This window comes from Leptosomus discolor, chromosome 6, assembly GCF_034619465.1.
Source record: "Leptosomus discolor isolate bLepDis1 chromosome 6, bLepDis1.hap2, whole genome shotgun sequence".
Taxonomy (NCBI): domain Eukaryota; kingdom Metazoa; phylum Chordata; class Aves; order Leptosomiformes; family Leptosomidae; genus Leptosomus; species Leptosomus discolor.
This window is the reverse complement of record NC_141396.1, coordinates 28537870-28609958: the sequence shown is the minus strand read 5'-3', so window position 1 is coordinate 28609958 and position 72089 is coordinate 28537870. Positions and strand designations below refer to the sequence as shown.

The 72089-nt window shown below is 38.4% G+C and overlaps 1 protein-coding gene across 2 annotated transcripts; it reads right to left on the bottom strand.

The window, feature by feature from the left end:
- Nucleotides 1-20782: 20782 nt before the first annotated feature.
- RET (ret proto-oncogene) lies at nt 20783-55828 on the bottom strand. 2 transcript variants are annotated; one of them, XM_086467220.1, is made up of 19 exons: nt 55591-55828; nt 55104-55112; nt 53639-53797; nt 52919-53160; nt 51003-51204; nt 50373-50572; nt 45852-46110; nt 44553-44678; nt 43561-43671; nt 40012-40131; nt 38179-38435; nt 36828-36975; nt 32566-32673; nt 30805-31019; nt 30577-30699; nt 27666-27736; nt 23564-23701; nt 22585-22684; nt 20783-20962 (listed from the first exon to the last, which is right to left on the bottom strand). In XM_086467220.1, exons 3-19 carry the CDS (start codon nt 53754-53756, stop codon nt 20783-20785), a joined length of 2718 nt encoding a protein of 905 aa, XP_086323346.1. In that variant the 5' UTR covers nt 53757-53797; nt 55104-55112; nt 55591-55828. The 2 variants fall into 2 exon arrangements, with proteins under 2 accessions (XP_086323346.1, XP_086323347.1); XM_086467221.1 differs by lacking the exons at nt 53639-53797; nt 55104-55112.
- Nucleotides 55829-72089: the final 16261 nt, after the last annotated feature.

The window sequence follows — 72089 nt, the reverse complement described above, 5'->3', positions numbered from 1 at the left end:
AGCTGTCTAACCTGTCTATCTACATTTTTAGGTATATGCAAGATACTCACAGCCTTACTATAAAATTTTTTAAACAGGCTTAGATGAAAGCAGCAGCTAGATGCACCTAAAAAAGGACTCAGATAGTATCACCTTCCCCTCCTTTTGCACCAGAAGACACTCATGACAAGGAGGGCTGCAACCTGCAGCACTGTTCCTGCCTTCAGAATTTTTTTTTTCCCTTCAAAAGAGCTTCATAAAAAAGCAAGAGTATTAAAGTCATTGTACACTTTCAGATTTTTCTAATAAATAATAACATTAATGGATGTGCTAGGCTTTTCTAATCATCATTCAAAGTGAAACTGTTCTGGCAGACAGTGAGAAGCATCCTTCTGCAAATTCTTCTTACAAGCTGTGGCTATAACTCAGAAGTATAACTATATTTCAATTCTCTCACAAAAGCATTACATTTCTGAACACCTTGTGAATTATGATGTCATTTTCACATTTCCAGCACTAAGCTTGCAAGAGCATAATTAGTCACATAGATAAAGCACAGTATTTTATTTTTCTTTTTTACAAAAGCTATTTTGCTCCTGAAATATTTTTTTTCCATTGTGCCCTTTGAGAACTGTTTTTTAAAGACTTTTTTTTTTTTTAAAAAAAAAATCTTGGGCTTGAAAACCCTGTCTATTTGTTATTTTATTCTTCCAGAAGTAAGATTATTACGGTGTCTTCCCATACTTTTATTCTGGAGGGCTGGTCCTCTAAGAGGGTAGAAGACAGATGAGCTAACTGAAAACCAAGCACATCATCAGTTCCAGCGTCACCCAAATCCTCATCCAAAGCCTGAGTTTCATCCCACCTCCATGATCCTGCTTCAGCATTATTTAGAGAAAATACTGCAAAGTCATGAAGCTTGCTTCATAATAACAGGCTGTTTCAGAGTTAAGAAAAATATTGTGCAATTTGTTTTCTGCAGTAAAAAAAAATGGCCTCATATTTCTTATACCCTCCCTCCCCCAAGCTTAGTTTTGTCTCTTTCAAAAGCTCAGGCCATTTTGGTGATTCTTTTTACAAACAGGTCCACAGAACACTTTTGGCAAACAAAGTAGCAGACTGTGGTCCAGGGGCAGAAATTGTTGTGCCAGATATGTTTGTGGGTTTTCTTGGCAACAGACCACAGCTACTTATCATTTAACTATGCCCTCAGATGATGTTTCTCACTGACTTAGGAAGACCCATATCCCAGGGCTGGAAGTTAAAAGCAAAGAATTTAAGTTCAAGAATAACTTGGTGCAACTTTGACCATGATGCTGCAGGCTTCATGACGGGTCTGGAGTTTTCTTTTCCTTTTTTTTTTTTTTTTTTTTTTTTTTAATTCCCCCTTTAAGCCTGAGGAAGACAGTGAAACGAAGTCATGGGATCAAGAAGGGAAAGAACTATTCACAACCAACTGGTCTTAGTCACACTGAAGTTTCTGTGGGTTTCCTCCAGGAACAGACAAGCTAAACATTTTCTACTTGTGCCATACAGACCTGTATTTCAGAATCATTGTTCTTCCTTCCACTCTCAGCTACTGACAGTTTAGGACAGTGGTGCTGTAGCAACACTCAGTGTGGGTCTCCTGATCTTTGCAATAACGACTTACTGGCAAAAGTCTCCCATAAAAGCCTCAGGGTATAATGGAGGCCCATAGCTAACACCCTGTCCACAAAACCCATCTATCTCCACTGACAGCTACCGGGAATACTTCCAAGCTGCTGTCTTTGACAGTGTTTGGGGACTCACTATCTAGCTAATAAAGGGAAGCCAGAAGTTTTCTTCAAACACATCGGAGCAAGACAGGAACTTTCAGCTAGTGCATGCTAGAAAAGAAGAAACAGTCTTACTCACGGGCCCTGGCATTTACAGTCTCCAAGAAAAAAAAAAAAAGGAAAAAAAAAATTTACTGTATGACATTAGCTTGAGGGATATTCACTGTGTGTTAAAACAACCCCACTTTTTGTTGCAGCTCTTCTGAGTTACCCGTCAGAGCAATAGCATACACTTAGTCCTTATCCATCATCTCAAGCTTAGCAGAAGAGCTCAGTGACTCAATTTCCGCCTGATAGAGGGACTTGGAGAGAAAAAAACATAAACTACAAAACCACAGAATAAAGTAAATGTTAATTAAGCAGATCTGTATTGTAATTCACAGAAAACAGTTAATATCAAGTTTAACTTTTCGTATATTCAGCTTTAAAAATTGTTTTAATTGCAACTTCCCTGTTTCTGCATTAGCATTTTCCTATAAATTAATTAGTTTCAAGATTAATAGACCAATAACAATGATGCAATTTTATTTTTTATGTTCAATATCAAAATGTTCCAACTTTCACAGTTTACTAGAGCACTTAATTTACTAAGCAAGAACCTGGCTGACAGTAATAGGAGACATAAACCATAGTTAAACAAGTCTAAATAGCCCACCAAAAATAATTAAGCAACCTCTTATAATTTCCTCTATTTTGTGGGGGTTAGGGGTGTGTTGGTGGAAGGAATGGGGGTTTCAGGGGTTTAATCAAGTTAAAATGCAATCCCCAAACAGCCCATGCCTTGGAACGGGGAGATGACGCTACGACCGCTCCAGCTTTGCACTATCCCCGATCTCTTCCGGTCGCAACGACACAGGGGAGACCAGCAACGCCGCGTTCTGCGGGGAGATTCAACCGCATCGCGCTCCCAACGCCGTCTCCAGATGCGTGTTTCTCCGAAACCGCACTCTCCAACACATTTAAGGGTAGTAAACACAATGGAAACGCAACCGTGAGGAGGAAGAGAGATGAATTTTATTGTTGAGATAGCGCTAAGATAAAAACCGAATTAGACTTGCAAGGCCCCGCCACGAGGGCGATTAGGCGCTGCCTAGAGACCCCAGCTGTTTATCCCCGGGCACGGCCGCCACCCGCGGAGCGGACACCGCCCCCCGCCCCCCCCCCCCCCCGGCCGTGGGGGGGTTAGCTCGGGCTGGCCTCAGCCCCGCCACACGCTCCGCGCCGCCCAGCGCAGCCCGACCCGCTCCCGGCCGGGACACGGGGACGGAGCCGCCGCTATGCCGCTACCCGCAGGCCGGCCGCGCTCCCGAGGCGCTGCTCGGCACCTTCCCCTGGCAGCTGGGAGGCGGCCGCAGACCGGCCCCCTCGGCGGGCCGAGGCCGGCGGGCAGGCGAGAGACCGAGGGGCCGGGTGAGAAGCGCAGCCGGCCGAGGCGGGGAGTGGGGGCGGGAGGTGCCGAGCGGGGGGAGCAGGAAGGCCGGAGGGGCGCGGGGCGACCGTACTCACCGGGCGGGCCCCGTCGCGGAGCCGCTGCCCCACTTCCTGTGCGCTAGGAAACGGGCGGGCGGGGTGCCTCCGCCGTGGCCCTTAAAGGGGACGGCACCGGCCGCCCCCACCCGCCCACCGGGGCGGGATCGGCGGCCGCGCCGTAGGAGCGTCCCCCCGCCCGCCCCCCTCTCCGCACGTGGCGGTGGCCCACGGAGAGAACCGGGGGGGGGGGGGGGGGCGCGGCGCTGGGGCCGTTGCCGAGCGGCCGTCAGGGCGGCGTCGTCCCGCGGCCTCCCGCCCACCCAGCACCCCGGGGTGCCGCCGCCCAGCCCTCCGCACATCCCGAGGATGAAGGTGCGTTGGGCTCTGGTCGCCCGGGAAAGGCGAGAAGTGCGTGGCGGAGGGCTGATGTCAGGAGCGTAACGAACGCGCCCATACGTGACGGGCAATAAGTGATAGGCAGCCCGGCCGGGAGGCGCGCCCCGGCGGGTTTGTCCCGCTCCGCAGCGCCCCAGGCCACGCGTGAGGCGGGCAGGCCGGGCGGGCCTCCCGGGCGTGGCGGGAAGAGGGTCGCCGCTGAGGCAGGCCCGCGGCCTCCCGCCGCTGGCGTGGGGTCCCGGTGACCTCGGCCGTGTGCAGCCGCCCGGCCCGGCAGGTGTCCGGTTCCCGGCGGCGCAGCCCGCTTGCGCTCTGGTGTACCGCGGCTGGACGAGCGGGCGGGCCGCGGCGGCAGCCGTTGAGGCGAACGGCTGGCAGAGATCCCGCGGCAGCACGGCAGTGCCGAGTTGTCAAATGCTAACGAAACGATAGGATTATGAGGCAGCCTTTCTGCTGGAGACACGGAGTCTACAACACGCAGAATTTACTGATAGTTAATTTCTACCTACCCAAATATTTATTTGCAGTTCAGCTTTTCTAGAACATTTCATTATACTTTATTATTATTATTTTCTGCAGGTCTTGACTTGAAAGGAAGCCAGGCTTAGGATCTCGTGCAGTTTTCAGCCATCTACATAAAGGTGGCCTGTAACAGCTTCAGGGGATGAGGCCAAGAACAGCTCAGGAAGCAGGTGAGGTAGTAACGTTCTGTCATAACTATATGGCAAATGTGTCTGGCCCCGCTCATCAAAAACAGTCAAATGCACTCAAAAGCAGGTAAAGGCTTACTCTGTAAAGACCTCCACCCCCTCTTTACATCACTGCTGTTTGCCTGTGGCTGCTCACCTGCCTGGAAGCTAGGCACCCCGTGCCTCCCAGAGCAGAGCCCCATGGTCTTGGCCACAGATGCCGCCACCACTGTCCCATTGCTATTCTGTCAGGCCTGCACCCGGTCTGCACAGAGCGGCCCTTTGTCTTCAGGCAGACAGAAACGTGTTCCTTCATGAATAGCTACACTCGCCACGCAGCCTAGGTGTCCAAGGACCTGGCCCGTTCAGTTGAGATTTTAAGGTGTCAGACAACAAAGGTCTTTCCAGGGAATGTCTTAAATAAGTGGTAGTTTTTAAATAGACAGGGGTTTTCCATATGGACTGAGAAGCCTCTTATTACTCTTTGCTGTCAGGCTCCGCTTCACTGCTCTGGTCCATTAACAGGGAAAGCACACTTGGCTGGTGGGACTGGCTGTCTGTGCTGGCACTTTCCTATTCTTTGAAGCTTGTCATGAGGCTGGATAGTCAAAGTTAGGTATCCATCAAAAATATGTTCGAAAAGGCTCATGGAGAAAAGAGTTATCAGAAGGTTTTAGATTTTCACATAGGCGCTCCTGAAACTAGATAAACATGGGTTCATTCTTTTTTTTAAAACAGTATGTAAACGTACTACTCTTTTAAACTTGACATCAGGCGAAGTTTCGGTGTTGCATGTTACAGATGACTGTTGAGTACCCCTCAGCTCCTGCTTGTCGTCTGTGTCATGGTAAATGGGTAGGAGTTTACTAAACACCCGTTGTTATCTTATCGATACTAGAGACTGCCGTGTTCTGTAGGCATAACATTATTTGGAAGTACAAGAAGATAACAGAATGGAAATAACTGAAATTACTGATTTCATTAACTATCACTGCAATGTAGAACTTAAAGACATTCTGACAACCCAGCATCACCCACTGGTTGGTTTGCAGAGAGCAGCCAGACTCTGAATATTGTCCCTCAGGCTTCCCAGGTATCGATTTTCTGCACAAGAGCCTGTTTGCCACTATGTGGAGAGAGCTCTACAGTGCCTTACAGGATGATTATTTTAGAGACATAGAGACAGACTTTAAAAATGTTTTTCTAAACTTTGGTAAATGGAGTTCTTAAATCGATACAGTTAGGGGAAAGGAAGTGGTTGGCAATAGCTGATTCGAAAAAGTGTTTTCCAGAACAGCATTAGCTTCAGCCTCTAGTGGTTTGGGTTTTTTTTTCTTGGTTTTTATTTTTTCTTTCCTGGCCCCCTTTGGTTTTTTTTTAAGCATATGTGTGGGCTGGAGGGGAAGAAACAATAGGAAAAAAGAGAGAGGAGCTGATCTGAGAACATGATGCCGAAGTGAAGGAATAGTATAAATGAGGCCAAAGGAAAAAAGAAGAAAAAAACAACCATCCTTCAACAGTGGATATTTTTGTTCTCTTATCCTCTCAAGCTGAAATTAAATGTGTATGTGAAATAATAACAATGGTCTGTTATTTTGCCTGAAAATTCAGAGCTTTAATTGCCAAACAATAGTCATTATTTTGCTTTGACACAGGGCTTTTTGTCAAATACCACAGCTGATGGCACAATTCCAGCACGATCCCATGTGAAGCCGCTTTCTTTTTCCTTGTTTTAATTGTTGCAAATTATTTATAACAGATATTGAACAACGTGACCAAAAGTATTAAGAATTTTTAGTAGCCTGAAATAAACCATCCTGCAGTATTTTAATCATCTTGATTTATATTTTCTTCCCTTAAAATCCCCATTTTGAGCTTTCATTCTAAATTATGTTCCATAGCCCTTTGTCGCTGGTCCTGTCCAAATACTTCTTGTTGCTATGGGCTGTGAAATAAGGGGTCATAGGTGAGGTGGTAGAATTAACTTACGTCTGGCTTGGGGAATACTGATCTAAAAAAGGTATTTTAAGAGACTGTATCCAAACAATTCTGATAGATCCTTTATACGCTTTCCCAGATGCCAATACCATTGATAAACTCAATTATCACTAATCAAAGAAAAACCTCTGCTGACGACGCTGTAGTCACTGGAAGGCTAACCTAAGGCTTGCTTTGTGTGTACCTCCCAAAGTCAACAAGGAACTGTTACTGTCTTATCATTATCGTGGGGCATCTACAATGAGTATTAAAGGTGCTTGGAAGGTCTGGATATTTTGCTTCACTGCTTTAGAGGCTGAAACCATCCCTTGATTTGTGACAGGTTTAGGAGAGGCTGCGCATACATAAACTTTGTACCAGCACACCAGAGCAACTCTACCATGCAGTAATCTTCCTGTATTTATTGTTACTGTTCCCTTTATTTTGCATTGTAGCAACATTTAGATTTTGGCAATGCTTAGACTTTTGGCCTCTATGTCTTTGAATGTTGAAGGACTGCATTTATTTATGTAGTGGTTTGGTATCAAATAAATACTAATTCTTTGGTATTATAATGTACTAAATTTTGGACCCAGAAGCATATAATTTATATAATGTATGGGAAATGAGCTGCTATAGATTGGGTTTTCCTGCTATTTTGGGATCACAGTTGCTAAATTACTTCCCTTCAGAAATTCCCGTTAGAAAACAGTCTATACAGACTGTATAAACCACCGTATCAACCAATACAGACTCCTTTCATACATTAAAGGAGACTTAATTATTTTATACTCATTCATGAAAATAGAAGACGTTCCTTATTGGAAAAGATAGTCAGTACAATCAGAGCTGTAAATTAATAAGATTTAATTTTATCTACTATCTGAAAAAGCTTTTGTCTGGTAAGAAAAATGCTTACTATAGTCGACTTGCCTTTTCTTTGATTAGTGATAATTGAGTTTATCAATGGTATTGGCATCTGGTAAAGCGTATAAAGGATCTATCAGAATTGTTTGGATACAGTCTCTTAAAATAACTTTTTTAGATCAGTATATAGTCGCTAATAGCAACAAGTGTTTGCTGAGCAATTTGATGGTAGCAAGTAGATCCCAGAAACATCACTGTAACAGACGTACAGGTGTCACTTCGGCTTGTGCTGCAGAGGAGTGGGAAGGCAGAAGGGGAATTGCAGGGAGCTGCATTAAGTCCCTGGGCTCTACTGCTGCCTCCAGCTGAGAGCAGCGGGCGATATTCTGCAGCGGTAGCTGATGATTTTTCCTGGCCACATGGCCTTATTTTTTCTGGCAGGCACAATGTACGCCCAGGGCTCTACCACTCACTTGTGACTGCACCAGGGTGTCACACCAGACTAACCAGTAGTAACACACATGGAAAGTAATCCACGTGTGTAGTGCTGGAATTCTATATAGGTTTATTTCTGACTATTCTGAGACGCCTTTACCATATAGCTTCTGTCTAATGATACTAAGAAGCGCTTTAGGCATTTTTGTAAAAAAGAGAGGACAGTTTTGTCACAAATATATTGACTATAAAGCAGCTCTGAAACAAAGTCCAAGCAGCTATATTCTGTACCTAGAATGGAAAACAAATGAGGAGGACTTTGACTACAGGACTCAGTATTATGGAAAACGTACCCAAAATTACACATTCCTTTTTTTTTCGTTCTCCAGTATTGCAGAACACCAACCTGTTCAAACTATAAAGGAATATGTTTTAAATCAATCCTATTATATTACTTTTTAAGCTGTAGATTTCACTGTCTTTTACTGCAGAAAGAGTAATAAGTTAGGTCATCCTATATATGAGATTTAAGCCAGACAATCATTCATGAGCACTCTTTGTCTGAAAAGATAACTATAAATTATCATGGTCTTTTGGTTGGTTATCTGGTTGGGTTCCTTTTTATACTTGAAAACCTCATGCACCAAAGCTCAAGTTATTCAGATAAATATCTACATTAAATACAGTATCTTTAAAGAGGGAAATACTTGAGCTTCCTTAATCTGTGATGCTTCATGTTTTATACAAAATATACAGTATATCAGTATTTAATATGCCTTACTGCATAAACTGGTGTACCCATTGGGCCTGTCTGGCAGCCAAAAAAAATCCACCACCACCTTTTACACAAAACAAAGACAAAGGTGCAGGGAGGTACAGTACAGAGGTGATCATCCATGCTGACAGATTAGCAAACAGTTAGTACAAAGATGGTGTTCATTTCTTTGTACAATAGACAGAACCAGAGACAAAGAAACTTCTCATGTGTTCATTGTCTGTGCTGACCCATTTTTGGTAGTATCTACCTACTCCACTCCGGTTTTCTGATTTTTTTCTCCAGTTAGCTACAGGTTTGTCTGTCACTGCCTAAAAGGTCTCCTTCCCTTTGAGTCCAAACTCCAGTCAGTTAGTTCATAAAATAAGCCACATTTCTCTTGTTTCTGGTACCACTTCTTGTTACCTGTACATCATTAAAACATTTTTAAGTGCAACATTTTCCATATTTGTAAGCTATTCCTCCTATGCAATGACATGGAAATAATAATAAAATCGTATTATGACTTTATTAGTACTACTTTACTAGCAAGGACTGAAGAATTCTCACAGTGTTGAAACAGTGTAAGACAGGGCTAGAGGAAGGTAGGATATACACTGTTCCCTTATCAAGAGGGAACCCTCCTGGGTGCCGTAGAATGTCAATAGAAAACCAGAAAAAAATACCATACCTCAGTTGAGCAGTTGAAAATACCGTGTTTAGATTTTCATGGAAATCAGCATCTGTTCCTGTGGTGCATAAAAACAGCAGCTGATTTTGAGAAACGTGTTAAAGCATGCTGTTGAGACGTCTCTATTTTCATTATAAAACCAGTTGGTAAAGATGAACTGATTTGCAAAGTCAGGATCAAATGTCACTGCACTACCTTCCTAGCAGTCTCACAGGCTCCTCTTTAATTTTTCACTTGTAACAATTGTTTTGCTTTTATCTTTGTTAAGAAAAAGCTTTGCTAATGAGAATATTGCAATGGCTCACATCTGTTGGTAAAATGGAGCTCCAAATTAAGTTAATTCAAAGCAAGATTTTACAATAGAAATGCAGTCATAGAAGAGCTGAATAGCAAGATGCTTTGAAATTCACTTGAATTTGTTCCCACTCCTTGTCAAGAACAAGAAAAATTTGTTCCTGCTTCTCCTTCCCTGCTCCTATTTTTAGAAGTAGAATGAGAAAGAACTGATCTGGCAGCCTGCGCCCCATTTAAATTAGGGAATATCAGGTTCAGAAGTATTTACTAGATGGAATTGAATGATTATAAATGACATTTCTATTCAATTTTTATTCTCTTTTTAATTTAAATTTCAAAAATGTCAGTTACCAATTCTGTGACTGTGCTAGACAAGCAACAATTTGTACTATTTAAAAAACCAAATTATGTCTATGACAGGATAAGCACAGAGATAAAAAGATTTTAATATTGTTTCTGCAACTCGAGCATCTTAGAGACTGTGTGCAGGCTGTGTTGAAGTTACTGACGTACACTCAAAACATGAGGATGTTCATTACTAATGCAGACAAATGCAAATTATAAAAATTGTCCATGTGTAACAGGTGAAAAAATAGCTTAACCTGTGAATGCTAATAGGCTGCTGATAATTTTGTGTGTGTTTGTGTGGGGCAAATGTCTACAATTTTGATCTCTCAGTTGCAAGCCTACTGCTTGATAGCTGCAAGTGATACAGGCTGCCTGTGAGGTTTGATAAGACCCGGGCTAAAAACAAGGTGCATGTCCTCAGGACATCCTCCAGCTGATAACAAGACCTGAGGCAGGACGGGCGATGAGGAAGATTCTAGCTGGTGCTTCTGCACATAGGCGATTTGCGTGGGGCAAACGCAGCAGGGCTGGCGTTCTGGAAAGATGAGGTGGTGCCAAAAGGAAGGGGTCCTTGGGCATCTCTTGCCTGAGATGGGAAACTGCCAGCAGCAGCCCAGCATGAACTGGCACAACTTTCTGCCCCAGATTCCCAGGCCAGCAGCAACCTCCCTGCTGCAGAGGGAGGTCAGGGCACAGCCAGCCTAACGCTGGGAACAGGGAGCCACCAAGGGACTGTGTGGAATAAGCAAGTGGGCTAAAAGCTCTAATCTCAGTTTTTAACTTCAGTATCCAGAGTAACCAGGGACCCTCGTCTACCTGTGACACATTAGAAGGGGCTGCTTCATTGCTGAGGGGGATGTGATGTTTTTGGTGCATTTTCTGTTGTGATATGGATTATAGGGTCAATATGCAAGGTACACCACTGTATGTTCTCCCTCTGCTCCCCTGAGCTATGTTCGAATCTTGTATAACAAGGTCTTTACTGCATGTTTGATGCCTTTTATAGAAATAAAGATAATATGTGCTATTCATATTACTGCATTTCAAGCTCTAATACCGTGAATAGTATTGTGTTATGTGTTGCTTAATAAATATATGATCATCATTTGAAATGGTAACTATTACCATTAATCTCTAGTTGAAAGCCTAGCATTTCAAAACATTCATTTCACATTTCGTAACATTTGTAAACTATAGTGGAGACTCAGTTAAGCAAGTCAGAATGATTCAATAAACGTTATTTCTGTTTGGTTAAAAAGTTGTCTCTAATGACAACTTGTTGCAATCTAGTTTGATTGCTTACTTTATCTCTCTGCATGCAAGAATGGTGATAAATATCTTTGAGTATAAATTAAAATATTCTCAGTAGTGTTTTTACAAAAACACGCATCATCTGTTTCTGCTCAGTGTCTAACAAATTGTCATGGTTCATTTTAACGAATGATCCTGGAAGAGCAACACTGGCTGAGACTTCCAACTGTCATGTTTTAAAATAAAAATCCTTATAATCAGCATAAACTTAATACCTTTTTATTTGCTATGTCTGGACCAGGCCACTGTTCAGAAAGCCTCTCTGCACAGGAAGACCAGTTAAGTGTGTTTTTGAATGATTTCCTCACTCAAGGCTAAAATCTCTCTCAATTATTTATAGCCTATAGCAGAAAGAATTATTCTTGTCTTCTGCTGTCAAATCAATCACTGAAAGTCCTGAGTAGACAAAAACTATCTTGGAGAAAATGAACTCTGCTTGCTTCTCTCTTGCTGATTCTTGAAGCTACATACACTTTTAAAAAAATATACTGTAAAACCTGGTGTTTATCTCCTGGATATTTCCGTAGGCTTTTCCCACATCTCAGTCTTTACAATGCTCTTTGAAACTTTTCAGTCACCTTAAGAAGATGAACCCTTTACCAGCTTTCTCAAGGAATGAGAGCAGCTGCCTCGAGCTGCCTCCTCTCATCTGTCATATCAGCCACCACTTACTTGGGACACCCTTTTGACATTTTCCTTCCCAACAGATGTAAGGTTGTAACAAAGTTACTCCAAATTTCTTCCTTTTTTGTGAAATGCTATTGAATAAATGGATATTATTGTTGTTAGTGGTAGCAGTTTGATAAACAAGTAGGATCAGTGTATCCTACTGTTTTATTGATTTGCATCAGGCTATAGTTTACTTCTTCACAAAATATGAAAGAGGAAGTGGAATTGTTATTTTTTTCCCCAAAATAACCTTAAAATTTACCTAAATATAGGCAAGCAAGATTCTTAGCCAACCAAATGCTTATAATAAAGGCTTGTTTGATTTAGTTTTATTAAAAAATTTAAAATACTTCCATCCTTAAGCACAGTAAATTCAGACAGGAAATTGCATTGGCAGGGAGCTATGAAAATAGCACATGTTGGAAATGAAAATCAGTGCTCACATCAAACTCTTTCAACTACGATCATGTCAGGAGGGAAAGACCTGAACAGCTGAAAAATTATATAAGGGCTTTAACAAGTACTTATGTGACCTGCGGAATGTAGAAAAATCAGACCGGAAACTGCAACGTTTGATTGATGTCCAGATCTAGGCTGAGTTTCTACAGGAATTCAAATCTGTGGCTATATCCTGGTCTAAAAAATTCCAGTTTGGCAGTCCAAAGTTTCTTGAGTTGTTCTAAATGAGATGTCTACCAGCATAAGGTAAAAACTTAGGGAAATGTGTATGTGCTCCAACCAAACTTGCTTCATTTGTGTCTGAACGCAGACTGGATCTGTTTCACATCTCTAAAGCCTCTAAGGATGCAGAAGGTTTATTTTGGCGTTTCTAAACCTTCCTTTGGTTGCTGGGAATTTGTTGAAATTAAAAATCCAAACGTTTTTGGCTAGTGATAATTGCACATTTAGAGAGAATTGTATCAACAGATTGGTTAACAGTGAGAACCCGGTGCTATAAGTGCCAAGGGGTTTTAACAGCTACACCTTTCCGTGGGAGGAGTTGCATCTTAAAGGTCTTTTCCAACCTAAACGATTCTGTGAGTCTATATAACGATAATTTTCTCTTTTCATAACAACCTCAGAGCTCTGGGCATATACAATCACAAACTACGTTGTGTTTATTGGGTACTAACCCTCTCTTAACGTCAGAGGGTATGTGTACATTAACTTCTCAGTTCAGATCAGGACTGTACTTTTAAAGTGAACCTCCGTTCTTTAACTTCACATTGATTTTGTTACATCACAGGGTTTATGGACGTGAGTGTGAGACTAGACCTGCGCTTCCCAGTAAGCCTCCCTGCGAACCCTCACATGACACCTTCTGCATGGCCTGTGCCTGGGAGACAGCGCATTTGTCTACTACCAATTCCATCTGCTCAGTAGCTTGTCCGTTCACAAGCTACAAGAGTGAGAAGGTAGGGAGCCCCATCCTGCAGAATATGAATAGAAGAAGGGGATCCCATCTCCTCACCGTCTCAGATCCTTCTGTCCCTGCAGACTTCAGCATACGAAGTAGTCTCCTGTGGGCAAATCTGTGTTCCTACCCAGATCAGATCAAATGGGGAGTAAGGGAGCAGTGGGGTGGTAGCAGAGAAGAGAGAGACCACACATCTTTGCAGTCATCTGTTGACTCCTTATCCAACAGGTGTAGTGCTAATGTGGTATGTAGTAACTCCACCATTACTCTTGGCACTAGTGTTGTGAAAGATTAAAATCACGTGTCCCTGCAGTATTTAATAATAAGTTATTTTGCAAACATAATTTTAAAATTAAGACCCTAGATGTGTTGGCTTACATTCTCTTCTGTCCTCCACTCAGAGGAGATTATGAAATACATAAAAACCTAGTCCCACTACAATGGACATGCTTTGCAGCAGGGGACCTCTATTTCTCTTTTGGGACATGCCAACACATTTCTGAAGTTAAGAAATAATCATAGTGTCTGGTTTTGTTAATAACAATCTCTTGCAGAGAGGGTGAGAAAATGAAGCTGATATATCAGCTTTCCCCACCCCTCGACCCCAAATCTCTAACTTTATGCTTTATTTGTGTGTTGTCATGTAAATACAAGAGGAAATTTACACAAAGTGCTGGACTAACCTGACTTCTCACGGGGACTTCTGCAGGTACCAGGCTGATTGGACCTACCCCTTAACTGCAGACTAGGCAGGAACAGTCACTGCTTATACTTTCATACCCTACAACATTTTAAAACACTGTATCTATGTGCAGACATATTCAGTAATTCTGACCATGCAACTAGTAGTTCCTTCCACTACATCAATATTGTGGTAAAATAAGCATCTCTTTATATTGATATTTTGAGTCAAGATTTGCCTGCTGGATATACTTTCTCTCCATTAAAACTAGCAGAGGTTTATCAGGGATGTAATGGGAGATGACCTAGGTCAAAGCTGAGTGCTTTGTGAAAACCCAATCCATTTGTATATTTGAGAGCAAATAAAATAAAATAATTAAAAAAAAAAAAAACAAACAAGAACACCTACTGTAAACATCACTATTTATTCAACATATCCACATTACTTACTATCAGTGTAATGGTTTGAACCTCTACAAACTTCTGTGCTTAGCTGATTAAATGGAAAGCTTTTCTTGTGGCAAGGTAAAAATGCACTTGAACCAGTTATCTTATATGTTAATACATGTTTGCTTATATCAGGAAGGATAGTATCAAACTCTGGGTCTGATACCTAATGACAACAGTCATTACATTGTCATTGATTTCAAAAATTCCTAATTTTTTAAAGTACCTCACAGATGAACACGCTTTTCTTTCATTCTGTTTTTTAATAGAGAAACCTGGAATGTTATTTCTTGGCATGTAAAGTACAACTGCAATGCTCTTAAATTCTTCATACCATTTTGGATTGGCCTGTAATCCATATGAAACAGCTTCCAGGTGAGATGAAGTTGGATTTTTATGAAATGTACCAAAATAAGGAGCTAATTATTTCAGATGAGCTTAAGGGGAGGTGTACTTGTCTGTACTCAGGTAGGCAAAACCTTTTTACTTAATTTCAGAATGTTATCAGCAAAATGAACTTTCATAACAGCTCAAAGAAAGATGTTTTTAGCAAGAAATTTGTTGTGTTGAGATACCATGCAACCCTTTATAAAACCAGGTAAAACTGAAAAACGTGCCATGAAAAGAGAGGAACTATTCATCTTAAAATACATTAAGAGTATATATCTCTGGATATAACAACCTGGAAGACGCAGGTTGCTGTCTCAAAGAGTTAGAAATGAGAAAAAAATATGAAACACAGCTTACATGAACAACTCATCTTTACTGAAGATCTTGATAAATACCAAAAAATATTTAATTCAGTGTATCTTTTAGATATACGTTAGAGATACATTTGTGCTTACCTGTCTTCTAGTGTCTAGTACCTGCTTCCAAATTCTGCTTCTAGATAGACAAGTTACAATGTTGTGCTAGACCCTGGCTATTGCTACTTTGTTCATATTTTGGTAGTATCTTTTGTACTTTTGCTAAGCAGACTATTGGGATATTTGACTTTAGACCAGCAAATTTTTATGAATACTTTAGTCATGAATGATCCCACTAACTTCAGGGAGGCTACTTAAATTATATGAAGTTAGAAGCAGTGGATCTGAACAGCTTAGGTTTTCTTACTGAGATTTTACATTCTTTTATACATCTTTAGGGAACCATAGGGTTGGGGTTTTTTCAGCAAGATAGCTTAGGCTGAAAAAGTCAAACCATTCATCTCACTATGGACAATCTGCACCTTGTTTATGGGGAACACTGCCTGGTGCTATGTAGGAGCAGGTGCTGCTGAATGTCACCTCTAGTATTTTGTTATAAGTTCACGATTGTAGCTGCAGTGAGATAGACAATGCTTTTAGGAGGGCTGAGTTTTGAAACAAAAGCATTTCAAAATTATAAGTAATTATTTTTGAACTTTCAAACGTTACGGTAGAAATATCCCTTTTAGATATATTTTGAGGCTTGTATTGTCCATGTAAGGTTGATTATAAAACATCAAGGAATAGAAACTGGCTTTTACTGTATGCTTTTGAGAATTGCTTAAGTCCACTTGAGTGTATCATAGAGATTCATACACATTTTGTGTGACAAGTAGATAAAACCACAATTTAAATGTTAGGTACCTCATATTCATGGGACAAGATTTTTAAAAATCTCTATTATATGAAACAAGCTAACGTGTGCAAATTAAAATCTGCAGCCTCACAGTAGATTATCCGAGTATCATGCCTCTGGAAGAGCTGGTAGATATGAATATTACAATAACTTCCTTGTGTTGCTGTAATGACTGGAAGAACACATGAGATTCACACTCTCCCCCATCTGTCACTACTCAAAGCACAGACCGGGTAAACCATGTCGTCTCTGCAGATATTTAGAAAAGGCTAGCAGAAAATTTTAGAAAGTTATTCCCTCTAATCTGTACATTTAGGCAAGTAATTTGTTCCCTTCGAATTCCTTTCCTCAGGGCAGCCAAGAGCGTACGTATTTCTGGCACCAATGGAAATAATCATCTGCAGTATCACTTTCTCCCCCCATGGGAAGTACATTTACTCTTTAATGGGAAACCGAAACAAGATTGTCACCATTCTGACTAATGGCAACACAGAACAAGTAGGAAACACTTCAATGGAAATATTTATAAAAATAGCATACACAGAAGACAAAAGAAGCTTTCATATTATGAATGAATACTTGAAAGTAATAGTCTATTTCTTACCACATTCATGAGCAAGAAGGGAGTCAAAATCAGTTGAATTAGGAAACACTTGTTAAGAATTTTTCATTAAGATGCACTTAATGCAGGTAATTGTCTATAGCAACTATAATCATGAGCTGTGTATGTATTTTATATGCAGAATCTATGTCTGGTAACATAGGTGACAATAACTATTAGTGAAATTTTTCACAGGAATTAATGGTTGAAACAACATTGACTCATGCTGGGAGTCTAAAATGCACAATACTTTCTACATTCACTGGTTATTTCCCCATCACTTACTATCCCACTCACCTGCTGTACAACAATGTTGTTGCAGGGCTTTTCAGGTTAGAAACTGGGCGCTTCACATTTCACACTTGAATACTGTTGCTGAAGATAGCTGATAAAAAGAAATTCTTAATTTAAGGAAGAATAAAAAAAACCCCAAACAACGAAACCCCAAAAATCTTGATGCCTTGATTGCTCATAGCAAATAAAGAATTTCCATTTACAGACATAAAATATAGGAAAAGGACTGGACAAAGCTAAAAGTTACCACAAATGCCATTTTTCTCTCTTTTTTCATAGATCTCAATAGGAAAAAAAGCGCGCCCATATAATTGGCTTAATTCAGTGCCATTTACTTTAAAAGTATGCATTCTCACAGTTGTGTCATGCCAGTGAAAATCACCATTAGATCACAACTGAACCCCTTCTGTATACATAGCTATATCTGTTTACTGTACATAAGCATTACACACCACAGCAAATGTTTATACAAAGAAGAAGTCACTCTGCGTAGTGCTTGTCCAAAACCAGGACAGGATCAAGTGTGATATCCAACAGTGAAGGTGTTTAAATTCAAACACAGCACTTTATATCCCACTTTTTGTAAAACGAAAATCTGTGTTTGTGTTTTGGCAGTCTGACTCTCTTGTTTCTGAAATCACAGACTTTAATGGAAACATAAAGTTAATACACAAAACAACATCTGAGAACAGCTAAATTGGATTGTAAGTGACAGGAGCAAGCTTTGGTAGAATTGGATTATTTAGAATAACCGTTACAATGCTAACAAGTAGTCACTCGGGATTTACCTCCCAACATTTGTAGCAAACAAGAAGTTATCTTTAACCATATTAGATTACAAATAAAGACAAAAGAGGTGCTGATCATTTACTCTTCCACATAGAACACCACTCACAGTCTGATCATTCTAAATATCAAGTCATCGTTCTAAGCACAACATTGTTATATTTCAGCTTAATAAATTCCAATGACATTTTCCTTGTTTACTTTCATTAACAGTAGAGCTTTAGACCAATTTTGCTGTGCAAGTGTTGTTTACTTATGACTTTCAAGGTAATATATTTACTTGGAGTTATGTCATGGCAGTGTCCTGTGCATGGCAGTGTATCCAATTTGGAGCTGAGAGGAGGACTCCAACCCACTGAACATGACTGCAAACAAAAGCTCTTTACTTGAATTCAATCTAAAAATCTTGTACAGTCTATTTTGAACTCATAGAGGAATTATGATTGTACAAGATTGTACATTTTAATGTAAGATGTAGGTGATGGAAAGTAAATTGTGTCAGATGAACACTCTTGATTGCCATCAGTCTATACAGCTTATCTTGTATCAAATTTATCTCCATTGTGCTAAAGGTAAGAGAAGTTTAGACTAATAAAACAAATTATTTTCTCATTAAGACAAGACAATACATTTTACAAGACTTCAAATGTTGAATCTCAAGTCCTCTATTGAGTTACTTAATGTTTGCTTCCAAACCAAGATACAGGCTTTGTTAGTGCCAACGTCATTGTAACACTTCTCATTTTATAGCAAGCTCAATAATTTAGGAGCCTATTTCCCCCCTCCTTTCCATATATTGTTTGTGCTTGCTGCTTAGATCAAGTGGTCATATGCTAACAGCCACTATAAAAGTAGCAGTTCAAGTACATTTTCCCATCCAAGAAAGCTGTAATGCAGGATGGTTAGCCTAAAAGCCAGCAAGAATGTAGTGCGAGGCCATTTGCAGTACGAAGCTTCCGAACGGAACCATATGCAAAATGGCTATCTCGAAAGAAGTACTGGAACTACAACTCTTATCCAGGTTGATATGTTTTCTGAAAGGGGAAATCACCAATTATAGTCTTCAGCATGAATAACACACTTTAGAAACTACCAATAAAGGGGTTTGCCAATTTAAAAGTTAGTTATTGGTTGTACAAAGAATGAGCCAATGGACTTTCCATTCTTTGCATCTTTGTTCCCCTCAAGAGTCCATTACCTTTCACAAAGAAAATTTTAGCTATCAAACTTGTCCATAAATTTTGCCGCTGAGTGTGAAACCATCCAGTTAGCATATACACTATCATTTGCATATCTTGAAAACACAGAGTTAGTGCCATCGAATCTTGTGAGTGGAACGGGGCTCTCCTCAGGCCAGTTCGGGTATGACATGCCTAAAAATGAAAACAGATAATTTTTTCTGCACTGAAGAACCATAACTTCATGTGCAGACAGTAAGGCCCTTGGCAAAACTCCCTTCAATATTTTAAGCCAGTCCACTGGATTTTGTCCCAAATCAATTCATATAAATGATGTTTCAAAATCCCTGAAGCACAAATTCAGATCTAGGCAAAAACCCTGAAAAAATAAAGTGCTTACTTGATAAAAATTGTGTGCACGCACGCACATGTGCATAATAAAAAGCTAATAATTTTTTTCTGATGATCCTTCAACTTTCCATAATTTTATTTTTTAACAATCATGTAGCAATATATTGCTTTGCAAAAGGAAGTTATTGATGTACAGGAAGCGCTCCAAGAATTAATAAACCTGTTTGGGACAGGATCCAAAGTCCATTCCAATGACTGAGAGTATTTCCATTTACTTAAATGGGCGCCTTTCCTTTGGCTTCAGTGAGGTTTTGGGTACAGTCTCACAGTCTCACACCCTCACCAAGAATCCCCTGCTTAATTTTAGAAAATCCAAGGAGCACAACTGAGTAAAGTCCAACAAAGTCCTGAGCACTCTTGTCTTGATTCAGCATTTATACATTTATTTCAGGCATGTAATTATTTGCATTGAGTCCAGTAATTGCTTTCTCAGTTTAGGCACAAGTAATCACCAAAATGGAAGCAGAGTGCTTAGCACCATGTTGATCCAGCTGTACAAGCAGAGAACCATACCAGCGTCAAGATTTTCAAAAAGAGAAATCTGATTTTGTTACTCTAAGCATTCAGCATCTGCCATCAACCTTGGTGGCAACTTTTTCTGTTACTGCATTCTTTTAACAATCTGGCCACGAAGTGCCCCAAAGTGAACATGAGTTGGGGAAACCTATTAAAGAAGATTATAGCTAGGGTATAGATCAAAAATAGACCCAAAGCCATGTATTAATGGCAACTTTTAAGCTACAAGATCCAACTTTTCAAAAGTCGTACTGCTTGAAGAATGAAAAAAAAAAATCTGTGATGTTAGTAAAGATCTAAAAACATGTAGAATATTTAATCAGGAGACAAAATGTAGGAGTTTTGGCAAGAACCATTTTTACTGTCCATCTCACCATCACAATATGAAAGCATATGTTCTTTTTAAAAACACTTGCTACATCACTCAATCAAGGCTTAGTACTGACATTTTCATAATAAATCAAAGGACATGAAAACAGCTGAGTGTATTTTCAAAATGCCCATTGTTAATTCAATGTTCGAAGGACTTTACATGTTGATTTAGTCTGTATATAATACTTATATACAGTATTTCTACCTTCTGTATATAATACTCTGATTTCATTCTATGATACATTAAATAGACATTTCAGCTTATGGATCCAGAATGCATTAACAGCAGCTGAAATTTAGAAATCCATCTTGATAAATGAAAAATGTTGCAAATGGGTTGTATCATTAAGCTATGGCAAAAACCATTTTTTTTTAAAAAAAGTCTATTGCTTAAATTAGAGATGCAGTCTAATATACTTTAAATGTTCCTAGCCTCCCCCAACAGGATAGTTGAATTAGGTACTCATTAGCATTTTATATTTCCCCTGAGAATACTTCCCTGATCTTTTTTTTCCTTTTACTGTATGATATCTACTCATTTTGCTTATTTTCACATCCTTTTAAAAACGTTTATTTTAAACACAGCTGCAAAATGACTGAAGGATGATCCTGATGCAAACTTTGACATTTACCAAAAGAAAAAAACAAACAAAAAACCCCAAAAGAAGCTTCCAAGCAAATTCTGATTGGCTTCATTCAGACAAGAAACACTGTAATGGGGTTACAGAGTCTGAGAACAGTGCAGAAGAAAAATCTTTTTTTTTTTTTTTTTTTGTGTTGCTAGAATCTAGTAAATGCATGTGAAATTCTACCATAGAGTTTGTTTTCAATCCATGTGGAAGGGAGGGTTCGAGGGAGGGGAGCATTATTACAGTCCACGAGTGGTGTCTCCTCTTCTGAGAGCCCATCATCATAAAGTAAAGAATCAGAAGGTGTGGAAGCTGCAAGATCTAAGTAGTCCTAAGAAGTGAACACAGAACAAGCTAGGTTAACATACATGGCAGTGTTGCTGGTTGGGTATAAAGGCTAAATGTGCATCTGGTTTCTTTAAAACAAGTAACTGCAGACCCCACTGTGTTTGTCTTTTGATAGTACCTCTGGCAACTGCGAGTAGGCTTTCCCTTTCTGCAACCACAGCATCTTTGGAAGTATGTGATTTGACAGAACACTAGACATGCTAGACACATATTAATACTTCCCTTACTTAATCCTGCATCTCAGTAGAATAATGAAGAAGTTAAAGGGCTGTGATAACTGATTTGTTTGACCTTCAATTTCTGTTATGCCTGATACATATCTGTGGCTGATCTGTCTCTCTCTATATAGATACATACGCACGCTTAAAGGGGTACGTACTCAGATCTTCTCATAATTTTACAAAAGCTATTACATAATCCTGAATAAAATTAGCTGTGTAAATATTGCCAAATAAAGCTTGTGCTGCTGTTGGTCTAAAACTAAATATTTAGGTCAACCATAAGAATTTATAGGTTTCCATCTATGCTGCTGAATTGCTTTGATGTAAAAAACAAATGTGAAGCATTTTCAACTAATCTAAAATACACTTTTCCTTTAAAAATAGCTTTCCCTTTGGAAATTTACTGAAATTAAACATTAAAAAAGGTAAAGTTACCCAATTTTATAAATTGAAAAATCTTCAGAATTTTTCATTCAGAAAGACAAGAAGAAAAATTACTAATTTGTCAAGCTGTATTTTGTATTTGCTTTCGTTTTAATTATGATAAAAATTTCAGAAAACTTGCAGCCTCTCTATTACAAGTCTGTCACTGGACATGCAGATTCTCAGCAGCTATAAGTTAGTGCTTAACAAGTCAAAGTGATTTAATGTACAGCCTAGACCTTTCACTTTGACATTTTTAATTTAGAATTTATTTATACATTCACATTCTGAACAAAATTGTTCCTATTTGTTTATTAGTCCTTTTTGCACTCAACGTAAATGCCATCACATTGTTAAATCTGGTAATGATTGCTGTATTTCCTCTGTTTTTCATTTCTGTAACTGCCTGCCTCCCCATTTTTTTTTTAAATTATGTTTTTATGTGCAAATAGGTATGTGTACATTTTATAAATATATGCACCTTGGACTTACTTTTAGACCTCAGCATCCGTTCATTCAAAGAACGTCTATACAGGACTATAATAGTTTTAAAATAACTCAGAATAGTGGAATCATAGAGCTTTCGTATCTCTGTTGCTATCATGTAACTAAATCAAATTCAAGGAAATACTGCATTCTTCTAGTTCTAGGCCTCGTAGGGTTATTTATTCAGGAGTGCAATTTATAAGGAATTTTTTTTTTTTTTTTAAATTTAAGGTAGCTAGACAGATTAAGAGCTGCATTTAGAACTGAAGTCACCAAAGCTGCTATATGAAGTACTACTGCTTTCAAAAAGTTGGATACTTGATTTGGAATAAACTAGATACACAAATACTTCAAAATTGGGTGAAAAGTAAATTACTTTGCTTTTTGGGAAAAAAAAATAAAATCATTCTTTCTGCATATTCAAACCTCGGATGATCACAAAAACTTTCAAAAACTCATGCTTTCCCATACTTACCCTACTCTTCACCATCATTTTCTCTAGTTCTTTGCTGATTTCAGCAAACGTTGGTCTTTTATCAGGTTCTTGCTTCCAGCAGCGCAACATCAGGTTGTACCTGTGACCCACCACAAGGTGAAAGAAACCCCAAAACTGTTAGAAGTGATGCTTGTAAACTTCTACCCTGCCCTAAATTCAGAAACCCGTAATGGTTTTTTTCTCTTTATATGGTATTAAAAAAATAAAATTATATTACCTATACTGTGTTTCCTCAGACCGGATGTGGCCAAAGCATACTTCATATTGAAAATCAGTCAAAAGAAATGTCATAGTGATTATAGCCTTGTAACTTTCTAAAAAAACCTGACCATGACCAGATATACAGGCTGAATTCATGCCTTATCTCCAAATGCCATGGAAGAACCACAGAGAGAAGATATTTCACTTTGAGAGAGTTTTAAGAAATCAGCCAATAAAATATGAACTATCTCCAAATAGAAAAGAAATTGCCATGGGCTAATCAAGTCACAGAAAATTAGTGTCTTCTAGGGTATAGACTTCTGGGTCAAAGTATCATTTCTCCCCTGTAATGCCAGGACAACTTATAGACAATGACTGTGGATGGAACATCTGTCTCATTTGCAGAAAAGTACTGAAACATTTTCTTGAATATTTCAGCTACCACTGCATTTTATGAAATTCTCCTCCTCCCCACCCTCAGATGTTTTGAATATTCAAACTCTTTTAATTGTTTGGCAAGTGTGTTATTTGATATCCTACGAGTATTTTGGATGTAGCTGCAAGCATTCTGTTGGCAATTCTTTTCCTGCACTTTACTGTTCACTAATTTCATTACATTCTTTTGAGCACTACATATTTTGATGATACCTCTGAGATATACAGAATAGTATTTATGTGGTATTTATTTAACCCTTTTTAAAAAAATGTATTTATTCAAGAGAAGTTTTGTGAATCTAATGAGATCAAGGCTACTTACATTTCTTCACTGCAGTTTTCTGGTCTCTCCATTCTATAGCCTGTTTTTAGGAGGTTAAAGAGTCTTTCAGGAGCAATACCTGGGTAGGGATTGCCTCCCAAAGTTACAATCTCCCATAGCAGAACTCCAAATGACCATCTGAAAAAGAGAAAAATGAGCTTTTATTTAGAGTGGTATGTTTCAAGAGCTTTAGTGTGACTTTCATCCAACAAATCTCTTTTTAGTGTTTTGAGAACCCGCCCAAATTTAAGACATTGCTGTGTCAGAGGGGCCATACAGATGCATATAGGGCCATCCTTGTTCCCAAATACTGTTCATTAAAAAGATTAGCAACAAAGACAGTAGAGATAGGGGATACTCTTTTATCCATTGACAAAAGCTGACTGTATCCTGGGAAGGCCCATCTTCTCTAGACAGCAGAAAGTCCTTCCCATGGTGGCCCAGCCCAAAGGCTTGTTCCTCTTCAGTACTGTGCTCCTGGAGGTGCCTCTCTTTTTTCTTTGGCTACAGAGGGAGTCTAAGCTCCCTAATTAGCCCTTGTACTCCTACTTAGAAATAATAGTCTAAATTTACACAGTCTGGCTCAACCAGTTACCAAGAGACTGGTTTGCTGTCTTGACTATGAGGTTGTGTTTCCTGATATGCACAATGTGTTTATTTCAATCATAAGCAACATGATTTCAGCTGGTCTGTTGGGCCATTTCAGTGATTCGGGACTTAAGAAAGTCCTGACTTACGAAAGAAGAGGGAAGAACTTATTCTGGAAATACCAAATGCCTAAAACAGAGTTTAACATAGAACAGAAGACAGAAGAAACTGTTTTCTGAAATTAACAGAAGAAATGGTGACTTCTTTTAACTTACTTTATTGATGAGCTCAAACAAAAAGACCTTGCTTAATGGGTTGGAAATATTTAGATAGAATAAATTAATCCATTTATGGAGGGCGAGCCAGAAGAAAAGAGGCAAAAATGTTTTTCTTTCTTTAGTGGAAGGCTTTTTTGAGACACAAAGAAGCTTCAAGTTACTGTGAATCTGCTCAACTGGCAGAACTGCTAAAATTTGGATGTTCAAAATGAAAGAAACTAGCCAACACTGTTTCACTCAAAGGGGATACTCAATGGGTTGCATCTGGAAGCAAAATTACATACCATTTATGACAAATGTTAGCTTTTGTGCTCTCAACATTGGGTAATTTCTGTACAAACTCCACTTTTAAGATGATTTTAGGAAGTGTTACACACCTAATGCCAAACCAAACAGAAGTGTCTAATTCCTTTTGAAAATTCGATCTTAAAATGTTAGCTACAAATATCACCTCCTGTCTGACTACATTCCACCTGTGCTTCTCACATTTTAAAGAGCAATGGTAACCCCAAAAGTACAGCAATAAAACTTCCAAAATGGGCAGAAAAGCCAAAGTGAGTCTCACGCAGTCCTAAGCAGTATGGTGCTGTTTTTCTCCCTAATGCCATTGACTGAATTACTTTTTAATCACTCTGCACATTCTTGAAAGCTAATGAATATTTATAGCATTTTCATATAGTTTATTAATATACCTCCTCATACCCTTTTTGAAGCCAATTATGCTCTGCCATCAGGTTATAATTCTGCCCATGATTAATTCAAATAAACTTTGTAGTGTGGCAGGTTTTATTTTTAAAATCCACCTCTTCTGCTCAAGAGGAATTTTACAGAATATGGAAGGAGGGATCAGATGAGTAATTTCTTAAAGTTGTTTAGTAAATGGGCATATTAGAGTAAAATGCTGTAGAATGCTGCAATGCTTTCAAATCATTATACAAATTAAGTACTATGGGAGGAGAAATGGGAAATGAAAAATTTTCCATTTTGCTATGTTTATTGCTGAATAAAAGTGTGATCAGAAAAAAACAGGAAAGAAAAATATGTGAAGAGGAAGACAGTAGGCTAGCTTTCCACTGATGTCATCGACCTCTGAGGCAAAAATGGGATTTTGTAAATGCTGGCAAGTGGTACTGCTATTAAGCACTGCTAACCACTAACTATATAGAAAGGCTTTAGAAGGAAGAGGCTGGAAAATAGAAACAGAGTATGAGGAAAAAAAAGAGCATATTAGAATGGCTGTTGAATATATTAATATATATAGTCACCTAAAACATAATTGCATCACCACAAACAGCAAAGATTATTCAAAAAAAAGTATGCAGAAAAGTACTTCACTTATCAGTTTGCTGTTGTTGGAATGGCATTTGTGGAACCTAGTGCTGGAGAGGATTTGCTTTGCAACTCACTGTGTGTGTCACAGTACTGTTCTGTAGGGACTTGCCTAAATTAGGAGCTGCTATGTAACACTCTTAGATTACTTCATGTGTAATGACATGAATAGTGAAGATGACCTCACCAGTAAGGCAAAGGCACTGTGTAAGTGTGGCAGATATTTAGACCTTTTATGCTATTGTATTGAAGCAGACCTACAAAGCACAAAGCAGTGCTCTGTTAAGAATACCAGATGCATCTCCAAGCAAGCTGGTAAATCCACATGGCTTTACACAGAGATACTAATCCGGATCTGGGAAGCAGTAAAGCTACACAGCACCAGTGTGCTGCACAGGGCTCTGAGATAGCTTTCTTGATGCCAGCTGGGCAGTCTCTGCATGGCGTTGTATCACATCTACAAGAGATGGGCTCCTGGGCTTAATAGCAGCCCATCAGGAAAACAAGCAGGGAGGAATGGTATTGGATCCAGAAGATCAATCAACGATCAAAGAAGAGGCAGTTACACAACAACACAATCTGTTCTGGCCCCAAACCATCATGACAAATCTGTTTTGCAGAAAATGAATAAATTGAAAATATACTGAGAAGTTTTTAAAAGAATTTTAACAATTCTCTGGGAAGAGTCATTACAGAGCAGCAGGTCAGCACAACGGATACTCTGACGAGGATAAAAAGAGACCCAGAAAAATCTGTAAGCAGACCTAAGTAATAGTAACATTCTCCCAAGAACTACCCCAATCTTTTAGCTTTTCTTACTCCACGTGAAACAAAGTAAATTAAAGTATTTTGGAAATGCATTTTGTAAGGAATTTCCAAGGCAAGCAAAATATTTTACTTCACTAAAACTGCTCTGACCTGCAGAGAGAAGAGTAAAAGTGAATGTAAATAATTTTAGAAGTACAAATCAAAAGGTTGCTATTATCAAAGTGCTTCCCCTCAAAGTGAAATGTCATTGAGATTGGTATGTTTTACTTAATTTGAGTTTAATGAAAACATTACTTTAGGCAGATCCTCTTTCAAGGAAAACTTGCAAGGTATCAAATGCTACCCAAAATGCTACCTAGCAGAAAATCAGGTATAAGTACTGCAGCTTTTGCAGTCCCTTAGAGATTTTTCTTCTAAATTTTACAGTGTCTGCCTGGCAACTAGTCACAAGCATCATTCATCCCAGAGTGAAAGAAATGAATGTATCTGATCCTGAATTAAGTGTATACAAACACTCCTCTGCCTGGCTCCTTGCTTATCAGACGTGAAAACAGCTTAGTTGGGGTTGCCTTGCCACCTAATCATCACAGGTGGAGACAGAAGCATATCCATCTTCAGGATCTCTGTTTCGAACTTTCATCTTGGCCCTGGAACCAGACTATTCCCCTAAGGTCTGAGCTGGCTGTCATTAAAATTAATTGGAGTTTCGTCGTTGGTTTCAATAGAAGTACGGCCAGGCGTTAAATTCTTCTTCCTTTCTTCCCACCCCATCCCTCATCTGTCAGCAAGTGTTACAGACAAGTGATGAACAGGAACTCGGAAGTTTAGGTATAACTATTATTTTCTTTAGCAAAGACTAGTAATTTGTGCCTACATATTTAAAGACAACCATGTCACATGAACAAATTGAACCCTTGTGGTTTCAATAGGAATTATGTACTTAAATACCTCTGATAATCTTTTCTTCAGATTTAATTCAAGAACAAAAACCTGATGTATCATTGCCAGCTAATGATGCCATCCAGGCTGTGTTCTTCATGTCTCTTTTAAGAGTAACAGCTTTGAACCTTGTTGTGCTTTCTTCCTCATCTCCTTGAACAAGTACATAACCCATCAAGAATGCAAGAATTTACACTTACACATCACTTTGTGTTGTATAGATATGATCAAATAGGGACTCTATGGCCATCCATTTAACAGGTATCCGACCCTAGGAGGAAGAAAAGCAACAATGCAATTACTGGTCAGAAAATTGTAATTGGAAGGAAAACCAAGGTAGTTATCTTCAAAACAGATACTCCATCCGTATTCTAGTATTTACCAATGGACTGAATGATTTGGCATTTGAGAAGAAAAACAGGGAGGACAACAATTGCAAGAGTTTTTAAAATCACTCATTCATTTCATTCTACACATTTCAGTAATCTAATTATGTACAATAAGGTGGTGTGGGTTTTTTTCCAGATGGTCACCTGTTTTAAGTCAGAGAAACTCAATTCTCCTCTTAACAAAGAGCTTCATCCAAAGAGTTATATTCTTCTAAACATGAATGTCTGTCTTCCCATTGCTTTTGGGAAATGTGCAAATGCAAAAATGATGGGGAATGATCATTAAAGAGGAAGAGCTATCTCATTTGTATGAGGGATCATGCATAAATGGAAGCACCCAGCTCTTAAGATACCTTTGGTTTCAGAACTGTACCTGGACAGTCATATTTGATTACTGGTTACTAAATTGAATCTACAAGTTGGTACTTCTCACTGGCAGAAATTCACTGATAAAATCTGAAAAATCTGACCCAGGTATTTATGAAAATCTAGCTTTGCAAAATTTCCAAGACTTTTTATAACCTTCACAGTATCACTAACATTCATATGCCTTACTTCTCGTGAAATTCATATATATATATATGCAAGAACTGTTTCAGTAGAATTTTAAATTTGTCCTTCCTTTCTCTCAATTTTTTCTTTTCCCTGTTTCCCTATGCAAGCAGAGAGATGCTTGTTAGGCTCTGAATAATACTACAGCGATGAGTGTCTCAGAAGTAAAGAGAAAATATCTATTCAATACATCAACACTCCGCAAATAAAATGAAACTGCCTTTATGTAAATGCATCAGTCTTAAAATACAGAGCAACTGCTATAGATCAATGTAAAACACATACATCAGAAGATAGCTAAATGAACATGGCAGAGCCCTTTTACATATGATCATGTCTTCCAAAAGGTTTTTTTTCTTCACAACTTATTTTGACTTATGAAACATTCACACAAACTGGCCTAAAAAACAGGGAAAGCTAAACTGAAATATCACAGTATTTATCAAAATCTTTTCATAAAATTCTCAAATTTTCACATGCAAAAAATTTTGTTGGCAACTCTTTCATATTAAGTCCTAGAGAAAACAGGACCAACACTACTCATCTTAGAAAGAGTCAACAGAAAGTAGTGTTAGTGAACACCACAATTTGGCCTGGGATTGACTTGTCTGCTGATGTCGGTCACCACTGGATGCAAACAGGCAGAAAGCAGGATTTGGCTTGCTGTATTTGACAGTGTTTTTTACAAGAATAAATAAATGACAAGCCTTAACTTATCTTCTTAGTCTCGAAGTTATTATGCTCAAGCTTGTCTTTTCAGGGAAGTAGTGATGTGACTCAATAACTTGTCTTTCCATCAAATTTCTTTTGCACAGTCCTGCAGGTGAAACGTTACCGTATGCTGAATCTTGCCATGAGCTCTGCGAGCAGACAGAACTGCACCTGACAATAATTTACTGTGACAAGCAAAATAGTAGTGCTTTAAATAACCTCTGGCAGGTAGCATTGGCTCCTAATCTACCTTGACCTGGGATGTACCATTTTGATTAAGATTTGTTACCTCATACATTTGGAAGGATTTGTAGGAGGGTTTTGCTTCAAGTCTTCTGCATAGATGTGATAATTCCTGTAATTAGGATCTTTATAGAATTTGTCTGAATTTTTTTCAACTCCTTAGGACTTTTTTGTTTATATTTTTAATTATAAATACGAAAAGAGACAGAGAAAAATTATGGAATCTTTGTGTTTTCAAGCAGTGTGATGAGGAACTGCATAAATGACAGGGCCCACCTCAATTAAAAATGGGCTGTTCTCTATCTGTAAAAACGTTAATAGTTAAGAGCTCCTTCAATGAGAAAAAGGTGTCATTCTTCTGTACTTACATTAACATAACACACACTATTTTCAAGCATCCTGTGTGAACTCTCTAGCCTTAAGAAAAAGAAATAATTTATTACAGACTATTTGGCATATTGCTTTTAAAAACCAGGAGATCTCATCCTGCTTTTTACATGTTGTCTTGCAACTTTTCACAGGATCACAGAACCGCTGAGGTGGATGGTGACTGCACCCCTCTGCTCAGAGCAGGGTCAACCACAGCAGGTTTCCTGAGACCATTTCCAGCCAGGTTTTGAGTATCTCCAGGGATGGAGATTCTCTCTGGGCAGCCTGTTCCAGTGTTCAATCACTGTTATGGTAAAAAAGTTTTTTCTTTTCTTTATATGGAACTCATCTTTAAAATAGCTCCCATTGCCTCTCGTTCTGTCACTGGGCCGCAATAAGAGCAGCCTGGCTCTGTTGGCTTTATTCCCTCCCATCCCATTTATACACATCAAGATCCTCCTGAGCCCTCTTTTCTCCAGGCTAAACAAACCCAGCTCTATCAGCCTCTCCTTGTATGTCAGATGCTTCAAGGCCTTAATTATTATAGTGACCCTTCTTTTATTAACTTTTACATATTTGAAATAAATTGTTTTGTTGACAAATCAACAAAAAGAGGTGGAGGAGGTAATGGTGACTTAAATATGATACATCTTTTACATGTATATATATTACTGTCCCATGATTAAGCTTATAGTTTTGCTTCATCTTCATTTTTACTTCTTTGAAATAGAGACTTACTCTAAGTTAATTAAAAATAGCTAATATCTTTGTCTTCTGTGTGGAAGTCCTGCAGTATAAATTCATTCTCTTGATTAGGTAATAATTCCCACTTTAATATGCACTGTACCTTGCTCCTCTTGACATATGAATCTTCTTCATATACATCACGGGAGAGGCCAAAATCCGAAATCTTCATTTTGCGCCCTTCTGCCACCAGTACATTTCTGGCTGCTAAATCACGATGGACAAGCTTTTGGAAGAAACCAACAATAGTCATGCTTCTTGTGGGGGAACAGACTGCTGACATGCCTGTCTATCACAAGGACATGCTCAGATCACTGTTACGCTGCCCTACCTTCATTTCTGCAAGGTACTGCATTCCTCGTGATATCTGCCATGCAAACGATATCAGATCTCCCATTGTTAAGGCTCTCTCATCAGGGTTATCCAAATAACTTGAATTTCTGTTACCATCACTACCCACGTAGCTTGGTCCTACTTTTCGACTTTCCCTGAGAAAACTGCGCAAGGAGCCATATTTAGCATATTCCACAATTAAATACAGTGGCCCTGAAATAAACAAACACACTGATAAGTAAACAATTAATAGATATCCATTTTCATTTTTTTCAAAAAAGTCTCTTCTAATCAGCGCATTGTTTTGAAGGGTCAGAAATTCCAGACACCTCTGGCCTTTACATAAAAGGCACTGAATCAGCCATGGAGTCATAGAATATTTTTAGCTTACATCCTCTATGCAAAGTGAGTGAGTTTCAATCTAAATCAAAGCAGAATTCAAGCTCTTACCTGAATGCCTACATTCCCTCATCTAATCTGAGGCTAAGAAAGAGACAGCCTTCTTACAAATCAGATCTGTGAAACAGTCTAACTTGGAGAAACTTCAAAAATAAGAAATCAAAATAATTTTCTGGAGTGTGTGATACTGAGCTCACAAATCACCTGGTAATTCGTGTTGTATTTAAGATGCCTTTTCAGAGCACTTAGAAACGTTTTGACATTTCAATCCATTAGTTTCTCCTTCCCATTACCCACATGAATAATACCACTTAGGGCTTTAATGATAAATACAATTGTCTGCTGTATCAAAGCCCTCCCACCTCATACGCTAATGAATTAACTTGATATTTATTAAAAGCCTGTGACTCAGAAACAATTCACTTCCTTTGGGATGAAAAAATACATTGTACTGAAAAAAAAAATCCTACCCCGCCAGTTCATTACTGTACTAAGACTCAGAGATGACTCAGTTCTGAATTATATCCTTTGTCTACAACTAGAAGTGCCACCTGCGACAGAACTGGGTCAGCAAAGAAGGTAGGCCTTTGCCCAAGGTTGCAACATGCTTACTGGGATTTTAGGCTGCATAATTACAGATGCAAAAGGAAGAGGATGTTGCCATGCAACTTTGTTTAAAAAGAACAAAATTATTCACATCAGTTCCTATGCACAACAATGAAAATTTTCTTCATTGGCAGTTTATAATACATGTGTCTGAAAACTTTCCCCCTTGAAATATACCTTTTAATTACGTGGCTTTGAGCAACTATTTCACACAGGAGGGAGACAGTGGTTTTGTGACTGGGGATGAAAACTGAGTGTCAGTCTAACTATCCAGCTATATTTCAACAAAACGATCTGTAGGTTTTTTTTGGCTTTGTTTTTGTTTTTCAAAGGGAGATGTCACTCCCTGGCTCAGGCCTGAAAGCATTGTTTTAGTATGAATAATAAAAACAATAATGAAAATTCCATTAAACTTTAAATATAACTCATATTTGTAAACAATTGCTGAGCATCAATATAACATAAAAATACATACTGATTGGAGGAGAATTGGTAGTAGATTGGTTACATTTAAAATAGCTTCAGAATCAAAATGTGTATTGAAGAAAACCACAAAGAATGCTTAGTTACACTGAATTAGCATTTCCCCTTCCCTTCAAACATTGCTTTTCTTATCTGTCCCTCATTTTTTCAGCCAGCAGCAAATTTAAAAGGTGCTCAGCAATTATTAAGCAGTGGTCCAAACTCATCAACGAACTGCTCTTTATTTCTTTGCTTGATGTTTTCATCTTAATAATGAGATTCTAATATTTACCATCTTGACTGCAGGCTCCATAAAGTTTGATGACATGAGGATGGTTCACCTGTTTCAAAAGGTTGAACTCTGAAAGCAGATCTCTCAGCTCGCTTTGGGAAGCATTTTCTGCAAAAAGTGTCGAAATACACAGTCATGGTTAGGAAAGCATTACAAAAGAGTTCTGTATGTACCATCAACCATTCTGTATGTATTGTCAACCATTTCTCCATCTACCATTTCTCCTGGAATTAGCAAGAGGTTGGAAAACCCCATACTACCCCACAGGACAGAAATTTCCCCATCTCCACTCTCCTGCAGTCATTCATATCAGAACCAAGTGAATGGGGCTGCTGCTCTTCTGGCTTGGTAAACTTGTTCTGATCATCAACCTGCCCTGATAAAAATGACTACAGAAAGAGTAGGTCAGCCAAGAATTAAGACAAGTCTGTAATGCCTTGCAGATGCCATGAAATTATTACAGACCTTTTCTAGTGTTCTAAATCAACATTTTAGGGTGAATCAGTGCAATCAAAGCTTCAGAAGCACAAAAAAGCTAAGATTTTATGATGATCAAAGAGACTTGCTCAGTTAACTCCTATGATATAGCCCTCCTCCTCCTAAATACATTTTCTGATGGAGTAAAAGTCTATTAATCTACTGGCTTACACTTGTAGCACACATCCAGATCTAAAGTTCAGAAGCTAAACATACAGTTCAGATTGATTTTACTGGGAGACATATGTGCAGACTTTGCTGATGTCAGTGAGAATCACATGACAATATATAGCCCCTAGAGGCTTTCTTGGCCTTTCAAGCATTCTGTTTTTTGCAGAATTCTTCTAACAAACTTCCTCTTTGAACGTACTGGGGCTTGAAGGAGATCCCTAGTCATAAAGACACCACAGGTCAGAGGTAACTCTTTTCCTACCTCATCCTTAATCTCTCTGACACACGGAACCTCCCTGGACAGTTCCTACAGAGTGTCATTACTGGGGAGTTGACAAGTATGTGGTCACCTTTAATAAAGGGCTGATAAAAAACAAGCTCATCTTCTGCTCTGTGATACTGTGCTGTGTGTTTTTCCATGAAGGCTGTAAGCACTAAAGGATGTATTTACATATCCATTTAAAACAAGTGTGCTAATAGTTTGCCCTGGTCATGATAAATTTTTGTTCTGTTCTACTGTGTTTGTATCTGCCATATATTATTTTACAGTCTGAACCTACACTCAGACTTCAGTCTTCTACCCCAGGGAGTGCAGTGTCTCACTACTGATGGTGACTGCAAAAAATATGCATTTATGTAAAACGGAACCGAACAGAATCAACTTAATGCCTGTGAGAAAGTCCCATTTTTCTAGCTCTGGAACTGTAGCATGTGCAAGAACAGAAAAAAGTTCCCCATGTACCATGCCTGTTTGTCTGCTGGAAAAACTTTGATAGTGTACAAATGGAGACAATTAGCTCTCGAAGCTTTGTGGCCCTTGTTTTTACAAATTGCAAATAATACCTATTTATCATAGAATCACAGAGCGGTTTGGGTTGGAAGGAACCCTAAAGATCATCTAGTTCCAACCCCCCTGCCATGGGCAGGGACACCTTCCACTAGACCAGGTTGCTCAAAGCCCTATCCAACCTGGCCTTGAACACTGCCAGGGAGGGGGCAGCCACAGCTTCTCTGGGCAACCTGTGCGAGTGCCTCACCACTCTTACAGTAAAGAGCTTCTTCCTAATACCTCATCTAAATCTACCCTCTTTCCGCTTGAAACCATTACCCTTCATCCTATCACTACCCTCCCTGATAAAAAGTTCCTCCCAATCTTTCCTGCAGGCCCCCTTTAAGTGCTGTAAGGCCACTATAAGGTGTCCCCCGAGCCTTCTCTTCTCCAGGCTGAACAACCCCAAGTCTCTCAGCCTGTCCTCATAGTGGAGGTGCTCCAGCCCCCTGATCATCTTCGTGGCCCTCCTCTGGACCTGCTCGAGTAGCTCCATGTCTTTCTTACACTGGGGGCCCCAGAGCTGGATGCAGCACTGCAGGTGGGGTCTCACCAGAGCAGAGTAGAGGGGCAGAATCACCTCCTTCCACCTGCTGGCCACATTTCTTTTGATGCAGCCCAGGATGCAATTGGCTTTCTGGGCTGTGAGCACACATTGCTGCCTCACATTCAGTTTTTCATCCACCAGCACCCCCAAGTCCTTCTCCCCAGGGCTGCTCTCAATCCACTCATGGCCCAGCCTGTGTCTGTGCTTGGAATTGCCCTGACGCAGCTGTAGGACCTTGTACTTGGCCTTGTTGACCTTCATGAGGTTTGCACAGGCCCACCTCTCCAGCCTGTCCAGATCCCTCTGGACTGCAGACACACAGCTTGGTGCCATCGGCAAACTTGCTGAGGGTGCACTCAGTCCCACTGTCCATGTAGCCGAAGTATTGGTTGGTGTTTTCCCTTTTAATTTTATCGCAATGAAGGCATTTGTATCATACAGGAGGTCAGGCTTAATTCATATGAGAAAAGTGCTAATAGTGGGCTGAAAAAATTATCGTTCTGTTCCTTTAAAACTCCATTCATTGCTCCAAGGCCATTTTGGCTCAGCTAATTACTTAACTGCTCCTTGTTCCTTCCCCAGTACATAATGCCAAGTTGACAAAGTAAGGAGAGGCCTACCCTGGTCTGTTCTTAAACACAGATTGTGCTCATCTACGCAGCTCAGGCAGCAGATGTCTTTTATGCAATAAGCAAGAGGCTTTCTCCATTAACATACTGGTATACATACCATTCCTTTCTAAAGATCAGGCAGTGTAGAGTCCCTAATACCTGGACAAATTACCCCCTTTGCATCTGTTACAGGGAAAGAATGGGTGATGTTAGCCTGATCCAAAACAACTGTTCTTTATATTTCCTGACAGCATTATAAAGACCAGTGTGAATGCAATGTTTCTTATACTTGAGTAGTCACGTGTTAACAGTAAAGTTAAACCAATAACAACAGATAAATATTTGCAGAATGACAAATGTTCTCCACAGTCAAGTTGGAAAATGGAATTTCAGGTGACTAGCTGCAATGTAATTTACATTACAAAGGGATTCCTTAAAGCCTGAAGTATTACTGTAAATGTCAAATCAGTTTATTAAAAGAAGGTGCTTAAAATAAAGAGTTACTCCTTTGCATTATCAATTCTGTCAATTCTTTCCTTCATAATAGCTAGGAAAAGCTGAATGTTAAATAATCTACAAGAAAAAGCAACATTTTTACCACTATGCCTTGGAATCTTAACTCAGTCACATGTTGATGCAAATGTGTTAGAAAAAGCAGTGAAACTAAGTGCACAAATAAATATGAAATAAAGTAATGACTAAGACTATTCTATTGATAGTGATACACAGGTCATTACTTGAGTATTACAAGTAATGATTAACTAGTCTTAGCTTCTGAAAAATCTTAGTTCCTAGACTTCCTCCGTATGACTTGTTCTCCACCAAACCTCTTGCAATGTAGGCATGCACTTCGTAAGGCATTTATTTCTTTGGTAAAATAATGGGATATGCAGGATCTTTGCTCTCAAGCAGCAGCAGATGTAGGGTTTTTTTAAAAAAAAGCTTGCATATAATAGAAATTGTAATAAGTAGTATAACATTTTCCTATAATGACATGTTTTGACTTATAAGCAGCAGTGAATAGTTGAGCTCAAGGTCTCATGTTATCATCTTATCGTTATCTAGGCATACTTTGTTTTCCCTAGCTTTAAAGTCTTACAGAAAACTGTAGAAACCAGGAGACAGCACTGGACTACTCAAGCTAGTCTGGCAGAGCTCCTAGTAATTGAAAAACAGATCAGAAAGTATAAAAGTTGATGGAATTCTCAATCAAAAAAGTAACTTAATAGGTCTGTTTTGCCTGTTGACATGATTATAACATGATTTATTTAAAAAGCTCTGTCAAAGAAAACTGGGTAGAGGGAAAAAAAAATCAGAAAGCTTTAACAAACCCTTGCAATACTTCCAACAATGCCAAACAAAATTAAATACATTTGCTATGTTAGGACAGGTTCCTTGCACATCATGAATCAGAATTACTTGTGGAAAATACTTAATTTGATCAATGTGATGCTAGCTCCTAAAGTCAGAAATCTGTCAGAATATAATGTAATGCTGGAAGAAATAGAGGCCGTGACACTGTTTCTTTTCAGCTGACCTTTTACTTTCGTGCTAGCCCCTCTTAAAATCCATTCAGATATTACAACAAATAGCTATCAAATCATTTCAGACCCAGATGGGAATGTACCTTTTAACATTTTCACTGCTACAGTGGTATAGCCAGCCCTTCCCTTGAGTCTGAATGCTGTTGCCTTGACGACCTTTCCAAATTCTCCTTCTCCAAGAGTCTTGCCCAGAACTAGGTTCTTCCGAGGGAATTCCCACTTTGGATCTTCCTGCAGGAGAGAAAAGGAATCCTATAAGATGAAGCAAGAAGAGGAGTGGCTAACTACACCTGAAACATTAATATTCGATAGGAGACTAGTCTTCAGGAATAGGTACACTTTACTGTACAATGGTTGGTTGCTCTTTTTATCAGTATCAGTGAATTCCTATAAAAGCTTCTGAATCTCTAGGTATTTTGCAAGTCTTTTCTTCCCATTAGCTTGAAAACATCTTCAAAACAGTCTGTACATGTAGTCTATGGATAATGGATTATATTACAGGTCTGGGAAGTAGGGTCCAAGTAAAAAATGAAGTGATAGGATAAATGCTTGCTTTCAGAATAACTGTAAATATGTTACCTTGAAATTCACAGAGAAGTAAAGCAGTTTTACACATGGAATAAAGCTTTCCCTTAAGAATTCAGAGACAACAATCCTTCTCTTATGAAATTAGTGTTATTAAGCCTTAAGGTTGCAAAATGATGACAGATGTACAAACCAGACAAGAATTTAAAACAGAGCACACGGTCTGTGAAGACCTCAATATTTAACATTCACATAGATTTGATGTTGCCACGTATGTCATATATAATGGCAGTGTTTCTCTACTGTGTTGGTCCATGAACCCACACCAGCTGGCAGGCATCCTGGGTAGTGATTCAACCCAGAAGAAACTCGATTAAAGGTATGATAGTATGACTAGGCAAAAGTCCTTAAAATGTGGGTAAAAATCCCATTCCAACTGACACCTACAGTCTGTATATCAGAACTCAGGAACAGATCTCAGCAGGATTTTTTGTTTTGTTTTAAACTTACCCTTGTTGTAGTACTATGGCTCATTGCAGAGACTACAGACCTGCTGATTATTAGTATTTAATTACAATATTAAAGTAAAACCACACTACTGTCAAATGCAGCATTACACTTAGAAAAATAGATCAGCTGAAATTAGACCTAAAATGTTAACAGTATATTAAAATATAATGAAAGTGGAGAATATACTGGCCTTACAGAGTAGATTATGTGGTTTATCCAATTAGTCATTAAGCGTCTTCACTTGCCTCCCTGTACATGTGATTTCCAATTTAGTTATTTGAGTTAGGTATTTCTATGAATAGATTACATTTCTGTAACATTTTCTTCACGCATAAACAACATTCTTTAGGAACAAGACAAACATTGGAAAAAGAGCATGCAAAATGACATCATACTTACTGGTATTTTAAAGGTGTCTACAGAGACCTGGTTCTCCATGGAATCTAAAGAAGGCCGGCGGACATTAGTGGAAGAATAACTGATGGGGTAGGACTGGGCTGGGCGCCGGAATGTCATTTCTGCAGAAGCTATAGGTGGCTTCGGAGAATTCTTGTGGTAACGATGGATGAAATAAGAAGAAAGCAGCACAGAGATGATGAAGGACAGCAGCACTGCCCCTGCTATCACAGTCTTGCACACGTCATCACATAGTTGCTCTGTGGACCAAGAAGAGCTTCTTAGAACTTTGCTTGTTGTCTCCTGCTTAAGATTTGGCAGTGCATATAACGCACACAGAAACAGAACTCAAAAAAATTTAGAAACCTAGAGGAAAACTTAATAGCTAATTCTCAATGAAATTTGAGAATTTTCAAAAACACCCACTGCACCTACCAATTCTTTTTTTATTTTGGACACCAGCAGGCAATTGTTTGCTTAATTGCCTGTGTAAATGTAAGGATAGCTAGCTTAACTCCATGTTCCTTATCTTTATAGATGTAGACTACTTCTGACACTCAATTCTTTAAGACCCAGCCTACCATATATTGATCTTCTGATAGCACTTACCTCTCTGGAGACCTATAACTGAATTTTGCTTACGGACAACAGTGTATGTTAGAGCAATTCAACCCATCAAATAAAATCTTTTTCATATATGAATTTAATTCATTATGTCAGTCTTTAGAAGTTAGAGACTATTTCTCGTCATCTTTTTAGATTACAAGGAGACTTGGAATATTTCTGCTTTGTATTATCAAAATAATTATTTCTGAAAACATTGCCTAATGCTGCAACAGCTCCTAAAGCAATATGCATTTTTTTTCCTCCCCATTGACTATTTCCTCTTTTGCAGAAGCACTTTTAGTGTCTGTCTTTGGAAACTAAGTTACTTTAAGTCTAAGTGCCCCTATACAGCATCCCTAGGGGGTCACTTCCCAAAGAAACTGAGAGATCCAAAATACTGTCCTTTTCACTATTGTTCATCAGATAATCTTGACTTCAGATACATAGTTAACTTAACTACATCTGCAAGCTGTACCTCAGAAATAAGTGGAAATAGCACAATACCTTTCTAGAATGGTGGGGGGAGGGAAAGAAAGAAAGAAAAAGAAAAAAAGATAAAGCAAGAAGCTTTATGCTTCCTCTTTTTCTTATGCTCATAGAAAATTTACTCAAAAGAGCAAATTGAGATATATTCTAAATAATTTGGTTTTAGAGATGCAAGATATTTCATGTTATGTTTATTATTGGCAATAATAAAAACTATTAAAAACCATTATTTAATACCTATCAATCTGTTTCAAACAATTGCATAAAACCTTTCTGTTTAAACAAAGGTCAATGAAAAAAATAATCCACTCCTCCTCCTAACACAATGGGCGCTGGCTATCTGACATTTGGAAGCTGAGATTTTCAGAAATTATTAGGAAGCTGGAATTACTTGAAAGTAATAGAAGTCATTATTCTAATTCTCCTAGCCATCTTTGCAAATATCAGGTGAATCTCACTGAAATGCAGATGCTGCTGGAAATCAATGGACAATCAACCTGTTTGTCATGTAGTAATGGATAAAAAAGAATCTTTAGCCAAGGCTAGAAATAATGCCCTCTGGAAATTTTCGGGCTCCATAGTAGAAGTCAAGGTGCCAGTTCTTAATTAATTTTATATTAGCAGTCTCTGATCAAAGATATGCTTATTAACATACCCACAATTTTAGATCACTGTATATATACAGATGGTAGATACAAAGGGAGGAAAAGATATATGACAACAGCAGATAATGTTTAGACTTACCCTTTATATCATCTTTCTCACAATAACAGTTCTGTCTTGGGAAGCAGTAACAAATCCCGTGTCCTGACTTAATTCCAAGATTTCCAATGCCTTTGCCGTGACCACCAATAATGTTTCCACCTGATCAAATACAGACACAAGCTAAGATTCTCACATATCAATGAGGTCATCTTACATTTTAAAATTCTCCCTAAAATATCTTCTCTAATCTACTTATTTTAGTCTCTCTCCACCATTGTCTTAGGTATCTTTTTACTCATGAGTTGATGTACAGTCCAGTGGTACGGACCAGTGGTCTACATTCCTGAGTTCCATTCCTGGTTCTGATGCCAATTTCCTCTTACCTTGGAAAAGTCAGCATACTGTTCTAGGTATCATTTGTTCCATTGTCAAATGGAGATAGTGATACTTAATCGCGCCTGTAAAATGCCACAGGATAGTCTAGTGAAAGCGCTAAGAGTAAGTGCCAAGTGTAAGTGATAAAAAATGAATCTTTAATTATTTGAAAACCCATTGTTTAATATTAGGAAAAAAAGTGCAGAAACTCATACAGAACTACTCTTGATTTCAAAGAGGCATTCTTCACGCAGAGTAATTGCAACTGTATTTCCAAGTAAATAACTTGTTTTCTGCATATATCATAAAAATGACCATTAGTTGTGACATTTTTCATCTATAAACTGCCTTTAATCACAAAAAGCATTGTACAGACAGAAACCAATCAAGTTCTGCAAGTTTGTCAGCCTTTCAGAAAAATTGCCTAAACTATAAAGGGATTCAAAAGATGAACAATTTTTTTTCAATGTAGTCTTCTTTTTATTTAAACTGATTTTCCTCCATCCCATCTAAGCAGATAGTAGAGCACATGACTGTTTCTTTTACATTTCTTGGGATGTGTAACACGGATTGAGGAAGAGAATATTTTTTGGCAACAAAAAGGCAAACAGCCTTTTTTAGAAGTAAAACAGGGACTTGAGTATTTAAGCAAAATAGATTTTGACCATCTTTCTAGAGAGGCCATACTTACTAAATTGTATGCAGCTCAGTGGTTAATTTTGGAAGAGACTGTGCTGAGTCACTGCTCTCAGAGCTGACGCTTGTTTGAAGAAGCGTCAGTGTTCCGAAAAATCCTTGATTATCCCCCCACCAGCCAACTTTCTCTATTGTGAAGAGGTGATGAAATAAAGTTTCCATTAGCCTTAGAAAAATCATACATATATATCTGTATCTGCCTATGTTTGAGGACCTGGAAGAAGGGGGAAGCAGGGGATGAGCAGGTCCTATCTAAACTGTTTTTGAGTGAGGAATTTGAAGACAGAGGGTTTTTTACACAGCTGGGAAGGAAGGAGTACATTGTCACTGCAGGTGTACATTGTAAACATGGACCTTCCTATATGCATACCAGAGACCCAAAAATGTATTTTTCACCAATGCAATGCTGGCAGGGACATTCCAAGAGTTATCAATATTGTTTTGAATTGTGTGGTTTCACATGCTGCTGTTTTAAATCATCAGCTGTTTCCATTGCCCTGTTGTGGGAAAAAGCTTTCCCTGCTTCGAGGTCATTCAGAAAAAGGAAAAACTGTGGTCCTATCCCACACCGCATAGAAACTCCAGAAACTGAGAAACTAAAACACTGGTTGTTGGACAAAAACCAAAGATGACATCTGACTACTGCTGTGACTACAAAAACATAAAAAGTAAGATAGAAGCCTAAGCACTATATTTTATTTTTTTTTTCATTGTCAGAAAGCCAGAGCTCAGAGGAACCTACAAAGATCAGTCATTCACAAATGGTTAGCCAGATTCACGCACTGCAAACAGCCCTGAAGCAGTTACTACAGGAAAGTCTCTTGCTTAGCGTGCAACTAGGTTACCTCTATATGATAGGCACAGCCACAGCACCAGTAGCTTCAGCTGAGTGCCCTTGAATGCAATATTCGTAGTGTTAGCATGAGAAAGCGATTTTGGGACTTGAGTACATAGCCATCATAATGATAGTTGAATTACAAAAATAAATATTTTAGCAACTGTCTGTACTTAAAGAATATCCTTGTTCTTAACACATCTGGTGCTTTCTATTTATTGTTTGCGCTTCCCAAAGAAATGTCCCCTGACAGTAAAAGCTGATATAATGGTCCTCCTGCAGCTCTGAGCTCCCCAAAAAACCCCTCACTTCTTTGTCTGTAAATATTCTGCTGTTGGGCACTAGCTCAGGTTCTGAATTGTGTCAAATTATGTATAAAATTATCCAACTCAGGCATTAAAAGGCATACATAACATCTTGAAAGCTTGTCTTACTTGCCTGCTTGAATTATCTAATAAGATAGTATTTCTTTCAGGCTTCTGCTGAGTAAAACATCTGATGCTGCATATATTGCATATTACATGTTTTAACATTGCAGCCTCTGGCACAAATACTTCCCCTTCTAGAATGGCAACTGATTGCGGTTATTACCAATAAAGAATTCTTTTCAGATGATGAGGGAAGTTACTTGCATTTACTTCAGCATTTCTGCCACTTTAAGTATTGTTTTTATGCACTTCAATGAAATAATTATCTCTGTGATAAAAGTCACTTACAATACGCAATACCATTCTTGCATGCAAGAAATACAAAGGTGCCTCTTTATTCATTCATTTTATAGAAGAACATAAGTCCTAGCCCGTAAGAAAACACTAGAAAATTCCTCTAAGACTCCATTTTAAAATGTAAACTTGGAGTATATGATGTCAGAGCCAGGAGAGTTATTCAAGAAACATCTATGTCTTTATTCCTGAATTAGATACTAATAGATAAAAAAGATCAATTAAAAATTATCATCTCCTAGAAGACTCAAATTGCTCATGCTGTGATTTTGTGATTCTGTGAAGTGCAACACACTGTTTTTCTAACTTCTGTGTCTTCAGGGTGATTTGTGAATTTGCAGGTATGAGCAGGTATGTGAGTGGAATGTAGAAAGATGTGGTCAAGAAAAAACATAAATGCGTCTCAATTCTTCCTTCATAAATGCTGTTCATATGAATCTCTGCCTGTATCTTCAAATAGATAAGGCATTAGATCATTTTGATGGTCATCTGTCAAATAAGGCCAGGTGCATTTTCCCAAATGATCCTCTGTAAGTATGTTTATTTTCAATTGAAATTTGTTTCTTCTTACTGAAATTTGAGTTCAAATAGGCATGGTTTCTATCATATTGTGCTAAAGTTTAGAAATAGGGCATTAACTTGCCTAAAACCTGTATCTGTTTCATCAAATACCTTCACTGAAAAACACTACCTGCAAATTAACAGGGGGAACAGAATGAGAATTATTGAGCAAATCTTATCTTTCCCTCACTGTCAGCCAATACGTGTTGGCTGACTGGCTTAAAAAAGACCAAGGTTAGTCCCTATAGCCTTAACTCTCTTGTATGATTCAAATGCAGGTATGACAATATAGAGATGCTAAATATGTTGAGCTTGTAAAGGTATCTTGGATCAAGAAAGTGGAACTTGAACAGTGATCAGCGGTGACACAGAAAAGCCCGTCCTAAAACATTTCCGTACTTGTGCAGTCTTGGGGGCACACAGCCTGATCTTTGCTCTCAATCACATCACAGGTGCCATCTGGACAAGTCTTGATACTCGGGGTGCATGTAGAATAGTTTGTGGTGATCCCTGTTAACACAGAAACAGACAGCTGCACAAACACCACGAGGCTTTGCAGGAAATCTTACTGCATCTTCTCAGTGCACATGGACACACAGGTTACTTCTTTTAAAATAAACATCTGTGAATATAAATATCATCTGCTAAAGTAACAGGCAAGACAACAGCTACAAGTAACTGGAAGAAATATATTTTTCACTATATTTTCTACTTTTGACAGCCCTTCGGGCATGTCAGCATGTCACTTACAGTTACAGTATTACTTGAAAAAGAGCTAGCTGACCATTTTGAAACTGAAGAGTGGCTTTCACGACAAAGATGTCTCTACACAATTTCACACATACTTGATTATGAAGGTTACAAGTAGTTGAAGAGAATTTGTAATAATCATGCAGTTTGAAGGGATAAAGCATCAGCACAGAAGCATTGTTCTGGAAGAGTCAAGAGTACTGTCACCCATCAGATCTGTGCTACAGACCACAGAAAACAGACACTGCATCTGTGCTCACGAACTGTCTGCTGGGGCATACCTGCTCAGAGGCTTTTTGGTATGTTCCAAGCTCAACTTGTGATCGCAGAGATCATCTTGCAAGCCACAAGTCAACCATTCCAGTTACACTGCTGCAAACCAGTTCACTACCTGATGCTTTACATATAGTGTTCAACATCAGCAGGGACAAGATCAAAAATGACCATTCCAACTTAACCTAATTTTCTTTCCTAGTGCATGCTTCATTTGGGTATTACGATTAAACTTTTTAGCCCCAGCTTCTGTGTAGTGTACTATACCATGTTGTCCAGTCAGAATAAATCAGTTGATATATATGGAAGTCAAATGCACAATTACCACAATTATCACAGGAGCTTGATTTCACACAACAGAAATGTACCTTTTCCACTCCCCTGTCTCCACTGGCATCTTCCTGTTAGCACCCCCAGGCCACCACACTCTTCACATTCAGCACGGTGCTTACTCACAGCACAAGAGTCAGGGCAGTCCTCTTCTTTTTTTAAAACTGTTGGGAAAAGTGTTTGCTGTCAGTTCAGGATGAAGGATATGAATACATAAGCAAGGCAGCTCAAATTAGAAGGAAAACTTCATTCTTAGGAAGGAAAGTAAGATGAAGAATGAAGAACTGAGTGAAAGACTGAACACTGACTGACCCAACTATCAGTAAACTTAGACAACAATTAAAGAAAAGTCCAAGTATTTATCTTTTATGTCACAGAAGAGAAACAGCAAGATCATGATGTCATGGTTATCTTTGCTTGATAGCACACCATCAATGCCCAGAACTGTAGAAATGGGCTAACATACTGATAACAGAAAAATGGACACCATTAGTACTTCCAGCTTCATACAAAACTTTTGATTACAGGAAAATACTTGGGCTAATGCAGTAGTAGCCCAAAGAGCACCAGCTAAAAATGTGTGATTTCAGACAGCACAAGGCTCTTGCAAAAACAGAAGTCCACTACAGGCTTTTGTTTCTTCTTCCTCAACCCATTTGCTCTTGGCATAGTTCTGATAATGATAGAAGGGAACAGAGGCAATTATCACATAGAATTGTAAGGTTTTTTATAAAGTGTGATATGGTTTGGTAAGAAATTATTCTGTTTCCCATGTAATCCTCCTCTGCTGTGATTCTTATAGAATATTTCTAACATTCTGCCTTTATGAACTTTTCAGTAAAATGAAGTCAGTGCAATTGCTACATGAATATTAAGAATTTTTTTTTTTTTAAGAAAAGGAAAAATTGGAGAGAGAAGTGGGGAGAAAGATGACAGAATAAATATACTTAGGTCAGAGATTTGTGGTTTTGTGTGTGTGTGTATATATATACATACACACACACTTTCTTTTTTATTCCACAGGAATATGTGAAATACAAAATAATGGTCACACAGACATACAAAAAAAGATTCTTCTAAATCAAACGTCATTATGAACATTAGGAATTGCATATGATACGCAACCTTTCTGTGCATTAGTTCTTCAAACAAAAATCTCCTACAGGCAGGCCTGAATCAGAACTCAAAATGCAAACTTTGCGATGTGTATCTTGTAACTCAGACTCATTTTCATTGTTAAAGCTATCAGTTTATAGATTGTCCTACTAATGCATCACCTAATAGCAGTAACACATGAAAATAAGTATATAATAGTTCTAACTGACTTGGGTACTTACGAGTTCCCTCCAATAAAACAGTGAGGAGGGTTTTGGTATGTTTCCTGCTCTGCTTGTCTGTAGCTTGAATAGTGTATTGTATTTCCTTGCATTCGGGTCTGTGCAGCACAGAGGAATCATTCACATAAAGGCTTCCATATTTGTCTTCTCGCCCCTGAAGTATGCTGACAGGATAGCAGCTTACATTGGGGGACAATAACTTGTAGGTGATGTTCACACCACGGAATTTCATACAGTTTTCAATGCAGATTCTTCCTATCTAGGCTCAAACACCAACAAAGAAATCAAAGACAACAGAAACAAAACTATACATCAAACATATTCTGTGCTTCCCAAAAATATCTGAAAGAAAATTGAGCATATTACACCTTGCAGAGTTTGGCATTTATCTTGGGTTAACAGATTTTATTTTTTACTACAAATGCAGTACATGAATGCTTCAAATGTGATTTATTCTCAGTATAAACGAGAGGTGAAGCATTACCATTGTCTTCAGGCTAACAGTGGAAATACAAAAAGCCTTGACTCAGTGATATTTGGTGCCTACTGCTGATGGTCAGCAGCATTCAGTGAGAACAAGACCCTGTGGTTTGGGAAAGTCTGAGTTCGGTGCCTGCTTTGTTCCAGGCTGATTGGTGAAAAAAACTTTGGTCTTGCTTGAGCAAGTAAAAAGCTCAGTGTGAACAAAGCTGAGACTCTTTTCAAATAAGACAGAAATTGCTAATACATAATTTTCATAATATTACAGTCAAAAGGTTTCTAGCCACCAGAATTCTCTGAAAGCCTTAAAAGGAATAAGAAACTCATTGTTTCCCATTAGCAATTTTTAAAACATTTTCATCTAAAAATGAAAATACATTGGTTTGCCATATTGGAGCTTCTGCCTGCCAGAATATCTAAGCTAGAGCACTCTTCAGTCTGAAACAATTTATCTAAGAAGCAAAGGAATGTAAAGCCCCGTCTCCTACAGGAACTGATCCAAAGATCACTTTGGATTTTCCATTTACAAGAGTGGGATTCAGATCAGGCCCAGAGGCACTGGCTTGCCTTGCAAGAGAAAACCACAATATGAACGGTGGGGTGTTATTGAAGGGAACTTGGTGACGGATTCTTTTCAAATGCTGCAGTTAAGATGTGTTTTCAAGTAACAGCACTGCTGGTAAAAGCATATCTGTACATCTTGGTTTTAGCATTCTTATTAAAGAATGAAAAAAAAAAAAAAAAGTTTTTTTATATTAAGACCTCTTCCTACGAACCTGGACTACTTAAAGCCAGAGAGGAAGCTTTTGCATCCTAGAAGCATACTTTGCCATAGAATAGTCCCACTTCATCTAACTTACTCCCATTCACTGACTGGTCATTTGGCACCATTTTTGTTGTGTTTTTTGGTGGCAGGATAACATACAAAGGCTATTAAAGCAATTAGAAGCCCTTTCTTCCACACTGTCTCCTTTCCACAGCATGCTGTGACTGGCAGGAAGAAAAAGGAGTAAAGAAAAGACTTCATCTGTTCACAAACTCTGTCTAGACATAAGGTCTAGACAGGTCACTTCCAGAACCACATCATCTTCGCTGCATTACAACTGGCAGCATTTTGCAACTGCTTAGATGGTGTTTCTTTGAAGCAATAGGAGAGCATAATGATATTCCATAGCATTAACCTTTATATAGACTAGATTAAACTGTCCTTTCTATCTACTCTGTTGTAACTGCTTTTTCCAGGCACCTTTTTGATCAACATAAATTTCCTGCAAAGGGGATGGAGAAGACCCCATGAACTCAGGATGCCTCAAGAGCAGATTGTCCTTACAGTAGTTCATGGGCCAGTTTTACTTTCTCTGTACAGTTTGAGGAGAAGCTAAAAATGCCCCCCTTAAGAAATTTCTACATAGGCTTTGTCTTTTTGCCTGATTCCACTAGGGAAAGCCCAAGCTTGTCACCTTGCTCTGCACCACAGTCTCTGGAGTCAGCACAGCTCTCGGATGCAGCAAAGCACAGCCCCAGGGGAAGGAGGTAGAAGCAGACAGTTCTTTCTCAGGAGGGTGAAAAATAGCCTGGTAATCAGGATTAACATCAACATACAGGGGAGGAACCTACAAAGGTGCATTTTCCAAGACTCTCAATAGTTAACACAGAAATACTATTATCAGAAATAGGAACAGAAAAATCCACCTTTTGATCACCAGAGTTTAATAAAGTCTAGATAATAATGTTCCTCTTCACTGAATTCCAGGGACATTTGGACATATAACCTCTCTAAAAAGCTCAGTCGATGTTATTCATCATTTGTCTCAGTGAATGTCAATAGAGCTTTAAATCCTTTGATAAGTTAAATGCCACTGGGCAAGCCTGTACCATCAGGCCATGCTTCCATTATTCAATTCATTTAGCTGCTCAAATAGACAAATGGCATCAGCCCAGCAGTTAATCATTTCTTCACGCTCTTGTGTTTTCCTCAGGGCAAGAGACAGTTCAGCCTTCATATTGATTTGGCCCAGTAGTTTTCCTCACTGCTCTGGCACATCACAGCTAATTATGCAGATGACTTTAATAATGTGAAGTGCTGGGGACTAAGCTGCTTACATTGACTTGTGCTCCAAGCCAAGCACGCTGTAAATTCAAACGCAGTCTCTGAAGTAAGTGAATGACTTGAGAACATCATCTCCAGAGCCAGGATGAGTTCTGCACTTTGATGGTCAAGAATCAGAACAAATTCTCTTTGTGAATTTGTGTTCAGGCAGCACAAAGAAAGATCTCTTCCTACGAGGAGTTCTTGCCAGGAACTGTTTTCCCTGCTACTACTGCCACCCAGTGAAAACTGCAGTTAGCGGGAAGCGCTGTTGTTTCCAGAAACCCTAGAATTCCCTTTCAGATGTTTGACTGTCCTGACAACATGCAAAACCAGGAGCTTTAGAAGTTTTTTTTCTGTTTTGCATTCTGGAACTAGAAAACCACATACTCCCAGACTTCAAACAAATGTGTTCAAACAACCTAGGGCATGCACAGATAAACATGATTTAACCAGATTTAATTTGGAGCTGATTCACTCATAATATTATTGTATGCATACACCTATATACAAAATCTGTGTGTATATGTACACATATATATACACACACATGCACACACAAAAAAATCCAATTAATTTATCTATATTCATACATACCTAACAGTTAAGTTTCATACTTTTTACAATTACAGTCATGTTGTGACATACATACAGTTGGGGCCCATTTCTAGATGCTAAGAGCTAGACTACAAGTATCTTATAGACCTATGCTATTATTTCTTTTAGGGAGAAACCCATAGGTTTCACCCTATCTCCAGGGAAGGGTTTTTTACACCACTGAGAATAAAGCTTTTACAATGAGGTATCACAAAAAAACTAAACCTAACATCAAATACATTGTGATCTGCACAAAAAGCACAGAATATGCTCTGAAGTTTCTAATAGACTGCATACTTAAAAGTTACAGCCACAAGGCCTCGCAAAATACCATAAAGAAGTAGCTTTTTGTAGGGAGCCCACTATGTGAGCACACTTGGTATCTTTTCTCTTATTTAGGATATTCAGTACAGACTATGGGTAAAATGTCCCTTGACGAAGCAGTAGCATTTTTATTGATCATGTTAAGGGCTGTTCCGTCCTCTGAAGAGCTATCAAGCCATAGTGCATTTCATCAGATTAAATATAAGAACGTGCAATATAGCTAACTCTCCTTTCTTTTTACAAGTGGCCAGGGGCTTACAGATAAATGAAACTGAATTCTTCTTAGAAGTCTTCCAATGAATTGGTTTTCTCTGCAATTAGGATGATCATATTTTAGTCTCAGTCCTCCTCTCTGCTACAAATACAGTAGCAGTTTTATAGCTTTATTTAATTATGAGGTACACTTTCCAGAAGCTCTCCCAAAATGGCTCATCACTGGTGTTTTTAATATTCACTTTCATAACATTAATTATATTAAACTAGTTCCTTATTAATGTACATGTTCCATAGGAATTACATTGTAATTTTCACCTGATTAATGTCAACCTGTTAGAAAATGTTTCTGGAAGGCATTATTAACGGCCATGGTGGTGATGAAGCTAAAATGAGGGTTAAATTAGGAAACACATTAATTACTAACTAGCCATTATCTAGAGAAAAGCCATTAATATACTGGAATATGTAGAGCTGGGACTCCAATAGCTGGGACAAATTTCTTTTTTTGCCTTTAGTATTTTTCCAGTTATTTATGCCTAAGCCACTCATGGTTGCAAGTGCTCCTGTCTATAACACACATTATTTATCTCTATCAATAACTTCCATGTGTGGCCCCTCCTCTGTTATTCAGTGATGGGAGAGCTAGTGTCCAGTCTACCTGCTATCCACTGCATCCAGCAACAATCATACTGATACCACATTTTTCACTGATTCTACTTAAAACAGCTAAAACCAATGCCTTAATGCATCTCACCCCAGTGATCTATCTAATAAGCTGTGTCTCTAACAGAGAGTGAAATTAATAAAGTTCTTACTTGTGCAAAGCGTTCAGCATTTCTGTTCACTGTGAACTGGTAAGTCATGTTTGGAAACTGAATGCTGACAGGGAGGATGGAGACATTAAAATGAAGCATCACCGATCTTTCTGGACCATGAAATTCTGTGTCATTCACCAAAACATCCAACTGGAAGGAACGATGCTCTGTGACTGAAATACTTTTATTCAGTACCAGTTCTGCAAAGGAAAAGATTAGTTTATTACCAACCCACATTATATGCAATCCCAACAAAACTATACATATCAAAGGTATTCCTAACAGGAAACAGAAGATGAATTAAATATGAAAATATGCTCCTATGCAGTTGTGTTCTGTGCCATTAAAGATGTTTGGAGACGTGCTCTTCCCTTCTGCCTGTCTTGCCGAGAACCCTAGAATCAGAACCTCTTGCTTATCAGTATACACAATATCATCCAGTACGCTCCCTATCCCAGAGATGCACAAACTCCATTTTTTCAGTATACATTTAAAATTCAGCGTTTGCTTAACTTGAAATTTCTCAGCTTTCCTTGGCTCAATATATACAGAATGCCTGGAAAAGTTCAAGATCTTATTGGTCAATTACTAATGAGCAACTTTTCCTTTATTTGAAGAAAGGGGCCTTACTGTACTCATGTCGAGTTCCCCGCACTTGGCTGCCATTTGGGCTGAAGTGGATTTCATCAAAGATGTGCTCTACCCGAAATGTTTCACTTATCCAGGGATCGTCAGTAATGATGGTTCCTGTGTATTTCTTTCTGCTGCTTTCAAGGGGATAAATAGGTGTGGTGTCTGCATCGTACACAGTTAGCGTTGCAAGAACAGTTCCCTAGAAAAAAAATAATAAATAACTCTGCTGAATGATCTGAAGCTTTCTTCCACTGATATGTGTTTGTGAGGTTCAGATATTGGTCAAATAAAACCTTACAACTTTCACTCAAGCCCACTTTCATTCAGATTCAACCACTATTTCACACCTATCTGGATTTGAATTAGAAGCTCAAAAGATGATGTCAGTGAAAACGAACTTGTCATAAAATCATTTGAATATGTCTAAACACAGTGCTGAACTTTTGAGGTAGGAAATGAGTGCACATGCATAGCTCAATTTTTTTCATTTTTTAAATCAATGTTATTCTACAATACCAGTAAAAAAAGAGGTAATATGCGCACTTAAAAGACATAAAATGTATTCAGACGGGTCAAATTCATTACCCAAATGACAGAAGGGACCTGGGTTGTCTGTCTGCTGATTGGTCTACTAGATTGCTGTTCTCTATCTGGACACTGAAACCACAAGACCTTTAAGACTGTTATTAGTAATTATGTTGTTTCAAGTTCATTTATTTACTAGAAAAGGCTGAAATTATCAAAAGATAATGCTTTTTTTTTTTTCCACTGCAAAATTCCAGTGAAATTCACTATGTTCTGAACATTTTGCAGGCACATAATTTCAAAGAGAATATTTGACTTTATAAAACAGTTGTATGAGACCTTCACTTTCTATCACTCAGAAGTAAATGAAACTCCCAAATCTCAAAAATTCCAAGAGAAAAAAGGATTTACTTTATGCCCAGGCAAATGTGATGTTCATAGGTGTCTTGTCAACTCTTGGTCTAGTCGGGAGGTGGCAGCAAACTCCCAAAAGCATTCTTTTGCTTTCCAGACACATATTTGAGCAAAATGTACCTTGAAGGGAAATTTGACTACAAAAAACCAATGATGTTGTTCTGAAATAGAAGTCCTCTCACAAAAAAAGCATCATTTAGGCCCCAAAAGAGGTGCCTTCTCTATACCATTGACTATAAGGGTCGTTGCCCTGGTGGAAGAGCCAAAGAGCCCACCTCTATAAGCTTCTCTACGAAAGCAAAGGGTGTACATGTATGGGGGTCATACACAGACACCCAAGGTTCAGACCTCTTGAAAGATCACCTTGGTGCAGTAACAGAAAAGTGGGAGGGCACCATTAAAGCAAGATCCTGGAGCTCTCCCTTAACAGCCTGACACTGCAAACTTTAACACTTTTGCAGGTGCAATGTTTGTTTGCAGAAGGCAACCTCTTCTTCCAACTTTCTGTTACTGGTACAGCATCATAATAAGTGTTCTGAATGTAGCTCTGATATCTTATATAGATTTGCATATATGGGGAGGACAGACACATACGCTTCGTCTAACAATGCTCAATTTTAGTCACCTAGGGGAAGCAACCCTGTAACAAATAAAGAGCAGAGCTATGTATGCGGAGATACGGCGATCCTGACCACAGCCTCAGCAATGGTCCATCCTAGCCTCAGAAACTGCTCACGTTTCTTTACGTTGTTTAATTCTTAACCCAAACTCTTCTTTCTTTGGGGTCTGAATAAGATATAACTTGGGGGAGAGGAATCATACAAACTCAGCATTTTACAATCACAGGTCTGTAGAATATGGTCTGGTGATGCACTTGTTGCTGAGATCCATCACCCAGAGCACAGTGTTTCCCAGTAATCATGCCTCCCGGCGCTGCGTTCCTACTTCAGGGACTAGATAAAGGAGAACATTACCTCCTTCCTGCTGAACTCTATAACAGCATCTGCAGTATCAGTGGCGTTGGGAAGGAAGGGAGGAGAGTCATCTTCATCTAACACATTCACCAGGAAGGGCACCTCAACCTGCATTTCCCTGAAGCCTTCTCTCACAGTACATTTGGCAATCAGCTCATATCTCTCTCTCTCTTCTCGATCTAGGCGCTGTGTCACACTCACACCGGTGGTGTTCTCATTGTATTGAAAGGGCATACCTTCAGCTGAAAAACATAGCCATAGTATTAATAGGGACAATCATTTCCCATTATAGGACTCTGATAGTTTTCTTCTTTAATAACTCTTTTGCAATCCAGTAAATCCATTTGGACACCATAACTGCATGATAAAAGGCAGACTCAGAAGTGAAACAAAAGGAAGTTGTAGGCTTATATTAGGGTAGGCAGAAAACATGGAATAAATAGATGGGAAGACCCTACAGTCTAGAAATAGCACAATTTAAAGCTCAGGATATTTCAAGTCTGCTCTTAGCAGGTGCAAACTTCTAAAACCAGTCTTTTCCTTAGTCCTCCTTCCCGTCCCCTCTGTGTATCTCAAAGGCAGAATCTTCAGACTCAGTTCACGTTCGCAACGGAATTTCCTTTATAGAATCTATCTAGAGGATCTACTACAAAAAAGATCTTGACAGTGCAGCTGTTTACATCTATTGCTGGTACACGAATGGCTCAGTTCCAGTTTTACCTGTCAGCAGTTTGTAGGAAATACTGAGATTCTGACACAGATGATGAACTGAGGGTAACTGGAGCTGATGAAATGTGCCAGGTGGTTTGTTCTCCTTGATGTGAAAGGAGAGATCCATTTCTGTGAAGCAAAGCTGCCTTGCTGTGAGGGAACTGCAAGCTGGTGCAGTAGCATTGATCAAGGAGACAAAAACAGTGGTGCGCGTAGCAGAGTCACATTCCTTCTCTTGGAAGGGGTGGGATGAAAGGAAGACATAAAGCATCACCTTTGATAATGACATCCAGTTTCCTACAGCTTCAGAAAAAAGAAAAGAAACACCATAAGAAATATTTTACAAAAGGTAACATTTCTTTTACTCATTTTGTACTCTAGCCCATTATTCCACAAACAACTATATTGTCCTATTCTGTAATAAAACAATTCTTCAGTAAGTCATCTGCTGGTGGGAAGACCTTAAATCTTAAAAGCTTCAGTGAGCCAAAAAATTATAGGTGTTAGCACCAACTTTACATTGTAGAACCTCACAGAACGATATCAGCATTCTGTCTGTAAGACAGTGACATAAAACAGGTCACTATTAGTAATCAGCTTTTTGATAGGACTGGTTTTTGGAGGGACTAGAACAGAGTGGGGTGGCAGCAGGGGAAAAAAAAAAAAAAGAGTATGTGGAATTGCCACAAATATTCAAGACAGACCCATAACTACTATAATTTAAGTCACAGCATTCTGATAGTTTATACTAGTTGAGTATATGGGCCAAATTGTTCATGTTTAGAGGACAAACTGCCTCATCATTTTGAAATATAAAGAGCTGGTCAAAAGATAACACAGAAGTTAAAAATCAGTCTGTGGCATCTACTAATACACCCTCAAGCCTTAATTATTTTTATTACCTTGGTGTGACTACAGATGATAGTATCTCTGTAACAGATCTAAATCACTTGAAAAGATGCTCTAGGTCACTTTGATCCATATGAACAAAACAAGGCTCTCAAGTTCTGGACAGCTGTTCTTCCTTTGTTTGCTTATAAATAGCTATCTGATATTCATGAACACTTGAGTACCAAAAATGCAGCGAAAATGGGTGAGATACCAAGCACTCAGCACTTAAAAAAATAAAGCAGTAGGTGTCTGAAGTTGAACGTTTCAACATCAAGGCACCTAAGTCAAAGGGTAGCGTTGATATATGGCTCTTACAAACTCAAGATAGTTACTACAGACTCTCTCCAACAGCAGAATTTCTGCAACTGATCACAGCAGTATGCCATTAACTCCTCACCCATTTCCTCCTTCACCATCTAATGATACCTAATTTCCTCATAGATCAAAATCGCCAAAACCAATTTAGTGCTAAAGCATACGAGAAGGGAAAAAAACTGAATTAATTCATGCCAGTAGTTCAATAGTAAGCTTATCTAACAAAGCCAAATCTCAAGAGAGGGAGAGAGGTACACTTAACCATTACTTCCAAGAGCTGTTTGGTGTTACATGCAAATGTACTTTGTGAGTCCACGTTGCCAGAGTTCAAGGAGAGTTTATATAAAAGTTTGAACTAATCTAACTGCATTGGTCTGGGCACTAAGCGCCCAGCATTAACACAGTGGAATTGGCTTAATTTGCATCAGTAGATGAACAAACTACAAATCTCAATGTAAAGCTGTGACTTATACAGCTGTGAAACGCAGAAAAACATTTCAAGTAATGCAACATTCCCATGGTATTGGGATCCACGGTGTGAGCAACTGGATCTGTCCCAGCTCTGTGTTTGCTTTGGCATATGGTCCCCTGCATTTGCTGTGGGTTTTGTTGGGTCTGGTTCCTCATTTTAAAAGGGCAGGTGTGTTTTTCCCAAATTTGATGCTCATATGCTGATGGATAAATCTCATGATCTGAATGTACTTTGCTTTAGCAACAGACACTTCAACAACAAAAGCTAGTCTTCTTATACTTACACAGCACATTAAAGTCTTCTCTATCCAGGTGTTTGCTGAGGTACAGAAGTCCTGTTTTTTCTCTGATTTGAAACCAATGATTTTCATGGGATCTTGCTCGAGAAATGATGAGATTCTGGCACAGATGAAAGTGGGCCACTTCCCCGTGTGAATCCCTCAAGGCATGGATACGCAGGAGAGGCGTACCTGCTGGCTGGTCAATGTAGACATTCTCTGAGTACTCTTTCCTGGGGAAGTAGAGACCAAAGGCAGCTGCAAAGGAAGGCACACAAGAGGAGAAGTGCTCCCAGTTAAATGATTTTTGCACTAGCATTTTCTCAAGAGATGTATTTCCAAAGAATGAAACGCTTCGTTCTCTAATGATTAAAGAAGCATTAAAAAAGATGTGGAAACAGGCAGATCCTCAACTGATGTAAATAAATATAGTCTTACTGCACTCGAGCCAGGGACATCGCCACCAGAATTTGGCCGATAGTTTATGTTCAAGTTACAAAATCATTTGCTTTTTGAAAGCAAAACTGCTTTGTTGGAAATATGGCCCAGTTTAAGCAAAATGCATAATGAAGTTCTGCTTGCCAGATTTTACTTAAGTTTGTATCTGGAGCTCTCAGCTATAATTCCATTATCTCACAGATGATATTCAAAGAAGGAAAAACCCTTTGATGAAATCACACATTTTAAAAGCCTAAACACACTCTCTGTTGAGAAAATACACAGTAACGTATCAATGGCTTGCATGCTTTTCCTTGGATTACATAAAACCTGTCTTACATAGGAGTTCTTTTGTGTCTCCCTTGCTTTCTAAACAGGCCAGCTTGATACTTTTGGTACAGAAAATGGGAGGTTTTTAAATAAAGTTGATATGAAGGTCTTATAAGTATTTTAAATATGACAGATTTGAAAACTGACAACTGACTTGCCTGCAGTGGGGAGGGAAACGTACATTTATCATTAATACAACGGCTGTGACTAATCCATTGTTCTCTGATCCCCCCCCCCCCCCGACACTACAGACATTTACATTTAGTAGGGCTCAACTGCCCCTTGATGCCTGTTTCTTCAGCTGATCATATTACCAGGTCCCTTTCCAATGGCCTCTCTACCCCTTTCCAATACTTCCCTTCCAATTCCACTGCTTGCAAATACGATCACAGTGGAATGCTTGATAAGCAAGGACGACAAAGTGATGCTCATTGCACTCGTGCACACTGAAACATGAACTGTTGCTCTTGTACTTCACCTACACTATTGCAGAATTTGGCATCATTTAATCTGATTTGATAAGGAGTAAGGCATATAAAAGGCTCACACATCTGCTGAGCAAACAAAAATAATTACGATTTCCATATGTTATTAATACAAGACTACCTTAGCTTAAATCAAGCCAGATATGACTGGCAATGATGGCAACACAGCAGTAAAATTAGGGATATAATGCTAAAACATCTTCAAAATAGCATCAGGCTATAGCACGTATTTATTTTTTTTATTATTATTGGATCCATATACTATGCTACTGAATGGAAAGGACCACAAACAAACTGTAAACAAGAGACCTCTAATTTCATTTGGAAGTACCACAGAAACCACTGTACCTTGCAATGATTCATGACATCATCAGTGTCCCTGGATGCAATTACATCCACGAGATTTACAGAGACCCATTGTTTTTTCTACATATACTTTGCCATATATGAAGAAAGTGGTAATACGGTAGGTGAATTCACTCCAAATTAAGTAATTCAAAGGGAAGCCAACAATACTCTTTTTGAGAGTTTTAGAAAAGCATTAACTCCTGATGTCCCCTGTCTAAAAGAAAACTATTACTTCTGATTCTGGTGCTATCACCATCTCTTTTGTAAGTTAGATTCCTGAACATGTATAACAAATTTCAAATATTTTTCCAGTCCCTTTGTCTGTCTTTTTTGAAGTGCAGGAAAAGCTGGTGAATATGCACTGCTAGAAGTCCTAACAAACTGGTTCGTTAACAAGAAGGATAAGGCGATATGCAAATAGCAAGTCCAGTCCCAGTGCAAGCAAATAGATTTGAGGTATTTTCTATAAAATCTTGATTCTAGAATTATGAAAAATTCCTCATGAGAAATTCAACACTGAAAATTCACTGCTCAAGTCTAAAAAAAATACTTTTAACCCACTGATGTGTACAAATGAGGCTTATACAACACCAGCTACAGGACAGAGGAATATTTACTTATTTACTTATTTCTAAGACTGGGGTGAACAATTCTAATGAGAGCGATGCTGTGCACTCAGTATCACAAACACATCATGCAGTGCAAGAACTGGCACCGTAGCAGACATGAAATAATCTCCAATAAAAGGAGCATACACAAAGTATATATAAACAGTACAGATGTGTAAAGTGTGAAACTGGAAAAGGGAAAAATGGGCTATTTTGAGTTGTAATTATTTATTTCCTTGTCTTAAACAAGTGTGCTAATCTTTATGTGCTTTGATTTACATATCTGGGCCCACAGGGCATGCTAGTGTGTACACCGTTGTCTTTAACAAAGCACATGAATAATTATGACAGGCATCACCACTTAAACATCTGAAACTTTGCATACAACTACACCTCAGCAGAGGTCAGCATCCTGACTGCTCTGCATTTGAAAGAAAAAGTTTAGTATTTATGCTGCAGACTCTCTGAAATTCTTTGGCATCAGTTCACAGGAGCAGTCTTCTCCATTCTCAGAAAAAAAAAAAAGGGGAAACAAACCCCGTAATATAAAAATTTGATTTCTCTGTAGATAACAGAAATGCAAAACAATGTTGTGTATTTTGAAAAGAGAGGAGAATTCCTTCATAAAATAATTTAGAATTTGCATCACTAATTATCCAGAAATGTTTTTCACAAATATAAAAAACTACTTTAAGAAATTAGGGAAAGCTGCTGTAAGAAATCTAAGTAGAAGCATAATCGTTTTCTCACCGACTCAAACCTAAAAGCTGATAAAACTAAATTCTGTTCACCAAACGTTAGTTTTTAGTACAGAGCATACTTGTATATTAAGGACAACACCTAAGGATAGTTTTAAGTGACATCAATGGATATGACATACTCTCATGTTTTACTTAGAGAACAAGTATTTGAAGTGAAGAGACTTTACAACGCTGTAGAAACTTAGATGGTAAAATGAAAAAAATAAAAACAAAAATGCTTTAGCCATGTAACAAGATTCACCCAATGCTGCTGATCTTGAATTTACTGGGATTTTGTAAAGTGGTTTGTGTCACTCTCTAACTCCATTTCAAGCAGTGAAAGAGATGAGAGGTATGCAACAGACTACCCAGGTCACAACCACACTCTGCATATAAATCTTTGGAGGCTGATTTTGAAGGAGACCTTTGAAGTAGAAACGTAGCACCCACTTCTCCGAGCTGCATTCATTCCTTTAAGCCCTAGTAAGTTAAAACCAGACTCAATAAACTTGCCATCTGGCAAGTATGCTGCAGGAGGAAGAGGTTCTAATCCTGGCCACAGTTCCTTGTGTCCTGAAAAAAAAAATGAAATCGATTTCCAAGGACTTGTGCAAGCTTCCTATGGAAGCCAGATGGAGTTTTTATTGAATCTGCCATTTAAATAAAGAGGAATTGAGATAGTTACGCTCCAAACTGGTGGTTAAAGCGCTTTTGCTTAGGAATTAAAAGTAAAGAAACATTTTGCATTACAACCTTGAAATACACCATGAGAAGGTTGTGCTCTGTAACATACATGAGTAACGTGAGAGAGAGTGTTATTGAAGTATTTTTGAATCTCTGAAACTTTTTAGGGGAAAGCTTCAGCTCTCCTCTATTCTACAATCAGTGCAGAAAACACAGCAACCCCTGATGGATGAGCAATATTACATGATAATAGCGTATCAGTAACATACAGAAGAGAAAAGTGATCCCATCTAAGCGGATGTAATGCTACTGACTAATAGCTCCTACAGGAAATAGATACAGTTATGACAGCAGTTTTCCAGTTCAGGGAGAAAAAGCAGATGAAATGAGAGTAGAGAAATGAGATTATACATACTTTGAAGCCTTCATGATTGCCTTTTGAAATAAGGCAATTTTTCATGTGGCTTTTTCAGTCATGTGTGATTAGGTAAATAATGCCTTTTTTGATACAAATTATTTTTTTTTTAACCAAATTTGTTGTAAAATACTTTACATGTTTTTAGTGCTTTTTATGCTCGCCACTATAGTCTTGAGCAGCTTTGGTGGACTACTCTTGACGAAAACTGTTAAACTGATTGTAGCAATGTTATACTCTTACCATCAACCACGAAGACAAAAAACATAATTTAACGTTTTAGTCACAAAATGAAGTGGCATGAAATTTTTTACTAGTGTAGAGCAAGACTTCACTGTAAGACATTCTCCCAAAGGATATTTGTAACTATCTTTCAAGGTACAATTGCAGACTTCAGAAAACCTGTTTAGAAACAAATTATCCCACACACAAGATTTGCTCTGGAAAAGGATGCACTTAGATAACTGGAAAACCATCTCAGGTCTGTGTGGATCACTCGCAGAGACTCAAAGCATGTTGGAGATGCTGAGAAGAGAGGACAACCAGCACGCGGTGGGGTCACTGGTCAGGAGCACCCTATCACCCTAGTCCACAAGACCCATCTACGACACCCTCTTCAGAAGAGAAGTCACTGCAGGTTGTAGCAGCCGGTGAAGTGCTAGTCAGTAAAAAGCAGCAGCTAGCTCACTCTTGAACCTAGGATCAAGAACCTAAGAGCTAAACCCACAGAAACAGTGAAAGCAGTGCACTGCTCACATTCAAGGCTCTCCACTTAACCAAACCATTTGCCTCAAGCTAGGTAAGCAGGTGTCTTATGTAGCTCATAGTGAAAATTCAAAGCTTAAATGCTGCTTGGTTTAAGTTACACCATGTAGTTAAACAAAAGGCTCACTCTTGATTTAAAGCCTTTAAATGACTGAAATCTAACATATCTTTGAAGTTATTGTGTGTCTCATTACTGATGCAATCTGAAAATTGTCTCTCTAGCCTGAGTGCTACCTTCCACCTTCTTTTCACCAGTTCACGTTATAAGTTACACTTTTTTCTAGTAGATTTAAATCTTCACAGGTCTTATGGTGCCTGCTGGATGAACATGCATTTAAAAACACAAGGACTGGTTTGTGTTTTTAAGAAAACATAAGAAGAAGAAAAAAAAAAAATCAGCAAAATGGAAATGGAATGAGAGTTATTTTTCATTCAGCAAGTAATATACAGCTATATAACCCACATCCAACAAAATTTACTCAGAGTTCCCCAGCATTTTGGAGGACAACACAACAATTTGTTAAGAACAGAACAGCCCTCATGGAATCAAAATCATTAATCAAGACATGCATCTCCAAGAAGAGGTATGCTTTTAACGCAATGATAGCCCTATCATTGTAACATACAGAAATTAATGATATAACAGATGAACATGGAAGTCTGCTGTTAATCAACCCCCATTTGTTGCACAGCATCAGATTTCAACAAGCAATTATCTAGCAAGGTTAGTTTTGTGTTCCTGAAATAATTATCTTTACTTTTGATGAGTAACCATTATGTTCCATTACTAGTATTAATATACCCAATGTTCAATTCATCAGAGAATAAGAGCACCAATGCACTTGTATATTTTAAATTAAAGGACTTGCCTACTTAATGCCTTTCTAGCCCCTACCGAATTAAGAAATAAACTCGCCCTCATAAATGAAAAAGTCAGTAATTTAGAGAAAACACTGCCACTTAATGGAAAATAGCACAAAACACCACAGCTGGAAGCACTGCTATGTGGACTGAACAACCGCCAAGGTTATCAAGACAATATCCACCATTTAACATAGGTTAATCCATCCTATAAGAATAAAAATGGTTTTGCCAGCATTTAGATGAATGTTTCTTCAGTCAGAGACAGTTTAATAGAGAGAACAAGCTCCACATTACGCAAGGAATCGCTCCAACCTTTCTTTCAGTTCAGCAGCAGGATTTTAAATGAACAACTCCTCACTGTACTATCCATCATTACACTGGGACTCATTCACAAGGTAATCATGGAAGAACTATTTCCAGTAGACTTGGCTGCATGTCACCAGAGACAACCACTCAGAGAACTAATATTCACCAGGGCAAAACATAACCATGGTTTAAACAAAGCATCCTGAAAAGCCATTTGAATATCTCTGAAAGGGGCCCATCAACAAAGAACAGCTCTGGAGCTCAGCTGATACCTGCAGTTCATGACAGAGCACAAGCTGATGGTTTCCTTTTTTTGAGACAGGATAAGAGTTTCAGTGTCAAGGAGTTTCGTGCCACACAGCACAACTCACCCATCACCTCTCCCTGAGGTCCTCGTCCGACCATGCAGTCATGGCATGAGACAGCCTGTGCCAGTCAGTGACACAGCACTGGTGATGGAGGGACCCCAGGTCTGCTGGGCTCCCCTCCGTGTGCCTGCACAGCCAGGCACCAGGGTAAGCCAGCCTCCCTGACCCTCCTAGGTGTATAACCACTGCCCAGGGGAGACTGCTTCTTGCACAAATACAATTACTAAAATTTTCTCCTGGCTTTACATAGAGAAGATCGGTCAAATTCTGCCATCAGCTCATTGAGTTTGGGCTGCAGCATTAGTGCCTAGGTATGACTCCTAGTGCATTTAAGAGTCACTAGAACAATGACAAAAAGAAGAACTGGCATATGCTTAATTAACTAGCAAGCCATTAATGCGGCTCAGCAGCATGACATTATTTATTTTTAGGTGTTATTTTTAAGCTGATCAGTATAGAAATTGTAACAGTTGTGATATGAATGAAAGAATATAAGAAACTGTATTAAAGTGAAAATGAAATTAATTCCTTTTTTATAAAGCTGCTCATCTGGACCCTAGGTTAGAGTGGATTGGGGAAAGATCACCATAGAGCTTCATACCAGAATTTTCTGAAACTATGCTCAAACTTTATGGAGCCGGATAATTGCTAAGTTTCACCTGTTGTGTACATTTAAATGTAGCACAATTGTTAGAGAATGAAGAATGAATTTCAAAAGCAGCAGTATCAGTGAAATACACGTGTTTTACAGACTACGATACTTCCAGAGGGAACAGGTCCTTACAAAGTGATGGTAAGCAGGAACAATACTTAACTAAAATATATTCCAGACCTGTTAAACTAGTTTGCTTTAATTGCGCCTCTTGTGATTTTCCTCACCAGATTCCCATGCTCATATTAAAAACAACCCTGAATTTTAGACTGAAAACGGAGAAATTAAGTAGATAGATACAAACATTAGATAAAAAAGCTCAGTCGACCATTTGTATTAACCTGCTACTAAAGAAAATGAGAATGAATCACACAAGACATTAATAAGATAGACCTGGTAAAGCCAAAAGATGGATCAGACAAAAAGAAAGTTCATCAGGCATTTTGTACATAAATTTTAAAAACATCAAGATCAAAGACAGACCCTAAATTGGTCAAAAGAAAATATTTCAATTGGATTTGTGAGAGCTGTCAAGATTTTTATTTTTGTCTCAATTCAAGAACGGAAAAATATGTGCAGCACTATCTACCAGAGAACGGGGTGATGCTTCTACTAAGCTCTACTCACTAGTTCACTGATGCCCAGTTCATGCCGAGGTCAAACCTATGCCTACACCTTCCTTTCAGAGCCTGTACTTCTAGGTAAGTTCTAGAAACTCACTTTTGAACTTCTGGAAGTGCAAAAAAGGCTCAAAGCTTCCTTTTGCTTGCTTTCTTATGGTTTGATGTGGTTTTTTTACTTTAGCGAGATGGCAATTTTTTGATGCTTCACTGTTCTAAATACCAGCGTAACTAAAACATAAAGCATCCCTCGTAGAAATTAACATGCACAGAAAGCTTCTGTAAGAGATTGCAGGGGGTTCTGAAAATTCTTCAGATCCCAATTCTGTCACTCCTACTTATTTGTGTGATTAACTACTCCTTTTTTAAAGTATGGCTTAATTACTTGAGAATAACTGGGTATAATTTTGCTCTGTAAGAGTACAGAGCTGAAATATAAGACAAGGAAACTGACTAACTATTGTATTGCAGTACAAGTTACATTAATAAACATTTAATAGGATTTATTTATAGCTCAGTCAAATTTAGGGTGTTTACAAGGCAGCATAAAAAAACGAAGATTAAATAATGTTTCATTTTTATACCACTCCAATTCAGCTCTGTACAGACACGATTTATCATGTTCCATACTCCCGTATTTCTAATCACCTCTCTGTATTTTGCTTTGACAACTAATCCTGAAATTAGCAGCATCAGAGAAATGATCTCACGAAAAGAGCCCATGCTAAAAGCTGCAAAGCTTGAGGGTTTGTTTGGGCTTGCTTACAGTAGGTGACAGGTAAAAATCTTCACTTGAAAGGTGAAAGTAGAGTATATGTGTGTACGCACATAGTTATGTGTGTATTAAGAGTAAAATAAGATCTTAAAAAAATATTAGTTGGATTAAGAACTGGTGAAAATATACATGCCTACGCACACAGAGCTGTATTATTGACATTTTCTTTTCTTTAAATATTTCAGCTAGAATAACCGTCAGGACTAGTTGGAGGTGGCTCATTCTGTTTATACAGAAGCAAAATGAAACAGGCTTTCCATACATCTCAGCTCAACAGTCATCTGCAGGACCATAAAGCCCATGGTTGTAAACACAGAAGAAATATCGATCCAAAAATCCATAAAGTCAAGGCATGATTTCTTGCATTACCATAGCCATACATATATGTATGTGTATATATCTTATATATATGCATATATATATATATGTATGTGGCTAACAATTATACAAACAATCAAAGAGACAGGATTAACGATAGGTTCATATTGCGCCCCCATGCATAAACTACGTAGCCTTTCCCAACTTTAATATGGAAGATGAATTGGAAATATTTTAAACAATGATTTTTCATTTTTGCATCAGATAATGTGAATCTCATTATTGTAACTAAATAGCACCTTATTCAGTGTGAATCTGTCTAAAGCAAAAGGAACACTAAGAACAAAATTCATTTTAAAAAATAGTAGCTCAATCTTCAGAGGTAGACAAAGGTTTCAGCAGTTCCAGCATGAGAAACAAGGAAGCATCTCTACTGACATTGCTATAAGTACTCCCCTATCCCCAGAAACATCTTGTACATTCTATGTACCATTTTTATTATTTTTTTTAAAGGGTAAACTGGAATAATAATGGTTCGTAACACGTATTCTCTCAACATACTCCCCCCCCAGTAAGAACTAGATAGGGCTAGGGGCTAACCTAGCACTGCAGAAGACATACAAATAAGAGATTCAAGTAATCAAAGGTTCATTTCACATTTTAAATGGTCGTCTCTTTTCTGCATTATATAGGTTTGTAAAGAGGGGATGGGATTATCAAGAAAGGCAAAACTGAGATTAAGTGATGCAATACCTCTTTACGAAACTCCCAGCTCTGTTGTAGACAGGCTCTGTGACCACTAGGTCACCCTAATCTACCACTTGTTTTTAGTAATTTTCTTTTGCTTTCACTAGTTTCAATGAACCCCAACAACCTAACATATTCAAGGTTCATTCATGTTGCTCGTGTTTCTGGCAAGTGGAATTACTCTGCATTATATGACAAGAGATGCCAAGACAAGAAGGTGGGCTCAGTCTGCTGTTTTATTTCTAATTTTTAAAAACAGAGACCCATTCTTCTACTCACTCTCTGAGTGCACTACGTGCCTTCTAGAACGTGTTTACATATTATGTATATGCAGACATTGTAAAAATGAGAAGCTAGAGAAGATCAGTGATGTATGTTTCACTGTTGTGCTAAAACTGACACAATAGTTGTAAATCTCAAAACCATAAAATCCTCAATTAATAACGTAGCAGCATCAAGTGCTCTAAACCCTTGTTATACTTTAATTAGCTTTCACATACATTTACTCCAACAGTGCTAAGCTCATATGCAAGGTAAACATCATAGCAGTGATTTGGAGAACAAGGTACTGACAACTAAATCTATTTGGTTCACAAAAAAATAAAAGTAAACCACAAGACACTATCTGTGGAAATTGTTCAGCACACTTGATAAGATGAAAGGATCCTTAAAGTTAAAGACAAATAAGCCCAAATTCATTATCTTAGTCAAAAGGACATCAGTGTCACAATGCATTTCCTACATTAAGATACAAATTTAGATCACTGTGCTGATTCCTTAGTAAATATAAAGTACTAAATTTTCACAATCCCAAGTCATGAAAATGAAAAGTAATTAACTGTTGATTTATGACAAAGATCTGTACATGCACAAACTCCTGCATTCCATTACTACTTTAGCTCAAGCTTCCCCATTTCCTTTCCTCCAGCTGCACTTGATTCTGCATAATGAAAATGAACACGAGTCTTCCTCTCAATTATAAATAGACATCAGAGATCACTTTCTGACAGCTCAGTGCAATTCTGATGCTAATGACCACAAACACCTCCATCTATTTCCTATGCCTAAGCCATCTTCGTAGGGCAAATACACTCAAGGAAATATGTACCAATATTTCTTACATTTTTCACCCTCACCAACACTGGATTGCAGCAATTAACAAAAAGGTCACCCTAGACCAAAGGTAACAGTATTGCTTTGGGATAATTGCACAATGTCTAATTCTTCTTGATCAACCTGAGTTATGGCAAGAGGGGTCTGATTTTCATTTTCTAGGGAGTGGACGACTTCACAGCATCTTGATCAATTTTTGCTTACCTATTTTCTGTATTTAGTGCAGATGTGTAAAAATTAGCCTGCTAGACCTCATGTAGTGATATAGAAATAGCTCAGCCTGCATTGTGATTTATCCATATCTAATATCCTAGATTCCCTCATTTTGTCCAATTCCTGCAGTTCATGGAAGAAAGAGACAGCAGTACCATTACTGCCTTATAGCAGGAGGCAATCAATGAAAAACTTTGCTGCTGGTGGTTGAAAATTTGCCAGAAAAATAGTAATGACATGAATGTCCACCTCTCACAGGAAAGTGCTGTTATTAAGAGCTGCTATTCTCTTCCCAAACACTCAAGGGAGCTATGAGCCTGCGATTCAATTTTTCAATCCAGGAAGTGAAGTCTCAGCGTAATTGTGAGCTTATTTATTTATTTATTTATTTAAAGTTTTGTCATGAATTGACAGAGCATTTTGGTTTAGATTATTATATTTTAGGTGCAGATTATTATATTATGTGATCTATGAAATTAAATGCAGAAGATAAGGTCTTGTAATTTTTAATTTTTTTAATTTTTAATTTATATTATCTCCTCCTAAGAAATAAGCATATATGCTTCAAAGGAAAATATATGATAGGACCTAAAATTCTATTATGGCACATCTGCATTTGAACCTCTAATTCTTTAAGACACCCTGGCAAAGACTACGTCTTCTTAAGTGCTCTTACAAAACAGACTTGCTTTTAAAATAGTTTCATAAAAATCTATATTACAACGGCCATCATTAAAAAAAAAAAAAGAAAAAAAAGAAAAAAAAAGAAAAAAAAGACAAGAATCTGCAAGAATCCTCCCTATCCCAGCTGTGAACATCACTGTTTAATAGAACAGAAGAACTTTTCCTCTGGGGACTTTTAGTCATTACCACACAGTAGCTAGTCATTATGCTGTTGTCTTAAAGCATAAATGTTGTAAGCAAAAGGACAAGGCTTGGAAACAGGCTGACATAACGCTTATGATATGTGCTGGACAGTGATGACTTTTCTATACAACTTTTCTCAACTAGCTTTAAGACAGACATGAACTACATTGTATTCCTGACAAATTATAGGAATGTATTAGATAAGTCTAAAAGAAACAGTCATAAAATCAGCAGTAAAACCTAGAATAGCAGGGCCCTTTATAGGAGTTTACAAAAGCTTTATTTTCCTTTAAGTGAACTTCTGGGTTCTAGCCCAGTGCCTTGCTACAGGGCATGCCAAACAATCACAGACTGCCAAACAGTCACAGCTATAAAACAATCCTCCTCTGATTATTAAAGACTGAATTTGCTTAACATATTTCATAGCTATTTCAATGCCTTTTGTACTTTAAAAATGTTCTTCCTATGAAGTAAATCTTTGCCCACGTTTATATCCTCCACTGCCAATAGAAGAAAAGGCAGTTCCTTTATATCTCTCATACAGTCACTTTTGATAAAGCTTTCACTAATCAGGAAGCAGCTGCATTTCTGTTGGGTGACTTCTGATCACCTACTGTCTTAGCAATTTCTACTGCGCTGAGGTCTGTACTGAGTCCTGAGTTGCACTGATGCACATAGATAGTCCTTGATGTTGACATTTATTCTGAACTGTAAGACTACCAGAGTAGTCATTTTGATCACACATTTTTGATGCGTAAACAAAGTGTAAGTGACAGTCTGAGAGTCAAAGGATGTACTGTCGTCATGCAGCGACTAGCCCCTGGGCAACCTGGCCCAGAAAGAATATTGAAGTACAAAGTTTATACATTTACATTTTTCTCAGATGGTGAAATTGATGCTTTCTGCTCTGTTTATGAGCCAAAGACACCTCCAAGTGGCATCTCCGGTCGCAAAGAAGTAATCAGGTCTTGTACCAGCACAGTATCTCCATGCACATTTTATCAAGGCATTTTGATTTTTCAACTCCTCTGCAAAGGTGCTTGCTTCACCATTTCATCAAGGGCTCATGTTTTAAATTTAAGTGTCAGCAAAAAACCTAATTTCCTTTACTTCCCCTCTTTCCTTACCAAAGCAATAATACTCACAGGGTGAAAGACTATAATGCATAATGAAAACATTAGTTCAGATTTCAACTGAATACCACATAAATGTAAATTCAAAATTGCAGATTTCATCTCTCTGCTCAGAAACTCTTACCTGTGCCTTAAAAAACACCCCATCATCACAAACACATTGGCATCAACAAACCAAGCAGGGTTTTATGCATGGCTAAGACTCAAGTGCATTGACTATTCCATGAATGCTTTTCATGAAACAGAGTTTCCCTAGACCAGGAACAACTAGCTGCCTGGCTTGATGCTTTTTGTTGTAAAAACTTAACAAAGCTTAAACTTAAGGCATACACTTATTGATTCCCATTTTATCATTAATGATAACTGTTAACATTTCATGCCAAAAAGAGACAACAACATACAAACATTTACAAATTTCAGGTTTGTTTCTATGCTACAGCTACCAACAAAATGCTTGCAGTTGCCTGTACTCTTCCTTTCATAAATCTCTGGCTGACAGGTTCGGGACTCAAGACTGAAGCTAATTTTCCTAGAATTTGTGAAGTGACTGTGACAGAAAAAAAAAGAAAAGGAAAAAACCAACCTGCTGGACTAAACTCCTGGGATTCTCATGCTACAAGGTATTAAAAACTGCTGGATTAGGAAATTTCATATCAAAGTTCCAATTTGCAAATGTAACTTAAAAAAAAATGGAGAAAGGGAAGAAGGAGGAAATACAACATCATCTCTGCAACATAATGAAATGTCCCTAATAAAATGTTATCTGTATATCTTTGTGTTCAAAACTTGAGCAGAACTCCAGAGATGATTCTTCTGGAAAAAAAAGCGACCTGAAAAAAAAAAAAAGCAGCTACCTAAAGCATTGTTTGGTAACCCAGGCCTTACTGAAAATAAGAAAGTCAGTTTCAATTTTAACATGGATCCGCAATGACTCTCTAAACACTGCTGCTACAGGTATGATGCAAAATGCGATCAACAATCGACTAAGCCAGGTACCTAGGAACTTTCTTGAGTAATAGTCTCCTAGTTTCAGGCTGCAGAGTAAAAGGTCCAGTGTATAAATCAATCTTCCTGTCTCAAAGGTTCACTGATGAGCACTAAGGCTATTTCCCAGAGCTTTAACCAACCACAGGTGTCAGTTTTTACGTACATTTGGTATGCATTCCTTTTGCTGATGCACTAATATTTTTCTGAGTGAAGGACAGCAAAATATACTGGACAACTGCTCACTTTTCTAACGAGACTTCAGTGTGAGAGAAGTGACAGCAGAGTTGCTCAAAAGTATTTTGTGGCTTTCCTGTTGCTGTGCTCTGGAATGTATATTGACAAGTTCTGCTGGCACTCGCTGGGAGATCCCGCACACAGGGTGGCAAAGATGAAAGCAGTCAGAAGGAAAATAAGTAAGTGTCAGTCCCTTGGATATTTCTCCACTTTTAAAGCAATTATCAATGTAATAAACATTGATTTCAAGGAAAGAGATAAGATTCTGGCTTTAAGGCTTGCATGAATCAGCCCGAAGGCACTTCTGTTTCCAGTGACTATTCCCTAGTTTTTATGTTACTAGAAAGAGTCTGAGCTAACCCAATTGACTTGTGCATTTGGAACACAATGTAGAATTAAAAAAACCCTTGGTTTCTGATACAAAGGAACTGCCAGTGAAGCCTAGCACCCTCACGTCACTCTGCCCATTCCTCCAGAGGTAGCATGCGTAGGTCTGTCTCCATGTACTTCAGCATACCCGTTCCATTTAATGCTGCAATTACAGTAGTCCACTAAGAGAGGAGACAATTGTGGGAAGCAATTTAGATGAAGGCTATCTGATCTGCTCCAAAGGTGTCCTCCTCGCTAACATTTTTAGGGATAGCATCACACATACAACATTTTTGTACTATATAAAAAAATAAAATGAAATGTCAAGAGCACTGGAAGCACTCAGCCTGTAGCCCCACCTCCTGTGATGGAAACACAATACACCTCCTATACTGACAGCGTGGCCTTCCATATGTGCTCATGTACTTGCATATAAAACAGAGTGCTTCAGAAAGATGGAAGACAACTAATAGGCATCAGATGCTTAGTTACATGGATTATAGTTAGCGTTGAATTGAGGATAGAAATTCTGGTAGCAATACATAATGGTGAGATTCACAGGAGTAGATCTACTATTTGGCAACAGTTTTGACTGATTTTCAAGCTCACAATCTCACCGGTCTCGCTGGAAGAGGAGAATCTTGAAAACTGATGACTGTCTCATTAAAAGATGCACATTGGGCTCAAAAGTGTCCTTAAATGCTTCAAGTTTTAAGGATCAGGTGTTTTCCATCAGCAGCCTTGGGTCTTAGATCAGAAATAGTTTCAGAAGAGCTGGGAGGAAGGTATAGGCTAATTAGCTGGGAGATATCACAGGTGGCACTGCTGTGCCAAGCCTGTCCAGACTTCAGAAAGGAGAGGCTGGACATACAGCACTTCAGCTCTCCTCCTCAGAGACCGCAGGTTAAATGCGCATGTGAGTTCATGCTACTGTGTAAATAACACTGAGCCTGTACCAAACTATAGACTCAGATCAACTGACAGTGCAGGCACACCTGACAAAAATATCTATTTTTAATAGAATCACTTGCCTCATGGAAACTTGGTGAGGTCAAGAACCCTATAGACTTCATCAGGTTTGAGACTACAGGCAACACTTTGCAAATACTTGCAGACAGGATAAGACCACAAATTTTAGCACATCCACAACGGCAAAAATGTGTGAGAGTATGAGTTACACCTAAGGAGAGAAAGATGAATGCTTGGGGGGTGTTGCATAAAAATGTTTAGTCAAAAAGAATGAGAAAGCACTATGTTTTCAGAAATTATGCTAAGTAAAATGTATGAAAATGTTTCAGCTCCCAGTCCGTGGCAAGTGACACACATTGTTTTAAACTTCATCCAGAATTTAGGCTCAAAATGGTATTTAGATGATTAGAACTATTCTAAGAATTTAACGTGTTTAATGTGTTTCTCTGTAGCTTAAATTCATTAATATTTTGTTTTTAAGGTCGGACAATATTCCCTTTTAAACCAAAATTAATGTAGCACATTGATTGTAATTTTTCAGTGATCCCCATCCATTTGAATGAACGCTACTTTACCAAAAAGCCCAGTGGAGTCAGTCAGTCTACCTATTCTTAAAACCACTATTTTTTTATTGGATGCCATAAGGACTTTGTGGACCTAACCCAACTCAAAGTTCTTTGGCCTACCCAATTTTGTTAAAAGACCACTTTTTACAAAGATCACATTGCTCTGACTCTGAAAATGGGAATGCCTAGCTGCACATTTTTTATTTTGTATGTCCTTTATATATTTGATTGTGAACCTCAGAAAGGATCTCCCATGTTGCTGCAGTGATGATCAACAATGTAATTTTAAAATTAGATTTATTCATTACAGGTTTAATTCACTTTTCTCTGAATAAAGGCAGAGTAAATCAACTTACACAGCTGTGTGAGCAAAATATAACTCTCTTCTGGAGCAAGAGACAGATACTAGCGTCATACAGCAGATCTCCATGGTCATAAGGCTGAGGTCCAGAATAGCATCGGCAACCTCCGTGGCCATATGTCTCGAATCCAGAGCAAAGCGGCTTGCTCACCTGCAGACTATGTTTCTGTTTCCTCAGCATTACCCTAGTCACAGTAGGTTGGTTCATTTTTGAGACACTCTGTCTATCT

What these genes read in the sequence shown, in the direction of transcription:
- RET (XM_086467220.1), bottom strand. Translation starts at nt 53,756, where the DNA reads ATGGATCTCTCCTTTCACATCAAGGAGAACAAACCACCTGGCACATTT. An exon ending in ATGCTGAACGCTTTGCACAA is followed by an intron (nt 46,111 to 50,372) that starts GTAAGAACTTTA and finishes GTTTGAGCCTAG; the next exon opens with ATAGGAAGAATCTGCATTGA. An exon ending in GAGACAGGGGAGTGGAAAAG is followed by an intron (nt 43,672 to 44,552) that starts GTACATTTCTGT and finishes CTGTGTTAACAG; the next exon opens with GGATCACCACAAACTATTCT.